The sequence below is a fragment of the Castanea sativa genome, chromosome 10, assembly GCF_040712315.1.
Source record: "Castanea sativa cultivar Marrone di Chiusa Pesio chromosome 10, ASM4071231v1".
Taxonomy (NCBI): Eukaryota; Viridiplantae; Streptophyta; class Magnoliopsida; order Fagales; family Fagaceae; genus Castanea; species Castanea sativa.
Genome location: NC_134022.1, coordinates 24,500,950 through 24,572,162, shown reverse-complemented (window position 1 = coordinate 24,572,162; position 71,213 = coordinate 24,500,950). Strand labels below are relative to the sequence as shown.

The following is a 71,213-nucleotide window of genomic DNA, read 5'->3' as shown; positions in this document are numbered from 1 at the left end:
ATAGTAGAATTCCTATCTTGTATAAAAAAAATATAAATTTTAATTTTTTAAAACTTTTTTTTTGATAATTTAATATTTAATTGGAAAAGGGAGATAAAATAATTTTTTTTGAAACTTTAGGTAATAAAATTTTAGCTAAATTAATCTATCCTAATAATAATAATAATAAATTTAATAATGAATGACAATGTAGCCACTAGGGTTGTGTAGAAAGTCACCGTCACCGATCCAACCAATTGGCGTCGATCTTCCCGCACCGCCACTGCAACCAACCGACGAAGCCAATGCCGACAATTGGAGCCTGAAGGGAGTTCCAATGCCGGTGCGGTGTAGTCACCGGAGCAAGAAATCCAAAATCGAGACATGTCGAACCAAAACGATATCTGTATATGGTTTTGAGAGTTTGGATACGGCGTCGTTTTACCGGTATTCATTTAATTTTTTTTTAATAAAACGTTGTTGTATTGGGTGTTATTGAAAAAAAAAAAAATCAGATTTGTACTCTAGTATAAATTCATTCTATTCTCTCTCATAACCCTTAACTCTCTCTCTTGCCTAATGCAGTGACGCCTTGCCTTTAAGTTCTCGCCATCGCTGCTCAGCTCGGCTCGCCTTTGCAGCAAGCGCTCGCTCACCAGTCACGACGATAAACTGGTAAGCCATTAAGCCCCTCTCCTCTTTCACCTCTCAGCAAAAAGTCCAAACTAAGTAAATATCATGTTGTTTTGGACTTTTGGGGGCTATTTTGTTTATGTGCTGATGATGTTTTGAAATCATCAGTGAGTTGTAGGCTCCAAAGCGCTCCAGTGGGTACTTGTGGAATAAGAACAGATGGACTAAACAGAAGGCACCAGTGTTGTACCGGCCAAGAACCCTTCGAAGGTCAAGTTAGTGAACCTGAAATCTCTAAGAACTCTATAGTGAGAGAGCTAGGGATTTTTTGCGTACTTAAGGAAAAAGGGGGTCTGGTGCTTATATAGTGGTGAGTGGTGAATCGAGATCCCTTAGAAGTAGGGATCTTTCCTTGTGGAGGGTATTTAGTGTTAGGATTTATGTGATTCCAAGGTGTCTTTCCATATGAGGAAGACACATGGGCGTGATATGGCCTTGGTATGTGATGCGCAAGATATTTCCTTGTAGAAGCATGTGTGGGGAACACACATGGAAATGTAGGACCCATCGGTTTTCTCCGTCCCGTCGGTTTTATGGTCAACCGTCTCTTCAGCTTTTCCGTCGGTATGGGACGCATCCGTTAGCTTTGGGGTTGTCCTTTAAAAGGGTCCTCCGTCGCCTTTTCATGAGGCCGACGACCCTACCAAGGTAGTCTGTCGTCTTGGTCTTCTGTTTATGAGCATTTTTTGTCGAAAATACCCCTATCAGCTATCCCCTACTTCATGATTTTGTCGGTCTCAACCGACGGACCGTGGAGTACAGTAAGCATTAATTATGGTTTTTTCAAAAAGGGAGTTACTAAATGTCCTTAAGCAATCTTGCCATGAATGTTAGGTGACATGTGGCGCTAGCTAGTTGGCCTTGTTTCCAATCATAGGCATCGCTTTGTATTCCGTGCCCCCTTACTCTATAAATAGTTCCTCACCTCTTCCTCATTTTTCCTTTACTTTATCTTGAGAGCCTTATGAGACCCAGAGCTGTCGCACCGTCGTTCAAGTTACCCGTCACTCATTGTCCATTGACTTTCAAGGGAACCATCTCTTCAATCCTTCATCTGTTTCTTCTTGTAAGTTCCTTTCTCTCCATTTTCATTTCTACTTTTACGGCCCGAAGTCTTTTGTGTTTTGAGACCTGTCAAAATAGGTTCTTAGAAAACCTTTGTCGCTTGTAGGTGGATAGATGTTAGATAGAGAAGCGACAAGTGAACTGTCATTATCAGTCCATGAGGGTGCGGGCTATGACAAGATCTATCCGTTAGGGTGCGAGCTCGAGGAAGATTTCCCTCGGTCCCCAGAAAGGGAGTTGTCTACCCTTTCCCTCAATGACGAAGATAAGGATGAGGAGGAAGAGGATGAGGGGGACGTTGAGGGAGACGAGTATGACGAGGGAGACGAGTATGACGAGGGAGATGAGGATGAAGAAGACAAGGAGGATGAGGAAGGCAAGGGGAACCAATCTGAGGGAGTAGAGTCAGTAGGTCAGGAGGATGGGGCCTACTCGTCCTTTCATTCTCCCATTCGATATGGATAGTCAACGACTTCTACCCGACGATGTCCGATAAGGTGTTCAACACCTTTCGAGACCATTACCAAATTCCTGAGAATATTCCTCTCCGTCTACCAAGAAAGTTTGAAAGGTGCTATTCTGGGAAGATCACAGATGTTGGCATGTATGACGCCTGCCTCTGACGGATTTACATCGTCACTTGGCCAACTACTTAGGCCTGTCCACCGGCCAAATCGCTCCCAACTCTTGGAGAATATTCATTGGAGTTAAAGTAATCTAGGGTTAGCTTAGTGGTGGGAACCGTCGACTAACCCTTGACAAGTTCTTCTATTGCTACAAACCCCAGTACATCTCCTTATCTCATGGGATTTATCATTTTCTAGCGAGGAAGAAGTTGCTTAGGCTAGTGTTGGATATGCCTAATTCAAACAAAATTTGGAAAAAATAGGTACTTTTTTGTCCAAGGGACAGACTGGGTGTGTAGACGGGAGGAATGGGATAGCATGCCCAACGGGTTTGACAACACATGAGGCATTGTGAGGGAGGCAGGTGTGCCATTGTCTATGTCCTTTTACCCTTGCCTTACTCGTCTCTGTTATGCATCTAACATCATCTATTTTCTCTTTCAACCTAGGCCCGTTCGCAAATAATCGACAAGCAGGAGGCCTTCATCCGTCACATTCTGGAGATTCCTTTTGAATAAAAAAAGTGGAAAGATCGTGTCACTCTAGACACTCTTCACGTGTATTGTGGTGGCCCTGAATCGACTTGTAGCCCGTCCATTAAACGCCTTCTCCCGTCAACGTGAGTCCCGAACTTATCATCCACTCCAAGCCGTTTATTTTCCTTACTAAAATCCATTTTTCTCTGTAGAAATGGAAGCAAAAAGACAAAGAGCCTTGGTGAGGAATGCCGTCGCTACGCGCAAGTAATAGGGGCTGGGTTTGGGGTCGATCCCTAAGGGGGCTAACAAGGCCTTTTTGAAAAGAAAGAGTGATGATAAGGATAGTTCAGATGACCATCTGCTTAAGAAGGGAACGGGCTTGTCTGCAGGAAATCCCCAACAGAAGCCTCTGTCTCCTCCATCCCCTCGTCATGGGGTTGGTAAAGAGTTGATGATGGGTAAGGGGCCTGTTGTTTCTGACCCCGTCCGCAGGCTGATCACTCATAATGACTATGCCATCGAGATGGTCAACTCGATCATCAAGGAGACAGATTTAGATCATTGTGGAGAGCTTTCATTAGAGGACTTGGGTGCTTCTGACCTCTTTGACCTGTCCAAGGTATGTTTCCGTCGCTCATGGTACTTGGTTTATTTTTTGCGCTATCGTTCTAACCGTTGGTTTTTATTTCAGGCACTTGTGCATATGAAGGCTCTACAGGATAGGTGTGTGGCTAGCGAGGGGGTCATTCGACGACTTTGAAAGCGTCAAGAGATATAGCAGTAGGAACGAGCGCAGTATGCGGAAGTCGTCCACACCCTCAACGAGGACCTTACGGCAAAAACTGTTGTGCTTGCGGAGGAGACATGTCGGCGAGCTGAGGCGGAAAAGGCGAAGACCAATTTAGTGACAGAGCTAGCTGCTCTTCATGAGCAAATGGAGAAAGCTAAAGTTGACGCCATGGCGAAGTTCCGGATCTCACAGCCTTACTTTGATGCGTGTGGTGTTTACTATGGAGACGGGTTCGACCACTGCTTAAAACAAGTCGGGTCTGTCTACCTTGATTTGGACTTGTCCAAGGTTACCATAGATGACACCGTACCGCAGACACCCAAAGGAGATGACACCGTCTATGGCGAGCCTGATGATTTTTCCCACACAGTTGAGTAAGAGACGAAGGATGACGGCGTGGTCATTGTCCAGCCTGTTCTTGAAGGCCCCATTGCCCTCGCAGTCTCCTCTGCTGTGGATCCATCTATTGAGGGTGGTCAAGACATCGTGAATCCAACTACCTCGGATGCTCCTCCGTCTTAGTTTTTTAATTTTTAACTTGTTTTTAGCATTTTATCTTACTTTTCAGACAATAGTGAATGCCCCTTCGTTTTTGGGCTTTGATGTAAACATTTTACCCTCTATGGGCTTTTATCTACTGTCTTTTTCTTTTTATATCCGTCGCTTGCATTTGGTTTTATTTGTTTTTTGAATATGCCTTTGCCAATAGTGGGTTTTCAATATTCTGTTTTACTCATCTGTACCGTTGGACTTAGGTTAATTTTTGAGGACTAGGTACCTATCGGTGTTTGTGGTCATTCGTCCACCCAGTAGGTAGGACTTAGTATAGCTTTTAAGGACTAGGTACCCGTCGGTATCTGTGGTTGTCATCCACCTCGTAGGTAGGACTTGGCATAGTTTTTAAGGACCAAGTACCCATCGCTATCCATGGTGTTCGTCCACCTCGTAGGTAGAACTTAGGATATTTTTTGAGGACCAGGTACCCGTTGGTATCCGTAGTCGTCTGTCCACCCCATAGGTAGAACTTAGGATGTTCTTAAGGACCAGGTACCTGTCGGTATCCATGGTGTCCATCCACCTCGTAGGTAGGACTTAGGATATTTTTTTAGGAGAAGAGAAAAAGAGCGTTGTTTATGATAATTCCTCCAAGTCACATTAATAATATCAATGTCCAAAAAGAAACTTAACATCCCAACATCTTTTGATGTTTAAAACCAATAGAAACATAAAAAAGAAAAGGTAACATAAGCAAATGAAACAATACCATAAGTTGTATCCAATCACTACTGGTAGTATTTCCTCAGGTGCTCGGTGTTACGAGTGATAGAGCTTCTGCCCGTTGAGGGTTTCCATGTAGTAGGTCCTTTTTCTACGGCAGTCGATGATCTTGTAGGGTCTCTCCCAATTGGGGCCCAGCTTGCCTTGTAAGGGATCCTTGGTGGCTATTGTTACTTTCCTTAAAACCAGATCTCCAACTTGAAAATGCCATTAGGTCCTGATAACAAGCCATCCTTTATTCTATCGTTGCTCTGACCTCGTCAAGGAGGTCTAACTATAGGTGCAATCCTTCTTCATTCTTTTCGTGGTCATGGTGGGATACTCGATAGCTGGTCATTCCTATCTCTGCAAGGATAACGACCTCATGCTCGTACATCAGGCAGAAAGGTGTCTCTCCTGTAGGTGTGCGAAAGGACATTGGGTAACTCATCTGGCCATATACCCTTTACCCCCTCAAGCTGAGTCTTGATCATCTTGAGCAAGGATCGGTTTCTGACTTCAACCTGTCTGTTGGCCAGGGAGTGAGTGGTAGAGGAGTAGTGGTTCTTGATTCCCAATTGTCGGCAGAAGTCTCTGAAGGCGTTGTTGTTGAATGGCTTACCATTGTCGGAGACGAAGACCCTGGGAATTCTAAAGCGGCAAATGATGTTCTTCCAGACGAAGTTTTGGACATTTTTCTCTATGATAGTAGCCAGTGGCTTTGCCTCTACCCATTTAGTAAAGTAGCCGATCCCTATGACTAGTAACTTGAGCTGCCATACAGCGGGAGGGAACGGTCCCACTATATCCAAACCTCACTAAGCGAACGGCCAGGGGGCGCTCATTGGTGTAAGTTCCTCTGTTGGTTGTTGTATGATATTACTAAAGCGTTGGTACCTGTCACACGCCCTTTCGTAGGATTGGGTCCTTCTGTATAATGGGCCAATAATATCCAGCCTATACCAACTTGTGAACTAGTAAGTGTGCCCCCGAGTGGTTTCTGCATATTCCTTCGTGCATTTCTCTTATGACATAGTCGGCTTCATTAGGGGCCAAGCACCTTAGATACAAACGAGAGAAACCCCTTTTGTAAAGGACATCCCTAATCATTACGAAACGTGCAGCTTGTTCCTTTAGTCTACAAGAAGCGTTGCGATCTTCTGGCAATGTCCCATCTTTGAGGTAGATTGGCGTCGTCTAGTTGGTCCCTAGAGAGATGACCTGTACTTTCAACTCGTCGATGGTAGGGGTGTATTGAACGAAGGATAATACCTTACTAGCGTTGTCTGAATACTTCGTGGATGCTGCTTTTGCCAATCGGTCTACTTGCTTGTTTTCCTCCCTCGAGATTTGTAGGAACTTGACTACAAACCCATCTCTTGTCTTGCTCTTGACCAAGCTTAGATATTTCTTCGTCCGCTCTCCCTTTGCTTCATAATCACCATTGATATGTCTGACCACGACCTGTGAGTCGCAATGCACGATTGCTGGCATGGCCCCTGCTGCTTTGGCTAAGTCAACGCCTGAAAGGACCGCTTCATATTCTGCCTCGTTGTTAGTTGTTGAGAATTGGAGGTGGACCGCACATTATAATGTATCTCCTTCTGGTGTTCATGATAGGACCCCAGCTCCACCTGCCTGTTGATTAGATGATCCGTTTGTCCACACCATCCATGCCATTGGTTCTTCTTCTTCAACTCCTCTGATCATGAACTCTGCAACAAAATTAGCTAGCGCCTGTGCTTTGAGTGCAATTTGGGGTCGGTATTGAATGTCGAACTCATCGAGCTTTACTACCCATAGAACAAGTCGTCCGGCTGCCTTGGGTTATTCATTGCCTTCCGTAGCGACTTGTCAGTTTGGAACACTATGGTATGTGCTTGGAAGTACGGTCTGAGTTTCCATGTGACTATGATCAGCGCAAAGGCCAGCTTCTCCATTGGGAGGTATCGTCCTTTTGCTCCTCGCAGTGCTCGACTGATGTAGTAGACGGGCAGTTGTACTCGGTCTTCCTCCCACACCAGAGCAAAACTGACAGCTGTTTGGGATACAGCTAAGTAGAGAGAGAGAGAGAGCTCTTCCCTAAGTTTGGATGGCCTGAGTAGCGGGGAAGACGTGAGGTAGGTCTTCAACTCTTCAAAAGCCTTTTGGCACTCGTTGGTCCACTCGAAAGCTTTTAGCAGTACCTTGAAAAAGGGTTGACACTTATCCGTTGCTTTGAAGACGAACCTACTAAGGGCTACAACCCTACCATTTAGGCTTTGCACCTCCTTGATGTTCTTTGGAGGGGCCATCTCCACTATCGCCCGAACCTTGTTGGGATTGGTCTTTACACCACGCTGTGATACTATAAAGCTCAAGAATTTCCCTGACGTTATACCAAATACACATTTGTAGGGAGTGAGCTTCATGTTGTAGGGGTGAAGGGTATCGAATGTTTTGTGAAGGTTGTCTAAGTGGCTAGCATCCTTCGCGCTCTTTACGAGCATGTCGTCTATGTATACTTCCATGTTTCACCCTATTTGTTGGGTAAACATCTTGTTTACAAGCCTTTGGTATATTGCGCCTGCATTCTTTAGACCAAATGACATGACTTTGTAGCAGAAGAGTCCTTGGCTGGTGAAAAATGAGGTTTTCTCTTGGTCCTCTTCATCTAACCTGATCTAATTGTACCTGAAATAGGCGTCCATGAAACTTAATAACTGATGACCAGTCGTAGAGTCCACGAGGAGGTCAATATGTGGAAGGGGATAGCTATCCTTCGGGCACGCTTTGTTTAAGTCGGTGAAGTCTACACACATTTTCCACTTACTGTTTGCTTTCTTGACCATGACCACGTTGGCCAACTATTCGGGGTAGTAGACTTTCCTGATGAAATTTGCCTCCAGTAGCTTGCGTACCTCTTTGGCTATGGCTTTGTCCTTTTCTTGAGCAAATACCTTCTTCTTCTATCGGACCGGAGGGAAGGTCGAGCATAAGTTGAGTCTGTGTACCATGGTGCTAGGACTGATTCCTGGCATGTCCTCGTGGCTCCAAGCGAAAATATCCCCATTTCTCTTGAGGAAGAGTGCAAGTTCCCTTCAAACCGAAGGGTCGGCTTGTGTGCTGATCCGAGTGGTTCGTCCAGGAGTGTCATCATTCAAGGAGATTTCTTCCAAATCCTCTATTGGTTCAACAATAACCTTCCTTTCTGCAATGTTCAAAGCTTGCAAGTGATAGTCCATTTCAAGCATGACTATGTAGCATTTTCAAGCGTCCATTTGGTCTCTTCGCGCTTCTCCTATCTCGTACTTCGTTGGAAATTTCACTGGCAGGTGGTATGTAGATGTGGTTGCCCTCCTCGCGTTAAGTGTGGGACGCCCAATGATGGCGTTGTAGGCAAAGGAGCAATCAACGATAAGGAAGTTGACCTCCTTGGTGAGCTGCTGAGGGTATGTTCCAATGGTTTTCGGCAAAGTGATGGTCCCTACGGGAAAGACATTGGTGCCACCAAACCTAACTAAGGGTGTGTCTGAAGGTAGGAAATGCTCTCAGTCAACCTTTATCTGCTGGAATGCAGGGTAGTAGATATCTGTTGATCTCCCATTATCCACTAACACTCGTCGGGTATTGAAATCTGCGATGGATAAGTTGATAACGAGGGTGTCGTCATAAGGATGGTGTAGTCTCTTGGCATCTTCCTCAGTGAAGCTGATGGCTGGGTTATCAAGCCTGGTCGCCTTAGAGGGTTGTCCGGAGATCTAGACGTTCTGTACCATATGCAGGTACGTCTTCCTCGCCTTCTTAGATGATCCCACCATGGAGCTCCCTCCTACTATTACCCTTATCTCTCTGAGTGGGGCTCTGGGTCTTTCCTCAGCCCATAGGTGGGGCTTGGGGTCCCTTGGTGGATCTTCACTATTTCTGACAAACCGCTGCAACTTTTCTTGTTTGATGAGGGTCTCAATCTGCTGCTTGAGGTCATAGCATTCGGAGGTGTTGTGCCTATGGTCCCGGTGGAAGCGGCAGTACTTGTTTCTGGGTCTTTTGTTTAGGTCGCCTTTTAGCTTGTCCAGCCAAGTTAATGTCGCGTCGTCCTTTATTTGCATAAGGACTTGATCTAGCAGGGCGCTTAGGGGAGTGAAGTTTGTTGTTCTCCCCGACGGGGGTCTTGACCTCCTGTCGTCTCTTCTGTTGTTTGTTCAGGCCGACTTCTTCCCTCGGTTTGGGCAAGGGTCGTCTTGTCTTTCTCTCTTACTTGGTCCATTTCCCCACGCTATCATCGCGTCCTCGGCATTCATATACTTTGTGGCTTTGTATAGTGCTTCAGCCATCATTTTCGAGTCCTTCTTGTAGATGGAGAATAGGAACTCTCCTCATTTTAGTCCACTAGTGAAGGTAGTGACGAGAACCTTGTCGTCGACTTCATCGATTAGGAGGGCCTCTTTGTTGAAGCAGGTGACGTACGACCTCAGGCTTTCATCTTCTCGTTGCTTGATGTTTAGTATGGCTGCAGAGGACCGTTTGTGTCTTTGCCTTCTGATGAAGTGTGTAACAAAATGCCCGCTCAATTATTTGAAGGTGGAGACTGTGTTTAGGATAAGCTTATTGAACCACACCCTTGCTGGCTCCTTCAGCATGATAGGGAATGCCCTACACATATTCTCATCTGATGCTCCTTGCAAGTGCATAAGGGTTTTGAATGACTCTAGGTGGTCGAGTGGATCCCTTGACCCGTCGTATGTTTCTACTTGCAGCATCTGAAACTTCGCTGGGAGGGGGAAAGATGTTACCATGGCCGTGAAAGGGGAGTCGGTCCGGTGGACCAGCTCATCCAAGTTGGTAGATACTCGTCCCCTCATAGCGTTCATCATCATGTCCATCTTCTCCTTCGTCATCTGCATCTCCTAGGCCATGCGCATCGCGTTGACTTCTATTTCGAAGGGACGGCTAATGTCTTTCAGACCGTCCCTTCTGCTAGGCACGTTGCTCTCTTCTTGGTCTTCCCTCTCTTGCCTACCCCCTGTAGGTAGGTGACTACCATTTTGCTCGTCGACATCTCATTCGTCGTAAGGGCCTTCCTAGCGTCGCTCGTTCCTTTGGTTCAGTTGTTGTTTCAACTTCTGATTACGTTGGGTGAGTCGCTCTACCGCTGCAGCCAGGGTTTGCACTTGCCTTTCCAGGGCGTTGGGTGGATTTCCTGTTTCCTAGTTGGTGGTAGCCATTGAACGTGTTTAGACCATGTAACTTTTTCGTTTTAGAATTGTTGTCGAATTTCCCATAGACGGCGCCAACTAATGATGTGCTGAAATCATTAGTGAGTTGTAGGCTCCAAAGTGCTCCAATGAGTTCCTGTGGAATAAAAATAGATGGACCAAATAAAAGGCACTGGTGTGGTACCGGCCAAGAACCCTTCGAAGGTCAAGTTAGTGAATGAAAAATCTCTAAGAACTTTATAGTGAAAGAACTAGGGATTTTCAGCGTACCTAAGGAAAGAGGGGGTCTGGTGCTTATATAGTGGTGAGTAGTGAATCGAGATCCCTTAGAAGTAGGGATCTTCCCGTGCGGAGGGTATTTGGTGTTAGAGTTTCAGTGATTCTAGGGTGTTTTTTCATATGAGGAAGACATGTGGGCGTGATATGGCCTTGGTACGTGATGCGCAAGATATTTCCATGTAGGAGATGTGTGGGGAACACTCATGAAAATGCAGGACCTGTCGGTTTTCTCCGTCCCTTCAATTTTCCCGTCGATATGGGACACATTCGTCAGCTTTGGGGTCTTCCTTTAAAAGGGTCCTCCGTCGCCTTTTCGTGAGGCCGACGACCCTGCCAAGGTCGTCTACCTTCTTGGTCTTCTATTTATGAGCCTTTTCTGTTGAAAATACCCCCATCATGTGTAATATCATGTTGTTCTTCGCTAATGGCATTTGGCAAGCATAAACAATTATCTCAAAACCAAAATACCCTATTGAAAAATAATGTACATGCTTGCACCCTTGTTTTGTGCTAAATCATATTATCATATAGTTTATACTTTATACTATTACTATGTATGAAATTATCACAGTCTACTAAGTACTAACCCTTTTTTTTTTCTTCAGCATTTTAATTTTTGAGGGAGACAGAAATTGAGAGAGTTCTCGCTTTCAATCCTTCACCGGAAGGTAATCACTAATCACTCACTATATTCAGCATTTTGATTTTAAATTTTTAGTAGTTAGTAACAACTACTTTAAGTTTATATATATGAAATTAGCTTTTAATTATATATTTATATTGAGAATAATATAATGAATTCCTTGTTAATATTAGTGACATGAATTGTTGAGTAATGACTAATGATTGCGTGACAATGGATACTTGGGCGTCCATACAAAACTTGAACTACATGGTAGTTACCGCACACTTCATTGATGGGGATTGGACTTACCAAAAGAAAATCTTGAACTTTTTCCCTATAGCTAATCACAAAGGGGAAACCATAGGTAGAGCGGTTGAGTCATGTTTGTTGAAGTGGGGTATAAACTGGTTGTTTAAAATTACCGTGGACAATGCTAGTTCTAATGATGTGGGAATTGATTATGTGAAGAAGAAAACAAAAGAAAGAAATACTAGCATATTAGGTGGTGAGTTCATGCATATGCGTTGTTATGCACATATCTTGAATTTGATAGTGCAAAGTGGGTTGAAGTCCATTCATGAATCAATTGCGAAGGTTCGGAATGTGGTGCTATATGTGAGAGCTTCTCTCGCAAGATTTGAGAAATTTCAAGAATGTGTTGAAAATGAGAAAATTAAAGCCAAATTTTTGTTGTCCTTTGATGTGCCAACAAGGTGGAATTCGACTTATCTCATGTTAGATTGTGCTTTGAAATTTGTGAGAGCATTTAATAGGTTGGAAGAGGAGGATGGACATTACAAACTTTATTTTTGTGAAGTAGATGAAAATGGAAAAAAACTCATTGGTCCTCCTAACTATCTTGATTGGGAAAATGTCAAGACCTTTGTGAAATTTCTTGGCATATTTTAAGATGCGACACTTAGATTTTTCGGGTCCTTCACTTCTAATACATACATACTTCTATGAGATAATTAGCATTGAAGATCAATTATAATAGCTGTGTAGTGTTGATAGGGATCCATTTTTGAGGAGTATGGTGGTAGAGATGAAAAAAAAAAAAGTATTGGGGAAATATAGATAATATCAATTTGATACTTTTTGTTGCTGTTGTTCTTAACCCAAGGTATAGATTGAAGTATGTCAAGTTTTGGTTTAGGGAGTCATATAGAAAGGACAAGGGAGATGCGATGAGCTCTAAGGTTCGGGATGCATTGAAGAGATTGTATATGGAGAGAGTGGGTCAAAATGGAGCTTCGAGTTCTAGTGGTAATGGTAGTGGTGCTTCATTGTCTAGGGATTCTAGGCCAAGTATTGGTAATGCTTTATTGTCTAATTGCATTAAAAGCTATAATAATAGGTTTAAGAAACACTTGGCGGATGAGGATAGTGTGGAATGCAAATCTGTGTTGGATAGGTATTTGTTGGAATCTTTTGAGGACCCTGTGTAGACATTCGATTTTGCACCCATGATTTAATCAAAGAAGATGACTGGAATGACCATTCATGTTCCCCAAAAATCATGATTGCATTACATGCATTAATTCATTCATTTCATATCATAAAAATAGTCTTGAGATTCTAATGGTCGCGACGGTGTGTTCGGTTTCCAAATCGGACCATCGAATCGAAAGATATCACATGATCAAGTTTGCACAGTTAACATGCATTGTGTCTAGGTAGAGTTAACCACGCATGATTAATTTAAATTAATTCTGATTGGTTAAACAATTACAATAGGTTTAAGAAACACTTGGCGGATGAGGACAGTGTGGAATGCAAATCTGTGTTGGATAGGTATTTGTTGGAATCTTCTGAGGACCTTGTGTAGACATTCGATTTTGCACCCATGATTTAATCAAAGAAGATGACTGGAATAACCATTCATGTTCCCCAAAAATCATGATTGCATTACATGCATTAATTCATTCATTTCATATCATAAAAATAGTCTTGAGATTCTAATGGTCGCGACGGTCTGTTCGGTTTCCAAATTGGACCGTCGAATCGAAAGATATCACATGATCAAGTTTGCACGGTCAACATGCATTGTGTCTAGGTAGAGTTAACCACGCATGATTAATTTAAATTAATTCTGATTGGTTAAACAATTACAATTAATTAAATAATTTTGTGATTGGTTGATAATTAGTGTTTAAAATATGATTGCTTGTATAGGAATAAAAGGGATAATTGGATAACAATAAAATTATGGATAATCTGAATTTTATCAAGATTTATTTTAGAGTATTTAGCTACAAGATAATTGTTTCTGAAAAGTCCTGAATTATCCTGAAAAGAGATAAAAATCTTAGAATACGGATTGAAAACACGTCTAAGTGCAAGACCCAGTTTAAGAAAACCTAAAAAAAGAGTCTAAAATGCACCCAAACATGAAAGTGCGATCGGCGTCCAAGAGTACCATTCAGCACTTTTGGAGTGTCGATTAGCACTTTCAAAGTGCCTAATGGCACCCATTTTGGCTTTGGCCCAACTTTATTTGGATGATGATAAGGCACATCATTTTCGACTTTTTCGCAAAAAGACGCGTCTCGATTCGCATTCTACCCGTTTTTGCTTATTTTTTAAGTACTCCAGCCTCTATAAATAGAGGAGAGATCTCAAAATTCAGCACACATTTTTTCCTGGAGAGAGAGACACGTTTTTACACTCTCAAATTACTTATATTTTTTACTCTTCTTTCTAATATTCTCTCTCTTAAAGCTAGGGTTTTTAGGTTTCAAAGATAATTGCATAAATTTCTTTGAACTATAAAATATTCTCTCAAGAAGAAGAGTGCTCCATGCAAGAGGTTGTTTCTTATTAACCCTTTCTTCTTATGTTTCTCTTTTCGTGATGATGCATGTTTATATATATTTTTAGTTTAGTTGTTTCATATATTCATATAATGAATTGTTGATTTTTTTTTTTTGTTGAAACATGTTCTTAATTCTTTTTATTATTGTTATGATACCTTTCTTAATTCTTACCACTTATTTTTCTCAAAATAAAAACGGATCTACATCTTCATTAGATGTAGATCTGAATTTTTCTCAAAAACAAAAACGAATCTGCATCTTCATTAGATGTAGATCTGAATTTTTCTCTAAATAAAAACAGATCTACATCTTCATTAGGTACGGATCTAAATTTTTCTCAAAATAAAAACTTATTTATATCTTCATTAGATACAAATATGATTTTGTAACATAGCAGATTTTGGAAGTAAAAAAAGGATCATGAATGGTTGTGTTTGTCTTATTTAATACATGTAGCATGAATTTATTTCATGAATGAAATTCTCTTCTCAAGAAATCTTTTTCGTATTTTTTGAACATATAAAAACAAATCTGATTTCTTTTTAATACACAAATTTGATTTTTCTTTACTATTACAAAACAGATCTGGATTTTTACATACAAACTAAAAGCCAATTTTTTTTTCTTTAGTTCCCAAAATAGATCTGATATTTTTAGTCAAAAAAACTTATTTTATTTAATAAAAAAAATAGATTTGATTTTTGTTCACAAAAACTATTTTTTTTTACATATACAAAAACAGGTTTGATTTGTCTAAACTAAAGTCATTTTTTAAAAAAAAAAATCTCAAAACAGATTTGAATTTTTTTTTACAAAGAAGATGATGCATTCATAAATAAATTCACGTGATTTAGTTTTGTTCATACGTGCAACATGTCATTCATAGCATGCATAAAAGAGGTACATTGGTCACAAGAGTCTAGAAGACCAGACTCTATCTTGGTGGAATGGATGCCTAACACATTCTCATTTCGTAACCTAGCTTCTGAATCTAGTTTTTTTTTGGATAGGTAGATCTATGCTTTGTCTTTATTTTTGTTTTGGGTAGACTGTAACTAGGACAAAAAGTCATCTATCGTTGGTAGTTTGTAACTAGAACCCAAAGCCATGTAATTTTCAATTTTTCACATATGTACTTTTTTTATTCAATCAATGATAAAAGAAAAATTCAGTCATGTATTTTATATTTATTTTTTCTTATTTTTTTGTATAAAAAAAAATAAGTGATGACTCCATACCATTTACCCAAACAGAAAGGTGCCCTAAAAAAGCACTCCAAAAATCTCTATTTTTTAAGAGGAACTTTTGAGGTCTCTCACACCTTGATGTTGAAGATTTTGACATTTTGATGTGGTGGAAAATGAATTCTTCTAGATATCGAGTCATTTCCCAAATTGCTTGTGATGTGTTGGCTATTCTTGTCTCTATAGTTGCAACCGAGTCTGTTTTCAATACGCGGGGGGGGGGGGGGGGAGCATGTTTTGGATTCGTTCCGTAGTTCACTATCTCCTAATATAGTTGAAGCCCTTATTTGAACCCAGAATTGGTTGAATGATGCAAAGAAAAAAAAGACCAATAAAGTTTCAGGAGTGCATGGATAATGTGGAGGATATGGATGGCTTTGAGATTGACATTGGTAAAATATATATATATATATATATATATATGTGTGTGTGTGTGTGTGTGTGTGTGTGTGTGTTGATTATGTTTGTTGTATGCATCAATTGTTTATTTATTTGCTTAATACTTAAGAATCATTTTGTTTTGAATGAGATTGTAGAAATTGCATCAGTTTGCCTAATGCCTATAGAGGAGGATCTAAGCACTGTTGTGTTGGATGATGATGAGTGATGTGCTGCTCTTTGCTTGGAGTAAGTTAGTAGTTACTATTATGTAAGTATACTTGGTATTATTGTTCATTTGTGCTAATTATAAATATTTTATTGTTCATAAACGTTTTATTAATATTAACATGTGTTTATTTTTTTTTTTTTTTAGTATTTTGTAGGAGTTCTAGAATGATGTATAGTGCACAGATTTACTGGACAAATGACTTATAGGAATTAGCATTCTTTTGCCTATATGCTAATTATGTTTGTACATGTTATTGGCGGTGGACTTTTCACTAATGGTAGTTATTTGGGTACTCATGGGTGAGATTATCATTGGGGATACAAGCAATTAGCATTTTTTTGCTTAAATGCTAATTTAATTTGTGTGGGGAGTAAAAGAACCCAAGTGAGCATACGGGCCATTGGGCTGCAATATAGAGGGCCGACCTGCTCCAGGACTAAGCTCTATGATTTGGCCCATACGCCGAGGGTCCGGGGATACAGCCGAGGACGAGTCTTCTCCTCGGAAAAGCCCTAGAGAATTCAAAGTTTCATTATGAAGATCAAAGCACAAAACTCTGGAAAGACCAGCGGTTAAAAGGGGACATCCTGAATCTTCTAGATGCACCAGTATTGAAGAAAATATCAAGAGTAAAGGCTGCCACCTCCACATTAAAGGCTCTGCACCTACCTCCCTGGCCGCATTTATGGGGAGGTGACCCCTGAACAGTGAGGGGGAAACTTCTAGTCACTGTTCAAAAAGTATCAGGGAAGGAAGTATAAAAGGGGGGTAAAGGCCAAAGAAAAAGGGGCGGTAGCTAAGAAAGAAATTGAGAAAGTGTAATCTTTAAGGAAGAAATAGAAATAATAAAGAAGTAGTCCTCGACTTGAGTCCGAGGAGATCCATTTGCCTTTATCATTTGTTATTTACTTGCGTTTATTGATAAAAGTTTGTTATCAAGCTCCCAGTACTTCTAACCTAGGTTTCAAGCCCACACTCTACAAATTTTTATTGTTTAAGGCTCATTGGGCCTGAGCCCGTGATTGTCTTTGGGTCCAGGTGCAATTGTGCACTTACAATTGGCGCCGTCTGTGGGAAAATCTAGTCTAGAAGAGGTAGGGATACTATGGCAGGCTTAGGTGCTCACCATGCAGAGTCACAGGGATCACAACCGGAGGATCATTTCGAGCGTCTTGAACGTCGAAGGGATCGTGAGGGAAGCGTCCACACAGAATACCCAGGAGCTAGCCATACTCATGGTGGGGGTAGCACTACCCATGAGGAGGGTTCTGAGTCCATGCAGAGGGAAATCAATCGTTTGAAGAGGAAGTTGCGTCGTGCTAAACGTAGGTTTTCACCGTCCTCATCTAATTCTTCCTCGGAGGAGGATAGGGGAAGTGGCTACAGTTCAAGGTTGCGCTCCCCCACCAGTGCAACGTCCTCCGGTGAGGAGGACGACCAGCCAACTCGCAGACGTAAGAAGTTTCGTTCTAGGGGCTTAGGCAACGATGCTATGAGTAGGGCGTTGCACCAACTCTCCAGATCTCCGTTTACACGGAGGATTGAGAGGGGGAGGCTTCCCAGGAGGTTCACCCAGCCCACCTTTACCATCTACAATGGCAGGACTGATCCGGTGGAGCACGTGAGTCACTTCAACCAGAGGATGGCAGTGCACTCTCATAACGAGACTCTGATGTGTAAAGTTTTCCCCTCCAGCTTGGGACCTGTGGCTATGAGATGGTTTAACGGTCTCAAATCGGGGTCTGTAGGCTTATTCGGGGAGCTAACTAGGGCATTCGCTTCGCGGTTCATTACGTGTAGCAGAGTCCCTCGGCCATTGGACTCGCTGCTATCCATGGCCATGAAGGAAGGGGAGACGCTGAAAGCATACTCCGACCGATACTGGGAAATGTTTAATGAAATAGATGGTGATTTTGATGAGGTGGCGCTTAATACCTTTAAGGTAGGTCTTCCTACTGACCACGACCTAAGAAAGTCTTTGACGAAAAAGCCCGTCCGCAGCGTACGCCGCCTTATGGATCGTATTGATGAGTATAAAAGGGTAGAGGAAGACCAGCAGCAGGGGAAGGGAAAGGAGAAGGTTATCCCGCAGGAGAGAAGGGATTTCAGGTCGGACAGATATCACAACAACAAGCCGAGGAGGGATTACTTCGGGCAATCCGGCTCGGCAGCACCTCAGGCTGTAAATACTGTGTTCCGAGAACTAGTGCATCAGTTACTAGAGAAAGTTCGTAAAGAGCCCTTCTTCAGATGGCCCAGCAAGATGGCAGGGGACCCTGCGAAAAGAAATCAAAACCTCTTTTGTCAGTACCATCAGGATGTGGGCCACACTACCGAGAACTGTCGGACCCTGTGGAACCATCTGGAGCAGCTCGTCAGTGAGGGAAAGTTGAAGCAGCACTTGTGTCAGCCCGCTGGGCAGGTCAGTCAAGTTGGCTCAAACAACCAGAGGAACAATTCATCTTGGCCAGCATTAGGAACAATTAATGTTATCTTCGCTGCACCTGGTAGGACCGGCTTAGGTCCCACTAGGGTGATGGCGGTTTCCCATCCTCAGGCCGAGGATGTGGATAGCCGGCCGAAGAGGTTGAAGGGCACTTTGCCCGTCTTAGGTTTCTCCGAGGAGGATAAGGTAGGGACTATCCAGCCCTATGACGATGCTCTTGTGGTCACCCTCAGGATAGGGAACTATGATGTGAGAAGGGTGATGATAGACCAGGGCAGCGGTGCAGATATCATGTACCCTGATCTATTCAAGGGGTTAAGGTTGAAGTTGGAAGATCTTACTCCTTATGATTCGCCACTTATAAGTTTTGAAGGGAGAGCCGTTGTGCCGAAGGGACAGATTCGTTTGCCCGTTCAATCCGGCTCAGAAACGGTTGAGGTGGACTTTATTGTGGTTGACGCGTACTCTCCATATACAGCCATCCTTGCCAGGCCATGGCTGCACGCTCTTGGAGCTGTCTCCTCTACCTTGCATGTTAAGGTTAAATTTCCCTCGGGGGAATGTGTTGAAGAGGTCCTCGGCAGCCAATCGGTGGCCAGGCAATGCATATCGGCTGCTGTCCTGCATCAGACGGAAGCCGAATCTTTGGCTCTGATCACCAAAGACTTATAGCAGTTAACAGATCCTGGTTCATCTGGGATGGTGACAGGAGAGGAGACACACTGTGAGGAGTTAGAGAAGTTTCCAGTAGCCAATGACCCGGAGAGGTTCTTCCAAGTCGGCATACTTTTGCCACACCAGGAGAAGATCGAATTGTTAGAATTTTTGAAGGACAATATTGATGTTTTTGCGTGGGATCCTTATGAAGCTCCAGGCGTTGATTCGAGCTTCATTTGTCATCACTTAAATGTCAACCCAGCTATTGTTCCGAGAAGGCAGCCACCTCGGCGATCTTCCAGAGAACATTCCGAGGCTGTAAAGGAAGAGGTTCTTAAACTTAAGAGGGCTGGGGCTATCAAAGAGGTTTTCTACCCCGAGTGGTTGGCCCATACGGTTGTTGTTAAAAAGAAGAATGGAACGTGGAGGGTATGTGTGGACTTTACCGATCTGAACAAGGCGTGTCCCAAAGGTTCGTTCCCAATGCCGCGTATTGATCAACTGGTGGACGCCACCGTCGGACATCCCAGGATGAGTTTTTTGGACGCTTTCCAAGGTTACCACCAGATTCCCTTGGCATTGGAGGACCAAGAGAAGACTGCCTTCATTACCCCGACGGGGAATTATCATTATAAGGTCATGCCATTTGGTTTGAAAAATGCTGGGGCTACTTGCCAAAGAATGATGACCAGGATGTTCGAACAGCAGTTGGGGAAGACTATTGAGGTGTATGTAGACGATATGGTGGTAAAGAGCAAAACGATACCTTCACACGTGAGAGACCTGGCTGACACCTTTCAGGTGTTAAGAAAGTATAAGCTGCGCCTTAACGCCTCAAAATGCTCTTTCGGCGTTGGGTCTGGAAAATTCTTGGGGTACATGATCACTCATAGAGGCATAGAGGTAAACCCAACACAGGTTAAGGCTATTCAGAACTTGCAGCCTCCTCGGAACCCAAAAGAAGTCCAGAAATTAACCGGAATGATTGCCGCCTTGAACAGATTTATATCTCGGTCGGCTGACCGATGTCTTCCTTTCTTTCAGTTGTTGAACAAATGGAAAGGGTTCCAATGGACCGAGGACTGCGCGTTAGCTTTCCAACAACTCAAGCAATATCTTTCTCGCCCGCCCATTTTGTCACGTCCCGAGGCGGACGAGGTCTTATTTGCTTATCTGGCAGTGGCTGTCCATGCGGTCAGCCTGGTCCTTATAAGGAATGATGACGGGGTGCAAAGGCCGGTATACTACGTTAGCAAATCTTTAAACGAAGCCGAGGTGCGTTATCTACCCTTGGAGAAAGCACTTTTGGCCGTAGTTCATGCCACGCGAAAGCTTCCTCATTATTTCCAGTCCCACACCGTGGTTGTCCTGACCCAATTGCCCCTCAAGGCAGTGCTACGTAGTGCCGACTACTCAGGCAGGATAGCAAAGTGGGGGACCATCCTGGGGGCTTTTGACGTTAAATACAAGCCTCGCACCTCGGTGAAGGGTCAGGTCCTCGCTGACTTGGTGGCAGAGTTTACTGAACCATTGCTAGAAGAAGCTCTAAAAGAAGCACACATGGATGCAAAATCAGTTGGAGTGATCACGGCCGCAGCGCCCTCGGCTTGGAAAGTGTATGTGGATGGGGCTGGTAATCAGAGAGGGTCTGGTGTTGGACTTGTTCTAATGTCCCCTGAAGGAATTGTCTTCGAAAAATCTTTAAGATTGGCTTTCTCGGCTACTAACAATGAGGCCGAGTATGAAGCAGTCTTGGTAGGCATGCAGATGGTACGTAGGATGGGTGGAAGGGAAATCCATGTGTTCTCGGACTCTCAGTTAGTGGTCGGCCAAGTCATGGGGACCATGGAGGCTAGAGATCCCAGAATGCAGGAATATTTGGCCCAGGTCAAACGTCAACAAGCTGAATTTGACTCCTTTGCCTTAGCTCACATTCTTAGGAGTGGAAACACCCATGCAGATTCTTTAGCCACATTGGCAACATCTTCGGCTCAGGGTTTGCCCAGGATTATCCTTGTGGAGGATTTGCTAAAGCCAACTCTTACCCCCATCAATGTGGCTCGCATCCATCTAGTAAGGCCTGGACCTAGTTGGATTGACCCGGTCGTGTCTTTTCTTAAGAATGACATCCTTCCCGAGGACAAATCGGAAGCAGATAAGATACGTCGAAAGGCGCCACGCTTCTGGTTGTCTGAGGATCAGAAACTGTATAAACGATCCTTTTTAGGACCGTATTTGCTGTGTGTGCACCCTGACTCAACGGAAGCACTTCTGGAAGAACTGCATGAAGGAATTTGTGGCAGCCACACTGGGGGAAGGTCCTTGGCCCACAGAGCTCTGACTCAGGGTTATTGGTGGCCCAATATGCAAAGGGAGGCCTAAGACTACGCCAGGAAATGTGATCAATGCCAGAGGTTCGCCCATAACATCCATCAACCTGGAGGAGTTCTTAACCCCCTCTCCAGTCCTTGGCCCTTCGCACAGTGGGGATTGGACATAGTGGGGCCGTTTTCGAGGGCAGCAGGTAACAAAAGATGGCTGCTTGTAGGAACGGATTACTTTACTAAATGGGTCGAGGCGGAGCCCTTGGCAAACATTAGAGATGTTGATTCCAAGAAGTTTGTGTGGAAGAACATCATCACTAGATTTGGAATACCACAACACTTATATCAGATAATGGAGTTCAATTTGACAGCAAAGCTTTCAGGAAGTATTGCGGTGACATGGGTATCATAAATAGGTATTCCACCCCATATTATCCTCAGGGAAATGGGCAAGCCGAGGCCGTTAACAAGGTCATAGTCAGTGGGCTTAAGAAAAGGTTGGACGATGCGAAAGGCAGATGGGTAGAAGAGCTCCTTCATGTTCTGTGGACGTATCGGACCACACCGCGCAGGTCCACTGGAGAAACGCCATCCTCTATGACTTATGGGGCCGAGGCGGTGATACCTTTGGAATCTGGTTTCCCCACCCTAAAGACAAGTTCTTTTAGCCCGGAGAATAACAAGGGACTCCTGGAGAATGATCTTGATTTACTTGAGGAACGGCGCGAGGCAGCTATGGTCCAAATGGCTTATTATCAACAGAAGCTAAAACGGGGATATGATGCCCATGTGAAGCTAAGGCCGCTTGCACCTGGTGGTCTTGTACTCAGAAAAGTCGTAGGGACTTCTAAGAACCCAGCTTGGGGTAAGCTAGGACCCAACTGGGAAGGCCCCTATCGCATTGTTTCAGTAGCCGGCATAGGGTCATATCGGCTAGCTGACCTAGATGAAAAAATTATACCACGCCCATGGAATGTAAACAATCTTAGAAGGTATTATTATTAATAAAATGTGCTTTTGTCAGTGAACATTTTAAAGTTATGAGTATCTCTGACATTTGAAGCTATTGTTCTTAAGAATCAAACAGAAACTTGGTTAAGTGTAGTCCTCGGACCACAAACCTTGTGAAAATTGATGTCTTGTCATTTGTTAAACAGAACCTTAATTATGTCGGGTCCTCGGACCTCCTACTTTGGAAAAATTAACATTTGAAGCTATTGTTCTTAAGAATCAAACAGAAACTTGGTTAAGTGTAGTCCTCGGACCACAAACCTTGTGGAAATTGATGTCTTGTCATTTGTTAAACAGAACCTTAGTTATGTCGGGTCCTCGGACCTCCTACTTTGGGAAAGTTAACATTTGAAGCTATTGTTCTTAAGAATCAAACAGAAACTTGGTTAAGTGTAGTCCTCGGACCACAAACCTTGTGGAAATTGATGTCTTGTCATTTGTTAAACAGAACCTTAGTTATGTCGGGTCCTCGGACCTCCTACTTTGGGAAAGTTAACATTTGAAACTATTGTTCTTAAGAATCAAACAGAAACTTGGTTAAGTGTAGTCCTCGGACCACAAACCTTGTGGAAATTGATGTCTTGTCATTTGTTAAACAGAACCTTAGTTATGTCGGGTCCTCGGACCTCCTACTTTGGGAAAATTAATATTTGAAGTTATTGTTCTTAAGAATCAAACAGAAACTTGGTTAAGTGTAGTCCTCGGACCACAAACCTTGTAGAAATTGATGTCTTGTCATTTGTTAAACAGAACCTTAGTTATGTCGGGTCCTCGGACCTCCTACTTTGGGAAAATTAACATTTGAAGCTATTGTTCTTAAGACTCAAACAGAAACTTGGTTAAGTGTAGTCCTCGGACCACAAACCTTGTGAAAATTGATGTCTTGTCATTTGTTAAACGGAACCTTAGTTATGTCGGGTCCTCGGACCTCCTACTTTGGGAAAATTAACATTTGAAGCTATTGTTCTTAAGAATCAAACAGAAACTTGGTTAAGTGTAGTCCTCGGACCACAAACCTTGTGGAAATTGATGTCTTGTCATTTGTTAAACAGAACCTTAGTTATGTCGGGTCCTTGGACCTCCTACTTTGGGAAAATTAACATTTGAAGCTATTGTTCTTAAGAATCAAACAGAAACTTGGTTAAGTGTAGTCCTTGGACCACAAACCTTGTGGAAATTGATGTCTTGTCATTTGTTAAACAGAACCTTAGTTATGTCGGGTCCTCTGACCTCCTACTTTGGGAAAATTAACATTTGAAGTTATTGTTCTTAAGAATCAAACAGAAACTTGGTTAAGTGTAGTCCTCGGACCACAAACCTTGTGGAAATTGATGTCTTGTCATTTGTTAAACAGAACCTTAGTTATGTCGGGTCCTCGGACCTTCTACTTTGGGAAAATTAACATTTGAAACTATTGTTCTTAAGAATCAAACAGAAACTTGGTTAAGTGTAGTCCTCGGACCACAAACCTTGTGGAAATTGATGTCTTGTCATTTGTTAAACAGAACCTTAGTTATGCCGGGTCCTCGGAACTCCTACTTTGGGAAAATTAACATTTGAAGTTAATGGTCTAAAGAATCAAATGGAAAATTAGTTAAGTCTTGTCCTCGGACTATAAACTTGATCAAAGTTAACTTCTTATTGTGTCTGGGAGTTGGTGCCTTACCGTTCAATAACTCGGATCTTAAGTTTTATTTCGTTAAAAGTATTAAGCAAATTTATGTGAGGAAGGAGTGGTCCTCGGATCTTACATCCTACTAAAAACAATGCTACACATTATAAGGTTTTAATCATTATATGAGGTCTCTCTTTTTTAACCAAGGCATTGTTTAAACATATTAGCCATATGACTTTTTATTAAGTTTTTAATAACACGCGAATGACTGCGTGGAGGTTATGATTGTGCAAAACTTGAAGTTAGATTTGTTTGCTCTGCCCCTTTTTGACCATGTACTAATGGCAATCTTTATGACCAATATAACAAGAATAAAGTAAAATGGATGCGACATAAATGAGAATCAAACGAAATAGTTCTTCATTAATCACTTAAATGTACATTACATATTTAATCCGGATGTAGAAAAAGAGAAGTCCTAAAGCTAGGTCCTAAGCTTTTGGAGGGGGGTCTTGCTGAGAGGTACTGGTGGCCTCGGTCTTTCTCAACTCCAGCTCAAAGGGAGTCAGGACTTGCTTTCCTTTGTCTGCTGTCTTCGTTGGAAGGACGTTGGGTTCCACTTTCTGGCTCAAGTCCTTCTCTGCATCCCCGCCTCCTTCCTTCTCTTTGTTGGAACCTGAAGGTTCTGTAGGATCTGGAATTAGCTGTGGGACCATCGGAGGCAGAGCAGGGAGAGTTGACTCAGGGGTAGGAGTAGCAGCAGGAGCCTCTTCAATCTCCTGTATCTCCAGGGGAAGCCAAACGTTCTCGGACTTCCTCAGATCCGAGGATAGATGAACTCCAGCTACGTTTAGGGCTTCCCCCCAGACTTTCTGATAGTACTCCCGGCACAAAGCCACGAAGGCCTTTGTCAGCTGCTCCTCGGTGGTTGCTACCCCTTCCTTATAACTCGCCTGCTTGGCGGCTTCTAGAGAACGATGGAATGCGCCGGCTTCCTCCTTCATTCACGCAAGTTCTTTCTCCAAATCCGAGCGCTCCTTTTGGGCTTGGGAGAGCTCGTCATCTTTTTCACGAAGAAGCTTGCGCTGCCCTTCTATCTGGGTCTTCATGGTCTTCAGGTTCGCCTCGGCCCCATTTTTCTCTCTCTTTAGCTCAGCCACCTCCGAGGTAAGCTTCTCATTTTCAGCAAGGGCTGTGCCCAAGGACTTTTCAGTCTCCAGCCTGACTTCAAACTCAGTTCTGGCCTTCTTCCGAGTATCTTCTATAAATTTCTCGGCTACGAAGACTTCTTGAATGGCCTGCAGTAAAGTGCGAGGAAGTCAGATATAGCAAGGCACTTATGAATAATCTGATATTGTTAAAAGTGGAATCTTCCTAAAGGGGTTAAACTTACCAGCGCTAAATCCCTTTTTAAAGAGAGGAATAGTTGTGGCTGGCTCATTTTTTCCAAGGTTTCCATGTCCTTGGGCAGCAGAAGAGGGCGCTCCAACACTTCGGCCAAGTGGTGGGCATGGCCTTGTTGAACCGCCCTTATACTGGATTGGCAGGAGATGGGTACACCGTCCAGCCTTAAGTCAGGGGACCAGGTGGTCGGTGCTCGGCGCACTTCGGCCTCGTCCCTGATCTCCCCGCTTTCAACTGAGCGGGCCCTGCCTTTGCCTTTATCCAGCTTCTGCTGCTGAACGGCTGGCGGTTGTTGTCGTGGTTTCTTTGTTTCCTTGCCACCTGTCCCCTCGGCCTCCCCCTTTCTCTTCTTTTTGGGATCCTCGGCTGGAAGTTTTGGCTCAGCTGGAGGAGGGGGAGGTGGCAAGGATGAAAGAGCTTGGGACCCCCCCGTCTTTTTCTCAACAACCTTTGCAGCTCTATTGGTCAGGAGACCCTTCATCCTGTCCATTTCCTACTCGGATTCGTCCTCTGGTTGGGCAACGATTAATCCTGCAATTCCAGAGGCCTCAGTGGCTTCTTCTTCCTCGTCAGAGAGTACGACGAACTGGTTCCCTCGAGGTCTTTCGGTGTCTTCAAGTTGGAACTGTTCTATCTCCTCGTCTAGCGTGTTTGAAGAAGACACTTGCTCCTCTAGGACAACAGTTGCCTGGGAGTGTGTAGCTAAAGGGACCGCAGCGATCGGTTGTAGGTACAAAATGGTGTGAGGGGCGTCAGGGAGATCGTGGTCGTCCAAAAAGTGGGGCCGGGCTACGTTTATCTTCTTTGCCTTCGGTCACTCGCGACTATGTCGTTTTCTATCTCCTGGAAGTCCGAAGAAATGGGATTGTATCCCAGAATCAGATGAGCAGCCCTGAGTTGTAGGTCCTCGCTGACAAACACCTTGGAGCGCAGTACTCGGTTGAGATCTGCAACGTTGCAGTGGCTTAAGCGTGGGCGCACGTGTTGCTTATCTGCAAAGAAAGGCATCAAAGCAAACGAACATGGTCAGATTCACGTAACACACAATAAACCTAAATAAACGTGAATACAAGTGAATACGCATTTTTTGTGAGTGTTAGAAGAGTTTGTGTGGGGGGAAGGTTAATCCTAGGGTGTCGCACCTGGATCTCCCCACTCAACTGGGCAGTGGAGGCCGTCGTGCCAATTCCCAGAGACGATCAGGTAGTCATCCTTCATGCCTTTGTTGGATTTGGGCAGACAGGAGATTAGCCTAACGACGCTGGAGCGGGATTTAATGTAGTAACCTACTTTGGAGAGTTTATGGGACTCGTACAGAAAGACGACGTCGTGCCAGGTGAGGTTTAGACCCATTTGCTCGTTTAGAGCATCGACGCTACCCAAAACTCTAAAAACGTTTAGGAGGCACTGATCGGGACACAACCGATGGTTGCGAAGGTACTCCCTGGTTACAGGCTTCATTGGGAGGGTCATCCCACCCTCTACAAAGGCTATCATCGGGATGATAACCTCTCCCTCCTTTCTAGAGCCGGCCACGGCTTCCGCCGGGCAATATTTTAAACCTACATCGCCGGGAATGTGATACTTGGCTCTGAAGCCTTCCATTCCAGCGGCGGTATCAACTAGACACTTAAATCTTCCCATCAGAGAGGGACGAAAGACTAAACTCTAAAAGGGAAAAAGTCTGTGAGTATAGCCGAGGACAATTTCCGAGGAGAAAAGGTTAAGAAAAGGAGAATAAAAACTTACGAATCTCAAGTTGTGCAGAGTTCCACGGTTTTCTACGGGTCAGGTATGTTTACTGATGTTTTGATGGGATTAGTCCCTGATGAATTAAATGAAGGCGCAGGTTCCCAAAGCGTCATGGTGTGCGGAAAGCGGCCTCGAAATTATATTTGTCCCGCCCAATTTTTCGTGAAATAACGAGAACCGTTGGATGCCCATCTCACCGTTGAACGTGGGGGACAAGGTGTAACTCATGGTAATAAATGCGCGTGTTTCTGAAAATAAAACCGCCAAGTGGCGTCTTCTGGAACGCGAAACGGTTTCCACACGAGCAATCATTCACATAGTTTGCAGAGTTAGTTCTCATCGGATCAAAACCCTAATTTTCTCCTCGGATGTTGAAAATTAGAGTTTTGAGGGGCTATTGTGGGGAGTAAAAGAACCCAAGTGAGCATACGGGCCATTGGGCTGCAATATAAAGGGCCGACCTGCTCCAAGACTAAGCTCTATGATTTGGCCCATACGCCGAGGGTCCGGGGATACAGCCGAGGACGAGTCTTCTCCTCGGAAAAGCCCTAGAGAATTCAAAGTTTCATTATGAAGGTCAAAGCACAAAACTCTGGAAAGACCAGCGGTTAAAAGGGGACATCCTGAATCTTCTAGATGCACCAGTATTGAAGAAAATATCAAGAGTAAAGGTTGCCACCTCCGCATTAAAGGCTCTGCACCTACCTCCCTGGCCGCATTTATGGGGAGGTGACCCCTGAACAGTGAGGGGGAAACTTCTAGTCACTGTTCAAAAAGTATCAGGGAAGGAAGTATAAAAGGGGGGTAAAGGCCAAAGAAAAAGGGGCGGTAGCTAAGAAAGAAATTGAGAAAGTGTAATCTTTAAGGAAGAAATAGAAATAATAAAGAAGTAGTCCTCGGCTTGAGTCCGAGGAGATCCATTTGCCTTTATCATTTGTTATTTACTTGCGTTTATTGATAAAAGTTTGTTATCAAGCTCCCAGTACTTCTAACCTAGGTTTCAAGTCCACACTCTACAAATTTTTATTGTTTAAGGCTCATTGGGCCTGAGCCCGTGATTGTCTTTGGGTCCAGGTGCAATTGTGCACTTACAATTTGTATATCTTTATTTTGACATTTGTGAACAACGACAAATGGTTCTGTAATATGTTATTAAGTGGATACATTAACGCTTATTGTTATTGACACTGACTCACACATTGACACTAATGATATTATATGTTACATGATAGTGTTTTGAGAGTTGAACTCCTATTGAGGCAATTTCAAAACATTTTTGCATGATGAATGAAATGAAAAAATTTGGACAATTTGTCATGTGTGAAACTGTGAATAGGTTGGACAAGTTTATGATGAAATCTAGACAAATTGTTTATGTGTGAATGAAATGATGAAATTTGGACAATTTGTTTATGTGTGAACAGATTTGACCAGTTTAAACATATTGAACAGATTTTTGAATAGATTGAACAAATTTTATGTGTGAACAGGTTGAATAGAGTTTTTTTATCAAAAAAAAAAAATAGAATTTTTAATATTTCAAATCGACCAAATCGATTAAACCGACTGCAAGAAACCGTATCGCTATAGGTTGAAAAATCGACCCTAAGCGGTTTGCATCAGTTTCAATTATGAGAAAACCGATTTCTATTAGTTCGGTAACAAATTTGAGAAAAAACAAAACCAACCAAACCACTCACACCCCTAGCCACTTGTCTAGAGGGAAAATAGACTTATGATACAACCACAATTTCTAATACGCAATTTTTATAATACAGTATACAATATGATGCGATATCAGATTGAAAAAAAAATAAAGTTTAACTGAGTTAAATTCTAATGAAAAAGAGTTTTCAAAAAAAAATTCTAATTAAAAAGAGGAACTGCCATAAAAAGATTAAGGAACATTGTAGATGACTTTTTATCTACTCTCGACTCTCAACAAGTCCAACGTAACAAATGCCAGAAAAATATGTAGTCTTCTTTTCATATATTTTACTCTTTGATGTGGCCAAGCCATTAAACTCCGGTAAGAGGAGGAGTGGCTTTGGATGGTAGGGGGACAAGTTTTGGGAAACGATGGACGTGGCACTCGTGCACATTGACACATATATGCTTGAGTGTATGATTTTAGGGAATGAGAAACCATGTTCTAGCCAGGCGTGTCTATTTTACACACCAAACTATATATACCCATACATAAAAGGCCACATAAAACAGTAAAATGTGATACAATCAGCTATCCCAATTCCAAGTAAACATTCATCATATTATCCAGGAATAAGTCAATCAAATGACCAAACACTTATATCAAACTCAAGTTCACTCTCTCTCTCTCTCTCTCTCTCTCTCTCCCAAGTTCTCAATTGATGATTCTTGAAGAACATGGGTAATGGTAATGGAGGTTGGCTGTGTTCTTGAAGAGCACGGGTAGGTTTTAGTAGCAATGGAAAAGGTGGGCTCAGCCGAATACACAGCCCTCTTCTTCCCCCAAGGGTCTAGCTGAGCTCTTCAAGAGATAAGCTATTATCCCAACTTAAGGGAATGCAATGTGGAAATTGAAAATAGACATTTGGGTTTTGGGTATTCTTGGTTTTTTGAAAGGGAAATCAAAAGAGGAAAATCTATACTGAAGTGATGAAACAATCTTCTAACTTCACCTTCATTTTTCCCCCAAGCATCCACAATCTGCACAATTTAGATTTTGATGTTAAACTAAAAATTGTGTTTTTAAGATATGATTTATGTATAACATAAATACTATTGAATTTTTGCATTAGAGATATCCAAATATTAAAGGTTTGGATGTCTGATCTGTAAAACTGAAATAGTGTTTATAAGATTCGATTTCTAGTTTCTCAAAAAAAAGAAAAAAAGACACGATTTCTGTTGACATAAATTCTAATCGGTAACAACTAAAGTTCACTCCTGTTAATTGATTGGCCTCCATGGTTACCATCCAAATATCTAGCTGAATGAAACAGTACTTACAGCAAGAAAAAGGAGAAAACAACTTCACTTCGGTTGACATGCTCCACGAAAAGCTATGTGCCCCCTCACTCTCTAACTCATTAAAGAAGAGTTAATGAGTTAAAACCAAGTTCTATATTGCTTTAATATTGATCATGTTTACATATGCTGGAGATGTTTATATTACTTCTTTTTAATTTTATGACTCATTGGACACATCTTGCCATGATTAAAAAACTTCTTCATTATCGAACATGTTTGCATAAGTTTGCTAAACCCCTTTTTCATGTCTTCGCTAAACACATTTGTTTAGCATTGTTGGACCCTTGTATTGTTATTCTGGACATGTCTATGTAAGCTTATTTGACTTATTTTGTAATCTTACTTTAATCTAGTCAAATTGACCTTACTAGATTCTCAAGAGTTTAGCATTATCAGACTCTTAAAAGACCAATTTCACTAGATTCCATAATATGGGTTTCACCAAATACTTTCAATTTGTCATATGGTCAAACTTTTAATCCTGTTGGACACATTAGTTTGAAGTTCACCAAACACACTAGACACATTTGCTTATCGTTGCTGGATGCTTTTATTTTAGCTTTACAGGTAATATTATTTTGACTTTACTCAATGCACCATCGTGATCTTACTAAACAGATTATCTTGGCTTTGCCACACGCATCATAAAGACTTTCCTAAGCCTACTATCTTGATCTCACTATCTCATTAAATATATTAATCTCGTCTTGCTGGTTTTTTTGGAAGCGAACTCATGTGATTCCTCACTCTTCTTGCCAAGCTATGTGGTTCCTCACCATTATGCATCCTCTACATAACTAGATCTGACATTATTGTTGCTTGTATTTCATCACCACTGAATAACTCACATTTGTACTTGCATTGCCACCCGAACTCATATGGTTTTACTTAGATACCATCATAACATGTCACAACTAACAGCTAGTGTTGTTTGTTGCTGGATGTCTTTTGTCTCTACTGAATCTCTCACTGCCAATGTTGGACACTCTTGTTGAACCTCTGAATATCATGTGGTGCCGCTGGATACCTTTCAACACCAACAAGCAACTAGAGCTTGTTGAAGGATATACAAATCTAACGGTACTAGATCACCTCACAACCACGCTTAACATTGTTGGATGCTTTATGATAAAGCTACCTCGATGAAGGAAAAGTTCCTTCTTCCCTATATTGCTAATTTCATTTTCTACATAATCCTACATGTAACTTTACTTATTAGCGGTACAACAGTAACAGAACGCACAACCCATTAGTACAAGTTTCAGACTCACTATCCCATTAATCTGGTTCTAGCCATTAATGTATCAAAGTACAACACGTTCTAGTGAAAAGACCCCAACACAATATAACCAGAAGTATGTCAATAAAAGAATCAAGAGAATCAACCTATTGACAAGCAAAACTATTAGGGGAATGGCTCAATTCTACACAGAGGAATCCCTACTTGTTTTTTAAGCTAACACATACCGTAGCTCTGTATTTTCCATGGTTTCTCACATGCGTTCATCTCTCTTGAAAGGAGCCAAACATTTTAAGCTCACTGGTACAGAAGCATTTGTATGCATTTCAGGCTTCAGCCAATGCTACACTTACATATGAATGATCGTAGCAATTTTCTTTGAACATGATACAGGATGCTATGACAATCCAGCTGACAGCATATGTTTCATAACCATATCTAATTTTTCAGATAAACCTGCTCGCCGATAGCCAGCTATCAACAAATCATAAGTTGATCTTGTGAGCACATAATAACCCTTTATATGTTCCAAAAATAACTCTAGACGATCATAAGCTGCCCGCCTGAAGTAAGAACAAATTACCTTCTCAACATCATCAGGGCAGTTGAATGACAAACCTTGTTTTAACAACCTACCAACAGAATATTCTACATCATCCAATCTATCTGAACTGGCATACATCCTTATAATCCCACAGTGCACCCGTGACAGAATCTCAGAAGCTTGATTGGCATTCATTACAGTTACAAGTAACTCCTCCATATCTTCCACTGTCCCAACTTCAACATACAACCTCACAAGCCTCTCAGCCATCCGGCTACTAATTTCCCACCGACCATCAAGCACAAACTTCAAGAACTCTTTCACTTTATCAAAACTTTTCCACTTGCAAAGCCCTTCAAGCATGTTCTCCAATATAGGAATGTTAGGCGTGACTCCAGATGCCATCATTTCTTCATATAATTTCTCAGCACTATCATATTTTCTTGCTTTAACAAAACCTGAAATGAGAGATTCATAGGTTTGAAGATCAACGGAGAACCCAGCAGCCGTTTTGGCTGAGTACCAAGCTTGCATGGCATCAGCATTTCCCAAACTTGAGAACGCAGATATGAAAGCGTCGCAAGTGTCAGAATTAGGCTTATAGCCCTCGGAGCTCTCCATTATCTCAAACAAGCTGCGGGCTGTCACTAAATTACCTGAAGACAAGCAAGCACTTATAAGGGAATTGAAAACAGAAGAAGTGGGTTTAACTCCATGAGCCTCCATAGAAGTAAAGACACGCATAGCGAGAGGGAGATTCTGAACCTTTCCACAAAGATACATCAACTCAGAGAAGGAATCGTGGTCTCTCACATTCTCCTCCAGCATTTTCTCTAGTCTCCATTCCAAAACCTGACCACTCAAATAATTGGATATTATGGGTATAACTGTGAATTTGAAAACTATGACAATATGGGATTACAGTAATAAAAAGTTCACATGAAATATCACAAATCTACCAGAATACAATGCTTGCAAACTATTCAAATTCCAAACACGACAATATCACATTCTTACTTTATGACCAGTAGCAGACTCACACTCTCACAGGCTCACAGTCACAGACACAACTTTCAGTTTATGGTTCAATACCAATACATTGGCCACTGATCACAAATTACAGAAAAGCTCAAACTTTCATGTAATAATCACATATTTATGAACCAAAGTTTTCAGAAACTTCGGCGGAAAAAATCCTCTATTGTTTCTATGCAATGCTCCATTTGGTTGCTGTGTAAACGCAAGGAAGATTGAAACTTACACAGAAAAAAAATCCACCTTCCATTTTATGATAGAAGTTTCAAATTTTCATTTTTCCTTTCTTTTCTCTCACTTTCTCAGAGACCAAACAGTGCAAAGTGGTGAATAGAAAGAAAGAAAAAAGACTGAAAATTGAAAATTACCAGGTGGGCTTTCTGAGGAGACGAAGATCTGAGAGAAATGACAAGGGATTCCCAGGAATCTCCGAAGCTTTTGAGAGCAGAAGTGTCCTCTGAATCCAGTGCACTTTTAATTCGTGAGTTTGGAACCTGAAGCAATTTCGCCACAAGAGGATTGGAAATGGGATTGAGCAGTTTGTTGTTACAGAACAAACGTTGTGTTACCAGAAACTGAGGCATTGATGTTAACGTTAAACCTCTTTGAGAAGAGATTGATAAAACCCTGAGAATTGTTGCCATTGTTTTTCTGTTCTATTTTTCGTTGTTGGTGGCTGGGTTTTACGTTTGAGGAGTGGAAATGGAAAGGGGGTGTTTGGACGCAGGGATATGCGGAGGAATATGACGTCGTTTCTTGTTTGGAAGAAGTTGGAAATACTGTTGGATTTTTTTTCAAAATAACCAAATCTTTCCAACAATATCATTAGTTAGCAAAGTTTGAAAATTATTTAGCAATCTAACAACTCGAGTCCCTTAGACTCGATTTTGTTCTTTAAAATTCTGCTATGAATTTCGAGTGTTTTCCTTTTGAGTATGAAACTCGAGTGTGAGACACTTGATTTCCAACTGAAATTTCAAAGAGCAAAATTGAGTCTAATAGACTTGATTTATTAGATTGATAAATAGTTTCAAAATCTTGCTAACTAATGAAATTATTTAAAGGATTTGGTTATTTTGAAAAAAAAATCTAGAATCTTGTTTCCAGACTAATTAGATTTTTTACTTCCTAAGTTTTTTTTTTTTTTTAGAGAGTTTTATTTTCTAAGTAAATTGTGAATATGTAATCAACTAAATAAATAGTGCATATTAGGTTTCTAAACTTGTTCTATGAGTTTCTAAACTTCTGCATATCACCTAAATAAATAGCGTCTTTGTTGCTAATCCGATTTATGAAATTCAAGTTATGTCCTATAAATTTCAAGGAGTTAAATTTTCTCATGTTTATAGAAAGGGCAATGTTCATGCTTAACTTTTAGCTAAACATGCTATAAGCATTGATAATTTTTCAGTTTGGATTGAAGAGTCTTTCTTTTTTAGAACAAACTCTTCTCCATCATATATTTGTTACTAATATTTCTTAATAAAGTTCATTTGTTTTATAAAATAAAATAAAAATTACATATCATGTTTCTAAACTTGTCCTGGATGTTTGATATACACTATTATAAATCCCTTGGATGTGAGGTGTCTAAACCTTTATATAGTGGATATCTAATATACAGAATTATAAAAATCCTCTTAAAAGTTTGGTTATTAGGTTTCCAAACCTATTTGGATTTTGTATCACCAAATCAAATCGTGGATATTTGATGATCTTTCCAAAACAAAGCTTACACAAGTGTGTACTTCGTTATACACATTCATCGTCTAACTAAGCAAAAATACAAGGCACACAATGAGCGTAATGACCAACATCTGTTTGACGTGAATCTTGCTACAATTCCCTTAACGATACAGTTGTATCAACGACAGATGCTGACACTGTTTGCTCATTGGTGGGCAAAAACCATCATTGAAAACCACAACCAAACTTGTCCTTCGCACAAACGTAGTATAGCTTGTGCTTGTTCCTCTCATTTTCACAAATTTTGACCAAATGATACAAGAATACAGTATACAGAACACTAACATAAGTTTTGCGAAAGAAAAAGAAAACCTTCCAGAAAATTTCTCATACAGGAAAAGTACAGAAGTCTGAAAGAAAAAACATCTTCATGCATCTAGAAAAGTTCACTCACCAAAAAAAGGAAAAAGAAAACCTTCCAGGAAATTTCTGATACAAGGAAAAGTACAGAAGTTCAGGCCAGCTCCACATCATGGTACAGAGGAAAAAAAAAAAAAACTTACTAGAAAAAGTAAAGAAAAACAAAAAGAAAGACTAACCTAAATGCATAACTGAAACAATTGACACGTGTTCCTACAAGACAATGTCCTGTGATCAAGATTGAGAGAGGTATACAGCAACTATGGTGTGGGAGGAAAAACAAAAACAGAGAATTCTCATCTTCAATTACATTATACAATGATCTACTGCTAAAGAGTAAGGTTCTTCTACCACTCTCTTTCATTTCATATTATTTCATTTCCAACCTCTCTGGAGAGTGGGAGGATTTTTCAATAAATATAGGAAATAACCAATTTTCTGCTGGGCCCTGAAGGGATATAATTAAATCCTTAAGGCACACCGAATTTGGAGAGAGCTGATTGGAACAAAGCTGAGAATGCCTGGGATGCACTTTGATCATCAGCTTTAATCTTTATTTGTGCTTTGGCCGATGATGTGTTAATTATACACTCTACAAGAAATGTGGACAATTCCTCTACCTTTTGTGCAAAGAAGAAGAACTTAAAATTAGGGGATTGTCCACCTGATGCAATGCAGTGGATGGAATGGCCTTGCATGTGCCGGAGGAGGGCCTCAGATGTCGTCAATGCTGCGATTCCTTGAGGACTAATAGAATATTCCTGCACCAGATTAAATAATATGATCTATGAGAACTGTTGATAATACAAAAGCTGGTAGAAATACCTCTAGAGGCCAAAAGTGGCATTGGTAGGCCAGAGGTGAATAGGTATGGTTCTTGTTTTCAATTCCTATTGTTTCCCAAGGATATAGAATCAAACCACAACTCAGACTAATATAGAAGCACTTTATAGAGGAGTTGTGCTACCAATGTAAAAATCACTAACACAACATTTGTTACAAAGTGAAAAAGGAGCATCAATAAAAACAAACAGAGAATTATCAAAGTAATGCCATAATTTAGGAGTAAACCTGTGATAATGATATTGGCAGTTGGCGCCATTTTTGCTGAAAAGTGCCTGGATCTAGAACAGCTTTTGAATTAAGCTTCAAAAGAGGAGGTGAAGGAGCAGGTGCAGGTGAAGGGATTTCTGGTAGACCTAATCCAAGGAGATCATCAATTGCCAAGCTAGATTGTGGAGCAAGCCCTGGTACACTGGGGTTTAAAATGGTCAACTCTGATAATGCCTGTGATGCAGCAGATACAGCTGAACCATCATATGAAGGAGCACTATATGCAGCTCCATTGTTACTAGGACCTCTAATTTCCTCCTTCTCTGAAGTACTTAAAAGCAGATCCTTGTCATTTGCCTCAACTCTGTGAGCTGGAACAACAGTACCTGCTGCAGATTCTGCCCCAATGGATAGATTTCCAAGTTCGTCTGAAAACTCAAAAGGCCCCCGGTGCTCCTTATCAGTAAACATGTAGGAAGGCTGCAAAATTATGTGGATCAGTCAATTTGCACCTCACCCTAATCCATTGTAGACAAGCTAAATGTGATCACTGCCAATAAAGAGCACTTACATATACAGTGGGAAGGGGTGATTTTTTGGAATTAAGGTATCTCAATTGATAATGAAGTAAATAATGTTGCCAATGAGCTCTAGCTCAACTGGCACCTCCTCCCCTTGCAAGTGTTTGGTGGAGGGTAAGTTTGTGGGTTCAACACCCACCGGGTGCTTGTGTGACTCACCAATGAAAAAAATAAAAATCATGTCAATGTGTTCCAATATTTTTTGCTTGGCACTTTTTAACTGATAATGAAGCAGAATGAACCAGTGACATCACTGTTAACCCCATGTTTAAAGGGAGGAGATGCCATTGTTGTGTCCCATAAATGTGGGATATGAAACAAATTATTGTGAGAAGATTATCCACTGCAGTTACCTTCTGGTACACAACAGACAAACTGTTAAATTCGTCAAATATGCGATCTTTGATTTCACTGCTCTGAGTATCAGCAAAGACAGAAACAGCTTGTTTTGGAGGGTTCACCACACGTTCTGCTACTGAGACATTGTGTTGCAAAAGCCTGTAGTAGAACAAGGCTCTATCATGAACATCCTGCAATCAACTAAAACTTTTAATTTAACATTTTATACAAACTAATCAAAAACTTAGTTAAGTACTGATAACATTTAAGTAAAATTTTATCATCTCAAAAAGAAAAAGTCTTAAATATTGTGAAAAGATTATCTCCTTAAAAATAATAATAATACCAATGATGATTATGATAATGGTGATAATGATAATGACATTGGTGATGATGATGATAGTACTAATCATGATAACAATAACAATACAGATCAACAAGACCTGGTGGAAATCAGCAAGACCTGCAGCCAGTGCAGCTCCCAAGGCTTTTTGAGTCTCAGGTGGCCTCTTGAAAAAACACTTCATTACTGCTGTGAGAAGATGTAAACGAACCTGAGCAATGTGATAGCCCATCACTAAACAAGTAAATGAAGTAATCAAAAGCACAACACTATAAATTCCATCTTTACAATTAGTCAGACAAGAAATTATCTAAGATTTTTTTTATTTGCCAAGCATTTTGTCAAAACCCAATTTAAATATCTTTATCCAATACCCATAGTGCTCATCAAATATCAAGATGATTGGAGATTAAAAATCATGGTTTTAAAAACCGGACTGGGGCAAAAACCATTTTTGCCTCCGGTTCCTGGTTCAGCCTGGTTTTGGCCACTTTTCACCGATTTTGAGGGTTTTTACTGGACCGTACTGCTGCCCGGTTCCCAGTTGAACCAATCAGACCGGCCAGTCCAGTCCAGTCCAGTTTCTAAAATCATGTTAGAAATCATCTCATCTATAAAGTATAGATGAGATGATTTTTAACATGATTTTTATGGATTTACTTTCAGATGGCGAGAACATCATCTCATCTGATGTCATTTACTTTCAAATCCATAAAAATCATCTCATAAAATAATTTTATGGATTTGAAAGTAAAGTAGAACATTAGGTTGGTTTTTTGACCTTTTTTCCATTAAATTAAATTTTACTTATAAAAAAAAGAAGTAAATGACGTCAGATGGCGAGAACATCTGATCTAACAGTGGGATTCGCAAAATATTAAAGTTATTAAGTGGTGTAGCTTTTGTTAAAATTACACCCAATGTAACTTGAACTTAACTCGTGTGTGTGTATCTTACATTTTAAGTCTATAATTCAAACCACAGCATATAAGTTGTGAAAGTACTGCGTCATCTCTTACAATTAGGGATGGAAACAGTGCGGAGCACAAGGCAAAAGCATTTTTGCCATCCCTAATGGGGTGGGCTGGCACTGATGAGAGTGAGAGATAACAAGGGGAAGGTGCAGCAGTAAGAGTATGAAGAGAGAGACAAGAATTTTGGAGGATTATAATAGGATATTCATAAAAATATTAATAAAATTGTATATACATATATATACAACTGGGGCAGGGCAGGCAAAATCATTCCCCATCCTGTGCCCTCTTCCGGACAGGAAGAACCTGCATGGGTGAGGGCAGGGCTGGGACATTTTGCCCTCCCTATAGATTCAAGATTGCCACCCATAATATGGCTCATACTAGAATGAACTATTGAATAAATATTTTGTTATGTCACAAAAAATAACATAAATGGGATGAGACAATAAAGCACTTGACATTCAATCCAGAACACAGCTCAACATGTGAAGTAGAATATATGACTGAACTCATAGCATATGAGCCTACAATTACATTGTTATGACACATTTGAAGATCCCAGGGATATTTTTGATAAGTAAGATCCCAGGGATATTAAACTGGCCTATTTGTTTTGAATAACCTACTTTTCACAAGAGAACAACTTTTGACAAGTAAATCAGATCCCCAAATTTGTTTTTTTTAAGAAGTCAGATCCCCTAAAAAATTTAAAATCACAAAGAAGTGTATATAAAGGACGAGAAGCCCATAGCCAAGGCATCACAAGAACACTATGTAGAGCAAGCAGCTTAATTACCTCAGCTGAATGTTCTTCATCCCAATTTTCAATTAAACCCTCCAATATATAAGGAGCATCATTCATTTCCTGTGAATATTCCCCCAACATCCATATCAGAGCTGCCTTGGCCTTAGGTTCTTGAACATTTTTGCTGCTGATATTCCCAACTACTGCAATGCAATCCTGACTCCATTGTGGATATTTCCTTAGCAGATCTTTGACAAGCACCTGCACAGAAGAACCCGGAATGTGCAATCAACCTGTTGAGATATAGTTAAGCAATGAACATACGTTTTGCAGGAATTAAAGGCACCGCACTAGCATATTAGATTTACAATATAACAACTTACCAGAGCTTCAGCAGTCACATAGTCCTTTTCCATCTCCAGAAACTGAAGAAGCCTATCAACAATTGCATTCACATCATATTGCTGCAGTGCTATTTTCCCAACAGCCCGAATTGACTCTCTTGCAATAGGAATATCAACATTTGCAGCATATTCACATAATTCCGTCACTGAAAGAGACTCAAGGTGGTCATGCATCAGTGATACATGAAAGCTAACAAAGAATAACAGCACCTGTGACCAGAGACCGGGTCACCAAATATGACAGTACACAGATTTTCCCAATCCTTTTTGGTTTAAGTCCCTAAGAAATGAAATTGAGATGCTGTGTGCTTACCAATTTCATATGTGTTACTCTCGTTGGCCACTGCAGTCAACATTTCAAGCTTCAATTTTTTTACATAAGATGGCTCATTGTACTGGCAATAGAAGTGTTTGTAATCTGAGGAAAATATATATGGTGCACGCATCACCAAGAGATGCAGGTGGCTTAAAACTGCATATGATTGTTCTGGACTTCCTGAACTCACTAGTGTTAAGAGAGGGGCTTTAATACGTTCATATACCTAATAACAGTAAAAGCTCTTATTAGAGAAAAGCTGACCACAAGAAAATAAATCAAGTGTTACAAGATGGAGTCAATTTTTTCCAAGATGACAAGCATCAAAGAAGGTGTAACAATGTAATCAAGATTACCTGCCCATAAAATCACGTCTGAAACGATAAATAAAGTAGAATTGTGTTTCAATGGCTTAACATATACCGGGTGGTCTAAACCTCATTGAAATGAGGGCTGTCCAGACTAATAGTAATAACCAAGAGTTATTTTTTTATTTAAGATACCACATCCATCATTATGCAAATCCAAGGAACTCTTTTGTAATTTATATATACTACACAGTTTCTCAACAGTTTGAATTAAAAGAATGAAGAAGAAAGGCTTTGATAAGCACCTGCTGATGAACATCAGCCATGGACAAAGTCAGCTGTAGAAACAGTTTGATGGTTGCTAAGACTACGGCACCATTTGCATGCTGAAGTCTATCTTCAAGGAGATTCATGATGTCAAATATCTCATTGTTATCTGAGGGTACATATTTAGCAGCCAAATCAAGTACAAGACATTGGGCCCATTCACTGAATTCCCTAATCCTGCATATCAAAACATGAAGATGTCAGCTTTTTTATTTTAAATTTTCAACAAATATTCTAGTAAGGGATGATAAATTGTGGTTCTTCTACACATGCTACAAGGAATTTCACTATTCAAATTTTTTTTTATCAATCATTTACCAAAACAATCTATGGTACAAAATGACATTCACTCTGTAACTTCAAATGATTCTTTTTTATATATAAGTAATACTTCAATGTTATCATCCCATGCATGCAACAAGGCCCTTCTTCACTACCTGTCAGATTACAATCCAGCAGTACTAGGGAATATCATAATGGCCACATAGCAGTAAATTGATTAAAAACACTGTAATCAAAGTTTTCATTATCCATGTGTAACATTGTAATTGCCACAATCTACTTCAATCAAATAAGCAATTCTTGTTCATGTATTCATTCACAAGAACAATCCACTAAATACATTTATCAAACTTATAGAGCTCATATAACAGCCATGGTTATTAATAAAATAAAAACACAACAGGACCAATAATTGTGTTAGACCCTATTAGAAGTTAAAATAGATGTTATAAAGATGTGGTTTTCCTAATAATAATTCACAGATTTATTGTAAATGCTTTCCTTAAAATAATTCACAGATTATTGTAAATGCCTAGGCTATAGAACATACCGATTCAAAAAGTTGTATACAACCGGCTTGCTAAGCAAAGCTTCTCTCTCCCTGGATGCTTCCTCAGAGGTACTTGCTTCTGCACTCCAAATCTCTTGCAGGGCAGTTAAACAATTTGCAACGACCTGATGAAACAATAATATGAAAACTCACTAGGTCAGAGAACATACAAACATTTCCCTTATTTAAAGTAAAGCATAAAAAGTCATTTTAACATTGGCAAAATACTTAGATTGAGGAAATAACAAAAGGAAAATGTAGAAAATGATAGGCTTAGAAAAGTAACCTGAGTGTCTGAGTCACTAAGCATCAATTGCTTCAGCGTTTGGGGAAACTCTGCATCAACACATGTTGAAGCTGATATATGATACAATTTCAAAACCCCCATGACTGCCACAATCCTCACATAACTACTATTGTCCTTCAACCCCGATCCCAAGGGCCCCACCAAATACTCCACGAGATTAGCCACTCGTAGCGAACACAAGCTCCTCAATGCAAGCCCCCGAATCATAGGGTCTGCATCCTTGCAATCTCTCTGAAGGAAATTGATCGTCAAGAGTGCAAGATCAGGATTGACTTTCGCATAATTCCCGACATAGAGATAACACATCTTCTTCAAAACAATGTCTGATGTTGCTGAGCACATCACCATCTCCCCAAAAACAGCCGACACATCAATGCCAATCGTCATGTACGAGATCACTTTCTTGAACAGATCCCGCTTCGAATCATCAACCCCCGGTGCCCGGCTTCCAGCAAGCTGCCGGAGCTGCGATTTTAAGTCTGAGACTTCGCCTTTTCTGGCCGAGAATCAGATTCCGAGTAAGGTTTCAAAGTCATAAAATATGAAGGTTTCTAAAATTTCAACAATATAAGCAATAATAAACCAACTAAGCCAAATGCAAATGCTTTTCTCAGTAATTCAGAATCAGGTTTTTGAGAATGTGAAAACCAATATAGAGCATCAAACATGAAAACAATCAACGATTATTGGCAATGCAATTACTTATTTGCTAATGCACTATATCACTCAAATTAACATTAAAATTAAGTTTGAATATATGGAATTTGAAACAATGCAATTATATGTTCGAATCAAAGAATTTTCATATCTGAAGCAACAACGATAACTAAAACTAAACCAAAACCTAAAAATTCAAAAAAAGAATTTCAGTTTTTTTAAATTCTAATTTGTTTTCCCAGAATTATCAAAAACCAAACAGCACAGGGTTTAGAGAGAGAAAGAGAGAGAGAGAGAGTTACCCGGAAGGTTGAGAAGGAGAGGAAGAGCGCTGAGATTGCGCGGGAGGAGCCATGGCGGGGCGATCGGAATTGAACTGAGCTGAGCTGAGTTGAGGTACGGTTCTGAACCGTACAGTGAGTGAGATCTCTTTGAGTTAGGTGCAGATAGAGAGAGAGAGATCGATCTGATCAAGGAATGAAGAGTGATTGCGAGGCAAGGACCAAACTTAAAAGCCTGTTGAATCTGTGAATATTTTGAGTTTTTGGAAAAAAAAAAAAAAAAAAACTCTATTAACCGAGAGAAAACGTGCCATAAAATATTATAAATTTTATTCTATAGGTTTTATAAATTAATAAGATATACCCCTCAAAAAAAAAATTAATAAGAGATATATACTAGAAAGAGAGGATTCCAACTGCACACGAGTCAATTTTTTTTTTTTGTTAGTCAATTACTTGGTTCACCCATCAATTTTAGTTTTGAGTTTATCTAATTTTTAATTTTTTAAATTATTTTAATTTTTTTAGGTTAAAAAATGCCATAGTATCATTTTATTTAATGAACATTTTTTTTTAGTCTAATATTTAATAAACTAAACACACATGTTACTTAACATAGAAAATGAATGGATGAATTATTGATATAAACTGAATATAATTTCAAAGAGTGAAATTCAAAATTTAAAATTTTAGGAATAAAACTCAAAGACTTCCAATTCCAAACTTTGGAAATTTTGTTTATACTTTAACTGTCATTATTTAATCCACTAAATTTGATTCTATTTTTAAAATGATACTGAATCCATTTGTGTGGTTGAAATAATGAAAAAATGAAAAATATTTGTATTTTTCACCATGTATTTAGCAGTGAGAATGAAAATGTGGAAGGATAAATAGTAAATTATTATTATGCCCCTATTATTATAAGTAGAATGATGAAAAAAATAGGGCTAAATTTGTACTTTTCTATCTTTTCTTCTTATTTTGGAAGAAAAAAAATATGGTAGAATTGTTTGGAAAACTTCATCCACCCATTTTATTTCTTCTACTATTTCACTACAATGAAACGATAGATAATCATATTTTTCTCTCTGTTTTTTTCTCAAGGGTTTTTTATTTATTTATATATGTTGGTGTTTGTATGTTCAACCCAAAATAAACCAAAACATAAAACAAAGCAAATATATATATATATATATATATATATATATATATATATATATATATATATATATATATATATATAAAATACTCCTATCCAAAAAAGAAAAGAACCCTCCTTCAAATGATCAGAGCGTTAATTTAATTATTATGATTCAAAATTCAAGGATATATTTTGCAATTTTTCTAAGAAGGAAAAAAAAAAAGGGGGGGGGGGGGGAAAGAAAATACCCACAACGACATGTCGTTTTAAAAAAAACACGAGAATTAAAGAAGTTGGGCGTTTTTTAGGAGGTGGATAAAAAAAAACGGCACGTTTTCAACGAAAATCCCAAGATTTATCTCCCCCACTACCACTTCCACTTGTGCTAGGCTTTTCCGACACCAAGGAACAAAGCAGAGCTTTTATGGTCTGCTCTCTTAGCCACACAGAAATATCAAGAAAGAAAAAAAAAAAAAACGGGTACAAAATTTTAGATAGAACGAAATGGTAATGCTTCATCAGCTACCAAGATTACACTCCTCAATCTTCTTCACAAAAACACCGTTTCTCTACACCCACTTCAATCTTCTCCCTAAACCCAAACTACCCACAAAAACCACATCCACGCTCTTCTCTGCACTCAACTCCACGCTCTCGACCACATCCGAACCCATCCCAATACCAACTCACAATCTCGACATCCCAGAAGAGACCCATGTCCCAATTTCAATCGAAAAGCTCTTTGTCCCACCAGATACCGATGTGTCTTCCGACACTCCCGCTTCGTTGAGTACGAGAATCTTGAAGGGTTCCAATATTGTACTGAGTAAGTACGCTAGGGACGCTCAGGTTTCGCAAGCTGACTTCGTTAAAAGCAGTGTCGACACTCAGGCTTGCCCCTCTGATGGGCTTCCTGAGTTTGCTCTTGTTGGTCGATCCAATGTCGGCAAATCCTCGCTTCTTAACTCGATTGTTCGACGAAAAAAACTCGCCCTTACTTCGAAGAAACCTGGTCTGTTGTTACACTTTAAATTTGAGAAATGTTATTTGCAAGTTTGCAACTATTTTTTTTTCTTTCTTTGTAGTTTACTATGTGAATTTTATGGTTCGAGTTTCGAGTTAGTTCAACTGGTAAACTCTGGGTTCAAATCCTGCTTTGATTATACCAAAAACTGATTGATGTCTTGGCTATGTGAATTTATTGCGTTTTGAAAGTAATTGTGGTGAGACTGTGAGAGTGTCTAGGCAATGTTTATGGTAACAAATGCTTATGTGAGTTGTAATGTGAGTCAGGTTATAATGGTTAGGGTATATTAGATATCATTGTCACTGGGAACTAGGACTATCATTGATGAAGTTTGCTTGTCTACTTCAGTGAATGACAGTAACTGCGAAGAAAGCAATAGTGTTGTTGAGTTTTACTGTCTGAGATGAATTATTCAAGTAGCAAAGTGGCACTCCCTTCCCTTGTCACCACATTCACTAATTTAACCTTGCCATGTAAACGGACCTACTTCTCATTATCTCAAAAATGTTCAAATTCTAGTTACCTTTTATGTTCTGTTTGCTGTTACTCTTCACCAATGTGTAATGAAATTAAACTAGAGCTTTCAATTATATTCTGATGTGCTCTTTAGTACTTGAAAAGGATCTACAAGTTGACTATTCATTTCCTTTTTTGCCTTCTAGGGAAGACACAATGCATCAACCATTTTAGGATCAATGATAGCTGGTACCTGGTGGATCTGCCTGGATATGGGTATGTCTGAAAGCTATGAGTACTTGCTTCTTCCGTGGTTCCTTTGTTCATTTTGTAATATGTGAAAATGGTGAAGTTGAGGACTAAGACATCAATTGATTGATAGGATATGAGCTGTGCTTTTTAGGGAATTAAAAAACTTCCAGGTCTTCAAAAAGTAGCATTTCTTCTAGGTCTTGGTTCTGGTGGGTTAATTTGTTTTACTTTTACTTTATTGCCTGGGAGAGCATTGTCTGATATATTTTAGATAGAAATTTTAAAAACATTTTAATCTGCTTTTAAGTTTCTAACATGGTATCAGACTTGCAACAAATTTTATCATGCCTTCAGGTTTTGCAAGTATTTCTGTGTGTGGACTGTAAAATTTTTCTTTCCAAAATTTTCTTTTTTTTTTTGGGTCAAGAGAACCACCTATCAGCAGGAGGTTGATTCTGCTGTTTATAATCTACTCATTTAAACTCTATGTCATGACATTGTCCATTGTGAATGATGAATAGGTATGCAGCAGCACCACATGAACTTCGCATAGATTGGGAAAAATTTACCAAAGACTACTTCCTGAACCGATCAACACTGGTTTCTGTGTTCCTTCTCATAGATGCTAGCATTCCTGCCAAGAAAATTGATCTTGAGTATGCTAGTTGGCTGGGTGAGAATCAGGTACTCTCATTTTCTGTAACCTTTAACAGGAAAAACAAAGATATGTTTATGTGAAATGATTAAAACGACCAGAACTAGATCTTTAAACTATTCAATAATTTTGAACCATTAATCCTGTCTTTATTGACTTATTTCCCGTGTTTATTGGTGTCTATAAATAGTAATGATTTATGTTTTCAATCTGTCAGCTCCCTATCTTTTGACTGTTTACAGCCACCTAAAATGGTCGTACCCACTGCACAAAACTCCCACTTGTTTTAACTTGATGGGTACTAAGTATCTTGGCAACAACAATATGTTTTTGGCCTGAGTTTAAGAAGGGCTCAACAAACACTTCTCTGTGACTGCTGCTGCTTTTCATGTTGGGCATAACTGTTTAATTGTGCAAGGAAGGGATTAGGAAGATGAACAAGAATGTAATATTGTAGCTATTCATTCAGAAGGGAAAGATGTATGACGGCTTATATATGTTCTTACAGGTTCCCATGACATTGGTCTTCACCAAATGTGACAAGCGGAAGAAGAAAAAGAATGGGGGGAAGAGACCAGAAGAAAATGTGAATGATTTTCAGGAGTTGATACGTGGCTTCTTCCAGACTGCACCACCATGGATTATGACTAGTAGTGTTACCAATCAGGGTCGTGATGAAATACTACTCCATATGGCTCAGCTACGTAACTACTGGCTCAAGCACTAAGTGATACATTATCAAGCTTCCTGTTCCCATAATTTTGCAGATGCACATGTTCCTGACTAAGAAAAGAGGGAAGTGCTTCATCTTGATGTACAAGATTTTTGATTGCTGATTTCTACCATCGTGAAGACCCCATGAAGCAGTGGTAAGGCCCTGAACTAATCATCAGATATGCGGAAACAGGAGAGTACTCCGAAAGGCAGAGCCGGATTTTCTACAATAGGAGCCTGCAAGTCCTACATTACAATTCAATTCTATGAAATTGTTTCTCTTTTTCTTTTTGGTAAGATCAATTTCCTCAGCTTTACACTTAGAAAGGCAGTACTATATAGCTGAGGAACTTTGTTCATGTGGAGGTGAAAATATGGTTCTTGATTGTATGTTCTACAACTTTATGTAGTAAATCTACTCAAACCTTTATTTATAATGGTAAGGCTTTGCTAATAGAGAAATGCTATATCCACGACATTTTTATAACAAATTCTAAGTGGTTGGTTTTTATTGGTTGTTATAGGTGGGCAAAAAAGTAATTTTAAGTTGTAGATTCAAATTAAAACCAACAACTACTTGTCACATATGATTTGTTGTGAAAATGTTGTGGATGTAGTACATCTCCATGCTAATATGGATATGGTTGTCTTGTCTCAATTTATTTTTTGGCCCGAAGTTGCTAATGTTCTTGGAGTCTTTGGCACTCTCATTGTTGAATGACAAAACATGATATTATTATCAGCAAAACATAGATGTGTGATATTTGGCCCTCCTCTACTTGTCAGAATGTTATGTTTGCTTCTTTCCATTCCTGCCTTCCTCAAGAGAGTTGTGAAGTCTTCTACGCACAACAAGAATCAAGAAGCCGATTGGGACAGCCAAAACCCAACCCCACCTTGCCCCATTGTTGAATCAGCTAATTTTGCCCCATCCTCCTTGCTCCTTCCATCAGGTTGAGGAAAATCTGCCATATTAGAGGCAGGTCTATCTGGGTCTTGTGCAGGGCCGGCTCAACAAATTTGGGGGCCTTAGGCGAAAGCTTTAAACAGGGCCTTTTATTATATTTAATTATAAATTCATATATCAATAGTTTTTATATCAATAGTTTTCCATTGACTTGGATCAAAAATATTTGTAGGAATATAATTAGGTTGATCATTAATATTTTCACTCTCCTTTTAATTATTTTGAGCTTCATTATCAAGAATGGTGACATTACATGTTTGAACATTATCATGACTACCTTCGTTATTATCATTTTGTTGTATATTTTCATTATCTTCTAACTCTTTTTGATCAATTTCTTGTTCATTTATGAAACCTTCACTCAAATTTTCTGGAAGATTTTGTTTTTTACTAATAATAAATTTGTCCATAGCTCCTTTTTGAGATTCAATTAGTTCTTCTTTGTCTTTTTTTTTTTTTTTTAGTTTTTCATATCCAGATAAATATTTTCTAGTAGACATTTGTAATTAAAAACTATTTATGAATAAATGAAACACAATTTGTAATAAAAAAATTACAATTTAACTAGAATAATATAAATTTAATGTATAAGACAATAAAACCTGGTTTATCAAAAGCACACTTAATATGATCATTTTACACTTTAAACTTGAACAAAAAATTAAAATTAAAATTAATACAAAATAAATTATTTTAAATTTATAATTTTGTTATCAATATATATATATATATTTTTTAGCAATAAATCTTTTTTGTAGCAAGGACCCAACTTGATTCACCAAGACTAAGACCAGCCACTCCATGGCTCCACCCACTAAATCTAATCTGATTTCTTAAAAAAAAAAAAAAAAAAAAAAAAAAAAGAAAGAAAGAAAGAGAAGAAAACAAAACGTGTAAGACTTCTAGAGAAGTCTTTCACATTTAACTCTTTAAATGGGCGGCGGGCCCATTGACGGATTGACCAATGACCATTTGATTCCATAACCTTCTAGACAAATCCAAATTTAAGAAAGCAAACCAAAACAAAAAAGTAAAGAGTTGCAGCAATTGAACTCAACTTCGGCCAAAACCCAGAAAGAAGAAAAAAAAAACCCAGCAGGTAGCCAACAGCAAACTCCTCTTCCAAAAAAAAAAAAAAAAAAAACCCATACACCCAACAGCAAACCATGAAGAAGACGAAAGAGGCAACGTAAGAGAAAACAAGAAACAAACCTGAAATGAAGATCTGTGAATATACCGAGTCTATTGCCAACACCAATTGATAAGTAAGCCAACTAAAAAGAGAGTTTTTTTTTTTTTTAAGAATGAATGAAGATGGAGAGTCAGAGAGTGAAGAGTGTTTTTTTTTTTTGCCTGCCTTTTGTAATCTTTTTTTCTGCAAGCTAAAGTTCTCTGCCTTTGTAATCTTTTCCTCTGCAAGCTAAAGATTTAGTGATGAGATTAGCTTTCATATCAATTCAGAGAAACGGCCTTTTATTTATTTATTTATTTTTTTGTTCAGATGAGAACTGTAGAGCTCAAGATTTGATGATGGTGATGGGATTACTCTTCATCCCCCTTCAGTCTTTTTTCTTTGTGAGAAACGGCTTTTTTTTTTTTTTTCTTCAGATGAGAACATCGAGCACAAGATTTGATGATGGTGATGGGATTACTCTTCATGTCCTTTCAGTCATTTTTTCTTTGTAAGAAACGGTTTTTTTTTTTTTCCGATGAAAAACTAATATTATATAATATATTATTATTATTATTGGGGGCCTCTTACCGGTGGGGGCCTTAGGCGGCCGCCTAACTCGCCTATAGCTTCAGCCGGCACTGGTCTTGTGAAACAAGACTTGGTTGTTCCTCTCACAACACCCGGTTGACAGAGGAACGGCATGTAGAAAGACACAAGAAATGAAGGAAAATGGTTTCCTTTACTCAAATGCAAAAAACATTTTTCATCTTCTTTAGGTATTTTCTGTTAATTTTGAAAAATCTATTTCGTTAACCAAACCCTTTTTCACACCAAGGCAAACAGGGCATCAAACAAACCAAGCTTTAAATTCTTTCTCACTGCATCTATTGTTTTTTGGCAAATGGTGACGCCTGAAATTCTGTCTTCTTTTGAAGACAAATGTCCAAATTCAAATTAAGATATCAGCTAGTAGTTTTTTATGCTATCATTTTAGGCGATCACAAAGTTTTGATATCATGAATGGAATGTTTCAAGCATAAAACACTCCAAAGTTCAGTACGAAGAACATCAATACACACGTTCACGTAACAGTGAGATACCAGAAGGTCCATACAGCCTCCAGAATAATCCAACCTCCAATATGTATTTGTATCAATGCAATGCACAAAACATGTCCATAACAATTAAAATGCAATCGCTGTTTGGCCTATAAGCATAGAACTTGGTTTTCAAGTTGGCTTAGCTCTATAAACACATCATCGACTTTCTAAGCTGGTTGAAATCCTTTGTTCTACCTCGAAATATTCACAACCAGCAAAGCAAATCAATCTTTTCTTAAAACCCTCGGGTCTGATGAAGATTATTAAGAAATTAAACCAAAATGTGTAAACATTTAGATAAAAAATATATAAATAAAAAGATATATCAAACCACAAAAGAAAAACCCATACCCTCTGCTCAATGCCAGAGTTCATCTAACATGGTTCATCAATAATCCACATTTGGAGGACCAAGAAACACAAGTAACACAAAAGCACAAGTAACCCATCTCACAAGATGCTCCTCAGATCATTGCCCAATATTACTGGAACTCCAACCTCAGGCAACCTTCAGGCTTAATAGGCCTTTCCGATTCCAAAGCTTCTGGTTGTCAGATGAAACCTTTCTAGAGGTGGTTCAGTAAGCTTGGTCAAATCAAAGCAATCTATACAACTCCATCTCTGTATTCTCCAGGGATGCTATTGTATGGAACCGGTTGCATTTTGGTAACATCTTTGCCAAGAAGAGAAGAATTGTGGCTCATCTTGGCATCCAAAGAACTATGGCGATCAGACCTACTGGTTGGCTCATTAATTTGGAAAAGAAGCTCCAATCGTAGTTAGTGTCAGTTCTCAACCAAGAGGAAGAGTGGTGGTCTCTAAAGTCTAGACTCAACTAGATGATACAAGGTGATCGCTACACAGCCTTCTATCACATGTTCACTCTCATCAGAAGGAAACACAACAGAATTCTCAATTTAAAAGATGCTCAAGGAGATTGGATAAATGATGTAGATTCAGTCATAAGCTTTATCCGGAATAGTTTTTGCAAACTTTTCACTTCTAAGCTTACTTCTTCCCCTAGAATTGCTCCGATGAGTGAGCTAGAACTTCTTCCCCTCGCTTTCAGATGATGAGATGCTCAACTTGCCTGTTCATGAGGGTGAAATCAAGTAGGCCTTATGGTCCCTAAAGCCTTTCAAATCCCTTGGTCCAGATGGTCTTCACGTTGGTTTCTTCCAAAGATTTTGGCTTGTGGTTGGTGGATCAGTCATTGAAAAGATCAAAAGAATTTTCCACTCAAAGAAGATTCCTTTTGTCCTCAACTAGACCCTTATAGCTCTTATTCCTAAGATTAAAGGACCAGAAACGATAGGGAACTTCGGACCTATAAAGCCTTTATAACTCAGTGTATAAAATCATAACTAAGATCATTGTTGCCATGATCAGACCCTACTTGGAAAAGCTAGTCTCACCCTACCAAGCTGCCTTTGTGCCAGGGAGGAAAGGTGTGGACAATGCTATTATTGTCCAGGAGATTATCCATATTGATAGCCGGAAGAAAGGAAATATAGGCTTTATGGTCATTAAAATCGACTTAGAAAAGGCTTATGATAGATTGGAATGGTCTTTCATAAGGGAAGTCTGGCATACAACCAATTTTCCTGCTGATCTCATCCAAATCATCATGAATTACGTGTCCTCAACCTCAACATCTATTCTCTTCAATGGAGGCACTCTTGAGCCATTCTGCCTTCAAGAGGCATCCATCAAGGTGATCCTCTATCTCTATACTTGTTTATCCTTTGTATGGAAGCTTTGGGTAGAATCATAGAGGATAAGTGCACCAAAGGAATTTGGAAGCCAATTAGAGCCTCGGCTAGTGGGCCTGCCTTCTCGCATTTATTCTTTGCAGATGATCTTGTGCTATTTGCTAGGGCAGATGCTATTAATTGCCAATGTGTAAAAGAGTCCCTCGAAGATTTTTGCATGATGTCAGGGCAAAAAATCAACTCTCTTAAGTCAAAAGTCTTTTTCTCGCCTAATATTGATAGAGATGGAAGAGCTAATCTATGCAATATCCTCGGATTTCATTCAACGTCCAATCTAGGAACTTATTTGGGCTTCCCCCTTAGACATGCTGGTTTGTCCAATCAAGACTTGAGCTTTGTCTTGGATAGGGTCAACCGAAGACTAGCTGGTTGGAAAGCCAACCTGTTATCTTTGGTGGGAAGGAAAATTCTTATTCAGGCTACTACTAGTGTCATCCCTTTTACATCATGCAAACTACCGTTCTACCGGGTAGAATTATTGATTATTTTGATAGAATGAATAAAAACTTTCTATGGGGATCATCTGACTCTAAAAGCAAAATTCATTAGGTGGAATGGAACAAAGTGACCCGACCCACAGAGGCGGGTAGGAATTTAGCATATCTAGCAAAACTTAATTGGAGATTCCACACAGAAAAATAAGCACTTTGGGGCCAAACTTTTAAAAAGAAGTATATGTCTCCTAGAAGAATCAACTCTAGAAATGAAAAAACTCTTCCCAACTCCAGGACTTGGAAAGCTATGAAGGCAAGTAAGGAGATATTTTCAAAAGAAACACAATGGAGCCTTGGTCGTGACAGTAATCTCAAATTCTGGTTGGATACTTGGACATCAAAGGGACCATTAAGAAATTTCATCTATGGGCCTTTATCTAGGGGAGATGAAGATCTCAGTGTTGGGGATGTTGCCTCGGCCACAAGGTGGGATTGGAGGAGAATATCCGTGATTCTTCCTCCTAAGGTTTACTTGGAAATTCAAGCGATGCCTCGAGCTTATGTAGCTAATGAAGAAGATCGTCTCATTTGGGCTACCTCATTAAATGACAACTTCAATCTTAACAGTGCCTATCTCCTAGTTGTCCAATCTGAAAATCCTGTGGCTGCATTCAATGGAAAATGGATATGGAAGTTGAATACCCTCCCTAGAGTTCAATCTTTTATTTGGATGTTCTACCATAGGAGTATAGCAACTCGTGAGTGCCTCGCATCTAGAGGAATTCAAGTAAGCACCTCTTGCCTTCTTTGCCACCAAGCTTCTGAGACCATCATCCACACCCTTAGGGATTGTAGCCTAGCTTCTAGATGTTGGCAAATTCTTGGAGTGGGGGAGCTACCTTTAGATTTTTTCTCTATGGATCTCCGCAAGTGGCTAGATGATAATTGTAGAACAACCAAGCAAAGTCACCACCATTTCCTTCCTTGGAGTACTCTCTTTTCTTTTGGTATATGGACCTTATGGTAGCACCGAAATAGAATGGTCTTCAATAGCCAAACCCCTTCTCAAAATGTCTACAGAGAAGTGATCCAAAGAGCTTCAAAGTATATTTATTGTGCTCAAAACTTTACTGGCATAAAACTTCGAGCAGAACAAAGGATTAGATGGGAAAGACCGGGTAGAGGATGGCTCAAACTTAATACTGATGGCTCCTCCCTTGGCAATCCTGGAGCAGCTAGAGGAGGGGGTATTGTACGGGATGCTTCTGGCTCTTGGATTCAAGCTTTTTCCAGGAAAATAGGAATAACTTATAGCTTTCTTGCAGAGCTTTGGGCTCTTAGGGATGGGTTATTTTTGTGCTTGAACTTGGGTGTTAATGCTCTAGAAGTTGAGCTAGATGCCAAAGTAGTTGCTGATCTAATGAATCATTATGGGAGTACTAATGCTGTAAAATCTTCTCTTGTGGCTGACTACAGGCACCTGATTTCTCAAATTCATCAAGTCAAGGTGTCCCACTGCTATAGGGAAGCTAATTATTGCGCTGATGGGCTTGCTAGGCTAGGAGCACAACAATCTGATGATGTGGTTTTTTACAATTCCCCTCTCCCTCCTTTGTTAGACCTTTTCCTTTCGGACCGTTATGGCCACTGTTGTACCAGGCTTTGTCCTTACTAAGGTTTTTTTTTTTTTTTTTTTTTTTTTTTTTTTTTTTTTTTTTTTTTGTGCACGTTTCAGACTTTCAGGGGACAAAGTTATTGTGCATACACTTTTCAGCAACTTTTTTATTAAAAAATAAGTCCCGCAGTATTATTCATACATTTAAAAATTATTTTGATACAGCATTTTCAATTGTATCCAAACAAACCTTAAGTTTTTTCTGCTTTTGTTTCTCTGCGTTTTGTGTTAATGAATTATCATTTTTTACCAAAAAAGAAAAAGAAAAGTGAAAGCATGTATCCAATATCGGAGAAATTATAAAGTTCTCATGGTGGACAAGTGATATGGTCCACCATTCCACTTAAAGACTCCCCCACTTGTTTAAAATTATTGAGACAAATTTTTTTTTAAAAACAAAAACTGATTACTCACTCAACAATTTTAAATAAATGGAAGCCTTTTAATGAAATGATAAACAAGTAACATGACCCACCAAAAAACTGTATAATTTCTCTCAACCCATCAATACTCTCTTTTTAGTCCGTTAACTGTCTCATAGAACCATAATGGAATGAATTTCTAATGGAATGAATTTCACAACATGCCGTGAAAGCAACAGTCATCACAAGCCAATCAATGGCGAAAATCATAAAATTTAGACAAAATATTAAACATCAAACAAGAAATAATCACATCTGGCACATGCATTGAAAAACTAAAAATGAAGAGAACAAAGAGACTGATTGAAAATAGTGACCATAGATTATCAAAATGATGCCGAGAAAATTATAAGTCTCCAATATTGCAAACAACTCATGTCTCGTAACAAAAAGTAACTCTCTTTAAACAATGATCCAAAAATTGTTTGAGAATTCAAGAATATCAAACAAAACCGAATAACATTGCTCTTATGAACTTTAAGAGGATGCAGCAGCTGTTCCCTTGTTCCTGGGGGTTGCTTGAGTGCCTAAATAAACAAAAAAAGATGATCAATCATTCAGCCAAAACATATTGATACAATTCATGCATATAATAGATAAATAAACATTTACCTTCTCTAAAATTAGTCTTGAACCTGCGTGGCACGTTACGGAGATACCTCATACGGCCAGTTCCGGTTGTCTTTCGGCGGATAGCCTTCACACTCCAGTTATCTGAAACCAAACCCAGACAACAGCTCACATCAAGATACATATATCTCAAGAGTATTCACATCAAGATACATATATCTCAAGAGTATTATAAACACCTTAATTAACTTCAATGCTTAAAGAACCTAAGGTGCAGTATGGTAAGCATCTAAAATAAAACCCTCTTTCCTCAAAACTTAGTACAAAATACTTTAAACAGCAGCAACAGGCAATCAAAATGCCAACCAACCAAGCTAAAAGTTTCAGGAGATTGTGCGTGGGCAAGTGAAGAACTAAAGTTTGAAACACCCATCAGCAAAAACCGACAGAGACGAGAGTCAAAATGCACCAAAACAGATTACCAAATCCATTAGCTTACAAATCATCAGATAACTGAGACCAAGGAAGAAATGACAATTTTCTTAGAGCTAACATAATGCTTATTCTTGTTGTAAATTCATTAAGAAAACATTCAAACTTCACAAATCAAAGTAGTAGCTTTATGCTCCATTTTCACTTGTGGTGTATTTGAATGGCAGGATTTGGGCACATGGATTTGGATTTGGGGGATTAAAATCCAAATAACTTGTTTGGATAGTTTATAAGGCGTCAAGGATTTGGATTTGACAAATCTGCCTAGGATTTTTAACCTTAGAATCCTTTGAATTTGAGATAACTTCTAAAATCCATATGAATGACATACTTAAATATTTATGGATTTGGAATTAAGGCATTTCAAATTCATCACTCTAAAATTCAAATTCATGTATCTAAACGCAACCTTGAGGTTTAATGTCAAATAACCAAACCTAACACACAAAGTGTCACACCAATCATTTGTTCTAGTAGATTCTCCAAACAACCAAACAAAGCGTATAATAAAACAAACAACAAGAACAAAGCTCAACTAAGCATAACAATACATGTCAATTAAGGAAGTAACATAAACTATGACTTCAATAGAATAGAATGCAGGAAAAGAATACATGTGACCGACCCTAACTACTTTGTTGAGAATCCATAGCCAACCCCAAAAAAAAATTAGACTAAACCAGTGTTGTGTTGTTGAATGTTGTAAGAAACAGTTGTTTCTGATTATCGAAAATGAAAAGGCAAAATAATTCATAATTTTCAGTTTCATTTTGGAATTTGAGAAAAACCCAATTCACCAAACAAGTTAATAGTGAATAAATCTAGCTTCCTTTATATATTACACATAGAAAAATAAGAGAAACCCAGAAAATCAGATCACATACATTTTCTGACACGGGCAGCTGGATAGGCACAAGCGGAGCAGCGACTCTTCTGGAGATGGAAGCTTCTGCGTCCACATCGCACACACAGCGTGTGGGTCTTGTTCCTCCTCTTACCAAAACTCCCTGTTCCTTTTCCCTATTCATTTATTTCAATATAAATAAATAAATAAAATCATTTTACATACACATATTAATTTCAAACAAAACAAACAGACCCTTGTAAAAGCTAGAGAGAGTGAGATTGAGAGAAAAAGAGAGTACCATTTCTTTTGTTGCAGAGAGAGAAGCCCTGAGCTAGGTTTATGAGGAAGGAAGCGTTTCTTTGTGGCTTTTGAGAGTTTTGATATTAATATAGCGATGTGAATTAGGGTTTTGATTTTTTTTTTTTTTGGTTTTGGACTGTTGGATCGTTGACTTGTTGGGCCGGGTTCTAATCCATGTCAACAGGCCCAAATTTATGTGGGCACTGTGAATTAGACTACTTTATACTCTTTATTCATCTATGGTCAATGGCCTTTTAGTCATTGTTGACCTAAAAATTCAACCCAAACCAATAACTAAATTGTATAGTTTGTATTAGGCCAGAACTTAGAAGTATACAATGGGCCTCACGACGTGGGCCCACGTATAAACAATGTTTTTTTTTTTTTTTTAATAATTTTTTACAGAGATCTTTTTGAAGTGAAAGATAGGGATAAGTAGATAACAACAAAAGACCTTAAAAGGTCGTTTGTTTTAAGAAAGACAATGTTTTTCTCTAAGTCTTCGCGTCGAAGGTACAAAATTGCTCATAGTCTAACAAAATATACTATAAAGTCTCAGTTTTTTTTTTTGAATGGAATATGTCCTACTATAGTTTTTTTTAGGTAATTCATGCTGATATAGCCAGCTTCTATTAATAACAGCTTTATGTCCTTCCTCTCAAAAAAAATATTCCCAATATATTTTAATTTCCTGACTAATTAAAAGTTTATTTGGTTTAGATTATATTGTTTTTTCAAGAGGTGCAATAATTCAGGAAAAAAAGAAAAGAAAAAAGAGAGAGACAAGGATTGTAATGGGGCTAATGCGCACGTTAGAGAAAATTGATAATATTATTATTATATATCATTATCAGGCATCAGCTCCCTGTAGTCTGTCTTGACTCTTGACCCAATGGACACTAGGCACTAAGCAGTAATGACTTATGAGCTCTCCTCACGAAAAAGAAATACTAAAAGAATGATTATGAAGAATAGTTGTTTAATATTAGTTAATATGGGAAACCATAGTCAGAAGCGGCGGGGATAGCTCAGTTGGGAGAGCGTCAGACTGAAGATCTGAAGGTCGCGTGTTCGATCCACGCTCACCGCATTTTTTACTTTTTTTCTTTTTACCGTCTATCTCCCTCATTCGTATGTCTGCTAGAAGCCTAGAACTTACAAGATGGTCGCCAAAAACAACGTTTTTCTCTGCAAAATTACATGTCTTTTCTTTCCCTCGCTCTTTTTGTCTGCCGAAGTTACATTATATTTTCGCTTAACTTGTCTTACAAATGAACTTGCATTACCATATCTTTTTATTCCTCGATCGGATCTCTTTTTATATAAAATTTCACCAACTCTCTCTTTACCTTTTGTCTTTGTGTTGTGTGGTCTCAAGTGAGGTGATGCGGTAATGCTACTTGTATGAAAGTCTATATGCAGCAATTTGCAATTAGATGAGTTTATTTTGTTTGTTGGGTAAGAATATAGTTGTAGCTTGAAAAAAGTTATATACTTTAAAAAGCTAGCTGTACATTAATTCTCTTTGGAGATGAAAATAAATAGGTTCAGACAAAACATAGAGAAATCTTGAAGATAGACAAGTATAAAGAAAGAAAGAAAGAATATACACAGCATGTGTGAGAAAAGAGAGAGAAAGGTAGAAGATGCTCATAATTTTACTTGCCACACGTTATTGCAAAAAAATAGCAAAAGTTTGAATGTGATGTGTGGGAGAGGAGACTCATGAATTCATAAAAATAAAGTCTAGGGGTCTCCCATTGATATAATCTTCTTATAAAGCTTATGATAATTGATAAATCCGTGTCTTCAGCATTATGCACGTGGCATGCAAGGCAGGTGTGAACATATTTTTGAGTTTTGACCATAAAAGAGTAGAGAGTAGGAATATTTTCGAATTAAGAGTGGAAGGCGTCGCATCTCCATGCATGGTATGTAAGTGCACCAAATAATGGAGTATATTCTAGTCTTCTAGATACAATTATTGTTCTAAAAATTTGAACTCATAAACAAAGTGGGTTGCTCTAATTAATGGTATGACTTTTTGTAATACTTGGATTTAGATTGTAAAAGCAATGTGTGGTTCTCTGTTGACTCCTAATTTGGGTATTATTGCTTTAATTAATATTATGACCTTTAATAATACTATGAATTTTAAAGGTGTTTTTTTTTTTTAAATTTTTTAGAAGCAATGAATTTTAAAGGTGTTGTGTCATCTATTGAATTATACATTAAATGTATATTAGCGTGATTTAGACAATCAAAACAATAATAATAATAAAAAAATTTCATGAAAACTCTATTTTTCGCCTTAACGTCTAAGTTAATGGTTTATTCTTATACCCAAGTGTTAAAATGGGACCAGATAGCAATCAAGAGAGTCATTCATTTGACAAACGTGGTGACATTTACAGGACATGCTTTGGAGTGTTGATAGAGGACTTCTTATTTTTTTTCGGGTGCATCATACGATATATGACTTGGATTATTCTTCACTTCCTTCTTCTTTTCGGTGTCATTAGTGTGATTTGGACAAGCAAAGCAATAATAGAAAAAATAACTTTACATGACAACTCCATTTTTCACCAAATGTCTAAGTTAGTGGTGTGTTCTCGTACCCCAAGTGTTAAGATGAGACCGGATAGCAATCAAGAGAACCATTCATTTGACAAATGTGGTGACATATACAGGACATGCTTTGGAGTGCCCACAAAGGATTTCTTATTTTATTTAGGTGCATCATAGGATATATGACTTGAATTATTCTTCACTTCTTTCTTCTCTTCGGTCTCATTAGTGTGATTTGGACAAGCAAAAAAATAATAGAAAAAATAACTTTACATGACAACTCCATTTTTCACCAAATGTCTAAGTTAGTGGTGTGTTCTCGTACCCAAGTGTTAAGATAAGACCGGATAGCAATTGAGAGAACCATTCATTTGACAAATGTGGTGACATATATAGGACATGCTTTGGAGTGCCCATATAGGATTTCTTATTTTATTCAAGTGCATTATAGGATATATGACTTGGATTATTCTTCACTTCTTTCTTCTCTTCGGTCTCATTAGTGTGACTTGGATAAGCATAACAATAATAGAAAAAATAACTTTACATGGCAACTCCATTTTTCGCCTTAACATCTAAGTTAGTGATGTGTTCTCATACTTAAGTGTTAAGATGGGACCAGATAGCAATCAAAAGAGCCATTCATTTGACAAACGTGGTGACATTTACAGGACATGCTTTGGAGTGCTTGCAGAGGACTTCTTATTTTCTTCAAGTACATCATAGGATATATGACTTAGATTATTCTTCACTTTTTTCTTCTCTTCAGTCTTAGTAGTGTAATTTGGAAAAGTAAAATAATAATAGAAAAAAATAACTTTACATGACAGCTCCATTTTTCGCCTTAACGTCTATGTTAGTGGTGTATTCTTGTATCCAAGTGTTAAGATGGGACTAGATGGCAATCAAGAGAGCCATTCATTTGACTAATGTGGTGACATTTACAAGATATGCTTTGGAGTGCTAACAGAGGACTTCTTATTTTCTTTTGGATTATTCTTCAATTCTTTATTCTCCTATAGAAATTCCAAATAGGCTATTAATCCTATTTATTTAAGAGTCTAAATTCTACCAAACCAATGCACATATTACACATAAGAGAGTTTCAAATTATATATTAATAGCGTAGCATTAAACTACAAGTTAGTTTAATTGGTAAAGTCTCTTATAGTTTAATAAAAAATTTGAGGTTCAATCATTACCTACACCAAAAACTGATTAGTGTCTTGGTTTAATGATAAAGAGTAAGTAGACGCAACAAGTTAAAACTCTACTTTAAAAATAAAAATTAAAAAAAAAAAAAACCTACAAGTTTAAGGTACCAAAAAAGGGAGGACGAAAAAAGGAATTAAAAAAAAATACACTATAGTATAAAATCTCAACGATATAAGGTGAATGGTTTTTTGTCCTAATGAAGTCAAATATTACTTTCCATGAACAAAAAGAAACTCTTGAAGAATATGACATGTATTATTGAAAGAGACCCTTCAAGATCTCTAATGATTTAGTTGATTGTAACTTCAAGTTCTCGGAGAATTCTCCGAATAAAGACAAGAGACTAGGAGAGTGTTTTACCACCTGGCCTTCGATTCTCAAGTCAAATTACACCCCTTTTAGTGAAGTCATAGAATTGGTTCCATTTAAAGTCGTTAAGGACCGTTGCCCTCTGACCATTAAATTTAGTTTGTAATTTGAACAAGTGCCCTAAATCCAAAGGCATTCAAAATTGTTTTGCAAATGGATGAATTTGGAGCAACTTATACTTTTTACACTATAGTATAAATGAAAAAGATAAATTACAAAATCCATTACTTTAGCCAAAAACTGCCAAATGCCCAATTGCTCAAGATTGACCCAAAGGCCAATTCAAGGCTATTTGAAAGGCCCATCACCATTGAGTGTTTATATTCATGATCCATCAATTTAGCACGTTTTGAGCGCTCTTCAGATTGACCCAATTGATTATTTGATTTATTCTTTCACTGTATGGTTCAAGCCTACAACGTATCTAGGGGAGCGTAGAGAGCAGTGGCATGGTATACTATGGTGTAGTCTAGAAGCTCACCCTTGCATATCCTATTTACTCTATGTTGTGCTGAGCAACATATGTATAAAAGACATAGCATTAGTTTTGGTGGAGGCAAATTGCTAAAATGCTAAATTTACTAATCAAATATAACAAAATACTTAAAAAGTCAAAATTTTTAGTCGCTGAGCTACAATGCACATCCATCTTTGCATGTGCATTGTAGCTTAGATGCAAATTTATTTATTTATTAAAAGATATATTATTTCATTGTGTTGTTGGTGATGATTGTTGTTTATTGTAATAAATATATTATTTTATTATGTTGTTTATATTATTTTATTGTGTTAAATGCTAAAATAAAATCAGTTGTCATTGAGTTCACCAAATACAAGACAATACTCTGCACCTTTCCCTAAATCATGTCAAAGCGGGGGGCAAAGAGTTCAATGAGAATTTGGCGCCTCAACCCTTGGATTTCAATCTAAAAAGCCAAGACTTTCATGTATAAAAAGGAAAGTAGACATTTTGTAGAAAGGAGGTAGCTAAAACCAAAGTTCACACTACTCCAAAGGAACTTAATTTGATACCCATTTGCCTTAATGTTCAATACTCTTATCCTCCAATTCAGCAAGTCCTACATTGAGTCTACTTTATTTAGCAACACAACCTAAGTGTCATTTCTCTTTGCTTCATCATCATTCTTTAGAGTACTATGAAAATCTCCCAAAACACAAAACACTATCTTTGGCACTTTGTCTTGTAACAACTCAACTACACCTCCTCTCTCTACCACTCACTCATATTATTCTTTACTTTTTTTTATTTTTTTAAAAAAATTTTATAATCGTATTATTCTTTGCTATATGCTTCTATATGGATTATTATATCTCTCCTACATTGCATTTTGTTTGTAAGTACGGTTGGTTTTAGCTTGAAGATGCAACAATGGTGAGCGCAAGTCCATAATGAGTTGCTAGATTTCATACACCAAACCTTGAAGTCACACAAGCAATGCATTATCACATAAGCTAAGGCTGTCAAACACCCTATTTGTCAATTTGCACAATTTACTTCTCTTAAACTATTGCCTTTCTTTTATATATATATATATATATATATATATATATATATATATATATATATATATATATCTATGTGTGTGTGTGTTTGTTTCTAAAAAAAAAAAAAGATACTCAAGTGTTGTTGAGTCGTCCCACATCGGAAATATGTGATATTGAGAAGGGGTTTATCACTTACTCTGCTACACTAATTGCCGCATGCAGTTTTGGTGTTGACGTGTGAGTGTATTCCCTTATTTTATCTCTTTTCTCCTATATATATATATATGTGTGTGTGTGTGTGTGTGTGTTTCTCAAAAAAAAAAAAATACTCAAGTGTTGTTGAGTCGTCCCATATCGGTAAGGTGTGATATTGAGAAATGGTTTATCACTTGCTCTGCGACACTAACTGCAGCATGTAGTTTTGGTGTTGACGTGTGAGTGTATTCTCTCATCTCATTCCCTTCTCCTATATATATGTGTGTGTGTGTATTTTTCAAAAAAAAAAAAAAAAAACTCCTAAAATATTTAAACCACTTCAACCTTTTAACTTTGTCACAAATATTTTGCTATGTAGTCTTTTATGCAATTTTGCCTACATTGCTTAACCATGATTATCATTTACTAGTAAAAATTGTATTTTCACTTGGGACTCATTTGGTTGGGATAATTTTAGGGGAATGGAAAGAAAAGTGGATATTTTTGAGCTTTTGGTTGGAATGATTTTAAGAGGTAAATTCTTTTCTCCCTAAATGAGGAAAAAAATGGGTGAGAGAATGAGCTGTAAAATGGTTTGGGGGTGTTCTAACAAAAATATCCACCATACAACGTTTTATTATTATTTTAGTTTTTGTCTTTTCTTCGTCCGTTTTTGTCTTTTTTATGTTGATTCTGATTCCTTTTTTTTTTTTTTTTTTTTTTTATAGTGGTGTGTTCATTTTTATTTCTCCCTCCATATATATTTTTCCCCTCATCTGTGTTGTGGGTTCTTTTTTTTTTTTTGTAAATGAAGTTTTTATCCATGTATCTATATTATCATTTAAGGAGCTTCCCTATTTGAATTCCTCATTTTTTTAGTTCAAAAATGCTCATATATCCTATGTTTAAGTAAAGATAAAACTACAGGACAATCTGGTAAAAATTCAACTCTAACTCTCGCTAAAACATTGCCTAAAAAATATGACAACTTTCCTATAAATTTTCAAATTACTTAATCCATTTATAAATTAGATTTTCAAAATAAAAATTATATATATAAAATTAAAAAAACACAATTTTTCAACAAAATAGGACCATTAAAAAAAAGTTTCATCTCCTGTTAACTTTCAAATTAATTTATCCACTTATAAATTAAATTTTCAAAATAAAAATTATATGTATAAAATTATAATAAAAAAAACACATTTTTTTTCTACAAAATAGGATCACTAAAAAAGACCCCATCGCACGTGCTTTGCGTGTGTGACGAGGTTAGTAACTTTTTAATAAAAATAAAATTTGTTATTTTTTTATTTAATAAGGGTTTAAGAGTAAATTTATACAAATTATATTTTCTATCATTCCATTTCAAACTCGTTTCCTTCTCACAATCATGTGTCTAAACCCTAAACTCCAAAAACTCATACTCACTAATCAAAGCGTGACGTGAGGCAATGAGGTAACCCCGACAACCTTTAATTTTCTATGGACTTCACTCATAGGAAATCCATTTTCACGACAGACATACCTGGCCCTGGGTATGTCTGATGGCTGATTAGATTAGATCATCACCATCATCGACTTCAACTGTCTGATGGGTAACCATATTTTTGACTAATAACTTCCTACCATCCGATCTGATGTTGACTTCTGCCTTAAAGGATTGGAATGGTCCATTTGCAATGCATGTACCGATCAAGCCGCTAGAATAATCAATAAATTGGACCACAATCAATTAAGGCTTTTTAAGCCCATCAAAATTTGATGGTCCTGATTAGTGACCATGTGCACCTTGCATATGTGTATCATGAAATCCCCTATATCATGAGCTTGTGGATGATAAACATCCCAGCAGGACCACTTAATTATATGTGGTCATGCTAAGTGCAAGACTTAAAAGATGCTTTAAAGTTGATATACCTAAATTAAACACTTAAGGTTAGTGTTTAACCACCAAAGGAAGGGAAATAAAAAGCTTCAATTCTGCATTCAAATTTGTTGGAATATTCACATGAAGTCCCACATAGAATACTAACCACAAAACTGGCATGGTCTTTTTATTTTATTTTATTTTATTTAAGAAACAAACACACACACAAGAGAGAGGAAAATATGTTCTAACACAAAGGCACACCACAACTCCACTCAAAAGCCATGATGGTTAGTGTTTAATATAACATTATTAATAACACCTCTTATCTTTAAATAAGATATTTGAGGTTTGAATCATGTTTACACCAAAAATTTATTGGTACCTCAACTTGATAATAAAAAAGTGAACATCATAGTTTGAAATTCTTTCATGTGTGTGTACTAGACTCATTACACGTGTGAGGATACTTCCCCAATTAATCGGATTTATCCGCTTTGGGGAGCCAGTCCCTCACGGTTTATCGGCTCGTCCCCGAGTGCAGGCAGGATTTTCACCTCGACCAAGGACTGGCCTTGTAATCGCAGGCTTGACACCAAGTCCCACATCGGTTAGAGTTCCCTCCCACACATGGTTTATAAGCTTCTGGAGCAACCATGTGTGTACCACTTACACACATGGTTGCTCCAGAAGCTTATAAACCATGTGTGGGAGGGAACTCTAACCGATGTGGGACTTGGTGTCAAGCCTGCGATTACAAGGCCAGTCCTTGGTCGAGGTGAAAATCCTGCCTGCACTCGGGGACGAGCCGATAAACCGTGAGGGACTGGCTCCCCAAAGCGGATAAATCCGATTAATTGGGGAAGTATCCTCACAACACGTGTTTTGCGCGTACAATAATGCTTTTATTTATTTAATTATTTGTTTTTTTTTTTTTTAGTGTTATAATGTTTAAAAGTGATATATAAATAACTGTGTTTTTTTAATATAAAAAGAGGTAAGATAATGTGAAATAATGTTTAACAATGAGATAGAGATAAAGTCCTAAGTTTTAGGCTAAATAGAGAAGATAAATGAAAAAACCTAATTTTTCAAAAAAAAAAAAAAAACCTAAAACTTAAGAACAATAAGTTACTCTTTTAACCCGTTTGTGTTTTTTAATTTAAAATTATTTAATTAAATGATAGAGGTATTTTAGAGAGTTTAAAAATGTATGTGAGGGTATTTTAGAATGTAAAAAGTTAAAAACCAAACCTGGAATCCTGTTATCAATAGTATATATAAAAGTAGTGTCTTTATATATAGTATTAACTGCTTAATTGGAATCTCTTTGAGGTATTCTCTTTGACTCTTATTGACAGTATTGTTGGTTAAGAAAAATGGATGTCTATTATTTACTAATCACAAAATTTACCTAGCTTAAATAATAAATAGCCAAGGAGAAAATGGTATAAGATTAAAATGCACCCAATTGGATTTTTATTGATGTGGAATTTTTTAGCTATAAGTTTCATTCCAATTTTTTTTTTGGAGAATTAAATTTCATTCTAGTTTCAATCAAATTCACCAATTTGAATTGAGTGCAGACCGTAGAGAATATCTGCATTAACAAGGAGATAAAGAGGCTCATTTTTATTTTGAATTGATAGCAAGGTGGTCGATACCGTACCGGTACCGGCCGGTACAATATGTACCGGCCAGGGTACAGGTACCGATACACTTCTATTTTGTATCGAAAAAAATACCGGCCGTATCGGCCATACCGGCGAATTCTGGCTGTACCGGTCGCGTACCGGACCAAAACACAAAATGCTGTGTGTGTGTGTGTGTTTTTTTTTTTTTTTGTAATTGTGGCAGGTTTTGTCTCTAAAATAATCAATAATGAAAGTATTTTGTAGATAATTTCATTATTTCACCTAACATTTAATCTCTCCAATTCTTTTACTTAATTTGGATTTGGTGTTTAAATTAAGAGTTCCATTTTCTTTTTCTTTTTAATTGTTTTACCTGCATCAATTCTAATCTCCAGTTGATCTTTAGTTGAAATGGAAGGTATTTATGAGACTAAATGTTGGAGAGTTTGTGTGTGTATGTGGGTGTAAATAGAGATTTTGTGTGTGTGTGTGTGTGTGTGTGTGTGTTTATATATATATATATATATATATATATATATATAAAATAGCGGTAAATCCAAAACAGTACACTGGTATTGACCGGTATCCGAAATATATCGTACCGGTGGCTAAATTGGTACAGCCTCCGGTACGGTATTAACTTCCTTGATTGATAGAATTGGATTGAATCAATTATTAGTGTCAAATGTTTGAGCTTGGTGAGGGAGTGTAATTAAGCGTGTGTGTGTTTAACAGTTAGTTTGTTTCTAAAACAAATTTTTTTTAATAGTGTCAGATTTTTACCATGAGTCCACATTGTATTGACTCCAGGGCATTGAAATTATGCCTTAACCCTTACAAATGTATCCCAAGACGATCGTATAATTCTTACATTTTCTATCAATGTTATAAAGACCTGTAAACTGTTCACACCCTCACAATTTTTGTCTCTTAAGCAATTGCAAACCAATAGTCATGTTGAGAAAGTTCTAAGAATTTATTTTCGCCTTATTATATTTTTGACTTTATTTGTTACTGAGGTGGGGACAGATGTGAGTTCTGAAAAAATATCTTGCCATGCTCAAGAAATAAGACAGGTATATAAGGCTATGATAGAGCAGAAACACATCTCGCCTCATCCCTATGGTGGCTTTAAGCTTTGTGATCCATGAAGTAATCCAAAATCATAAAAACTAAGAAATTATTTCAATAATAGAATTTCAAAATGCGTAAGACTAAATTTTTATTAAAAAAAAAATTGTAATTTAATTTTTTTATTAAAATAAATAATGAAATTCTTTTTAAATTTATTGAAAATTTTGGTATTTTGTATCAATTGGAGTAGTAATCTAAAATTATTGTTTGACTTAGAGAACAAATTATGTTATTTGTTTTAATTTTTTTTCTAAAAAACAGTAATACTTATTAGAATATACGAACACGAAATTAGTATATAGGGGTTTTTTTAAATATGCTTATAATATATTATATAACTAGAATACCATTACAAAATTGCTAAACTTTTTTGGTATATAGAGTTTTAATGTATTGAATTTATTGATAGCACTCATATAGATATAGAGCAAAAAGAATGTAGCCACTTGGCTGCTGACATAACATAACTACGACCAATGATGGAATTTCTTGAGGACCAAAGGGGTCCCTCCCGAAGGCCAAATTTTAATTTTTTTTGATGCATGGCTCCTCAAAATTGAAACTTCTTCCCCCAAATTAAAAGTTTGCTTAAAGAACCCGTAAAATTAAATGTCTACCTAATCCATATTCGTGGCCCCCTTCCAAACCAAAAAATGAAACTACCCTTTTACTAACAAAAAAAAAATCCAATGAACATTAAAAATATATTTTATTGTATGTGAATTTATGTTTGTGATTCTGTATTGACTATACCTAGCTATATTTCATTTTGTTGGTGTTAGGTGTTTGACTTATTATAAAAAAAATTTAAATGATTGTGTATGTGGCTAAGACTATGATGTGTTTAGCCGCCTTTTTTTTTTTTTTTTTTGCAATAGATTATGATTCTCCATTACAATCATTAAATTCTAGATTTAGTGATTATGTAGTGAAATTGCACTCTTACCTTAGTTTTGGATCTTCGAAGAGGCAGATGAATCTTTTAAAATCTATAATATTTTTTTGGTAATAAATAAGTTTTGAATCTTTTGATTGCATCACTTAACATATCATGGAAAACTACTATTGAAAATGGAACGTCACTATTATGGGAATAGTGCAATTTAAATTTCAAACAAAAAAAAGAAAAAGAAAAACTTCCAAACTAAAAAAAAAAAAAATTGACAAATATGTATGACTTGTATTAATAACCAGTAAGAACCATAAACCAATAGTCTGCCAACTCGTTTATAGAGAGGTTGTACTATTCTAATTTATGGAATGAGTTAAATTGTATCTAAGAAATGGTTATTATGGAATTATTTTTCTTTTGTTTATATTTGTTTTATTGTTTATACTAAATAGATGCTCATTTTATTTTTCATTTGTTAATTAGTTTTGAATTTTAGTATACTTCTTAATTTTTTTTCTCCATTTTTTGGCTCTTTAGAGATAAAATATTGATTCTGCCATTTTTTTAGTATGATTTTTAGAACATAGTTTTTATTATATAGTGAAATATATGATATAATATATTAAGAGAAAAAAAGAAAAGGACAGTCGGTGCAAAATAAGGCCCAAAAGGGACCCAATGCAGATGGGCATTTGGGATCTCATGGACCATACAAGTTTTTCTAACCTCTATTGCTACTTTGGGGGCCATGATTCTCCTCCCCACGCTCAACGATTTCGTACTCTTTCATAGTGTACTAGATTATCTACCGGGCCCCTCAAAGTTATTGTTGTCATGATTGTGGCCCTCCTGTATTTCAAGTGTTATACATCACCATTTTAGAGTATATTTAGTAACTGTTTTTTTTCCTTATTTTTTATTTTCAAAAACAATTTTTAATTTTTGAAACTAAAAAACTTGTTTGGCAACTTAAAATGGACAAAAAACAAAAACTATTCTTAAAACTCAATTTATGAAGGAAACTGAAAACATGTAAAATGCTGTTTTCAATTTCTAATTTTCAAAAATCAATAAAAAGACACATTTAATTTAATAAATCTATCTCATTACGAATGAAAATTTCTGCCCGACCCATGGGTATTCGGCTCGGCCTGACCCTAATGGGCCGGGTTTCACCAAGTCCAATAAGGAATATGGTCGGGTATGGGTTTAAAAAAAAAACCCGAAGCGGGTCCGGGTTTTATAAAAAATTTGGCCCAAAACCCGGCCTGAACTTGGACCCGGCCCGGTAATTATGAAATTACTAAAAAACCCCTATATATATATATATAGCTATAATCTTACCCTAACTCCCTCATTTTTCAGCAGCAACTCACGCCTCCCTCCTCACCTTCACTGCCTCACAAAAGCGCACACAGCACACAACCTCACACGGTCCTCACAAAGCACACGACCTCACATGGTCCTCACATAGCACACGACCTCACACCTCACACAGTCACAAGGGCCACAACTACTGTCTCTGCCTCTCATGCCTCCTCATTCTCTTGCTTTGACACTATTTGTTGCAGCCACGCTCTTCCTAAAGTACACCGTACTCTGCTTCTTTCTCTCTTCAGAAATTTGTAACATTTTCTTTCTTGCTAGTTCATGTCAACTGAAAAGTAAGTGATTCTCACTTTTCAGCAAGTGGGTTTTATCAATGCTGGATTGTATGTTACTTCTCTACTTAAAATTTTGCAATTCTATGCTATTTTCCTCATTTTTGTTGGAGCGATGGTGGAAGCCATAGGTGAAAGGATATTTATATGTGAAATGGATATATGGGTTTACTTGAAATTGTTCTAGAATTTGATACTTGATAGTATATAATTGTAGAAGAATGTAATATGGAAATTTTGAAAACTGTTTATTAAGAAATGTTACTGGTTATTGGTAAATAGGAAGATCATTTGATAGTATATAATTTTACTGTTTATTAAGAAATGTTACCGGTTACTGGTCATTGTATTGTTTATTAAGAATTTGATAGTATATAATTTTAAGTTTATGAAATGATCATTGCATTGTTCTAGTTTACTAAGTACATAATAATTTTCCTTTAAATAGGTTTGTACATTATTGCCAAATGCAAATATGACAGTGTCAATTACAAGGTGAGAGCTTGAAATTTTGTTGTAAAAATGAGAGCTTGTACATTCCCTGTTCTTTCCCTTCATATCTGCATAGTTTGTTTAATGGAAGAAATTGTTTATTGTTTTTTGTGTTTGTTGGGAATGCAGAGCCTAAAACGGAGATGGAAGACACAAACAAATCTAGTTCTTCCTCACCAAGCGGCTCTCCCTTGAGAACTGGACGTTGTCCTTTGCTAGCTATGTGGTTTCCTTCGCCATTTTCATGATCACCCTCGCCATTGTCGCCTGGCAGCTCACCCTCAGGATCACCATCACCTTTATGCCCATCAAATAACGAGTAAGTGTTTGAATTTGTAGTTAATCATGTTTAATTATGATTGGGTTGATAGAATTTGTGAATATGTGTAATTATGAATTTGTGCATATTAATCAATGAATATGTGTAATAATAAATTTGTGAATATTTGTTTTGATTCTAACTCCCAAACTTTTGAACCAATTAGGAGTCCAAAATCCCCGGTGGTGGACTTAGTGGAAGAAGACTTAGAGGTAGAGGAACAAGAAGGGACAGAGGAAGAGGGAGAGCAAGAGCCGACAAATGAGGACTTGGATACAAGTAGAAAAAGAAAGACTACCTTAGATGTTTGGGATCATTTTACAAGGAAGAATGTTAATGGAAAATTTAAAACCCAATGTCATCATTGTATCAAACTTTACTTGGGTGATTCTAGCCAAGGTACAAACCATTTGCGTAATTATTTAGCAAAATGTCCACAGTTGAAGTTTAAAGATATAAGGGATATGTGACAACAAGTCTTAATTAAACAGCAAAATAAGGTGGATGAAACTATGAGTTTAAATGCTTACCAATTTGATCAAGTCAAAGAGAGGAATAATCTTGCTCGTATGGTCATCCTACATTAATACCCCCCTTTCAATAGTTGACCACATTGGGTTTAGCGAATTTGTGGCTTCTCTTCAACCTCTGTTTAAACTTGTCTCAAGAAATATTTTGAAGAGTGACATTCTTAAAATCTATGATAATGAGAGGGAGAAAGCTTTGAAGATTACAAACAAGAATGGAAGTAGGATGGCAATTACAATTGATATGTGGACTTCAAGTAACAAAAATAAAGGGTTTATGGTCATTACCGCTCATTTTATTGATCATACTTGGACGTTGCAAAGCCGGGCTTTAAGGTAATTTTTTTATCTATAAATTGAATGTTAAAGACTTTACATTTAGAATGTTTATTGAGTTATGTTAAATTGAATGTTTAGACTTTATGTTAAATTGAATGTTTATTGAGTTATGTTATAATTATTCCTATTATTTTTCTAAGTTTGTTTATGTTCCTTCTCCACACATGAAAGATGTCCTTGTTGAAGTCTTTGTTGATTGTTTTTTAGAGTGGAACAT

General features: G+C 38.1%; 4 protein-coding genes and 1 non-coding gene across 7 annotated transcripts; 2 read left to right on the top strand and 3 right to left on the bottom strand.

Moving 5' to 3' along the window:
* Positions 1–29,148: 29,148 nt before the first annotated feature.
* LOC142613005 (uncharacterized) lies at positions 29,149–33,341 on the bottom strand. Of its 2 annotated transcripts, XR_012840216.1 has the most exons (3): positions 33,067–33,341; positions 31,347–32,515; positions 29,149–29,555 (listed from the first exon to the last, which is right to left on the bottom strand). XR_012840216.1 is itself a non-coding variant. In XM_075785185.1 (2 exons), exons 1-2 carry the CDS (start codon positions 33,280–33,282, stop codon positions 31,517–31,519), a joined length of 1,215 nt encoding a protein of 404 aa, XP_075641300.1. In that variant the 5' UTR covers positions 33,283–33,341; the 3' UTR covers positions 30,605–31,516. The 2 variants fall into 2 exon arrangements, 1 of the variants encoding a protein (XP_075641300.1); XM_075785185.1 differs by lacking the exon at positions 29,149–29,555 and having other exon boundaries at positions 30,605–32,515.
* Positions 33,342–34,734: 1,393 nt separating this feature from the next.
* Positions 34,735–42,560, bottom strand: LOC142613397 (beta-adaptin-like protein A). Of its 2 annotated transcripts, XM_075785747.1 has the most exons (11): positions 42,296–42,560; positions 41,316–41,832; positions 41,030–41,154; positions 40,176–40,374; positions 39,560–39,788; positions 39,226–39,392; positions 38,894–39,103; positions 37,221–37,331; positions 36,792–36,968; positions 35,876–36,337; positions 34,735–35,565 (listed from the first exon to the last, which is right to left on the bottom strand). In XM_075785747.1, exons 1-11 carry the CDS (start codon positions 42,346–42,348, stop codon positions 35,275–35,277), a joined length of 2,541 nt encoding a protein of 846 aa, XP_075641862.1. In that variant the 5' UTR covers positions 42,349–42,560; the 3' UTR covers positions 34,735–35,274. The 2 variants fall into 2 exon arrangements, with proteins under 2 accessions (XP_075641862.1, XP_075641863.1); XM_075785748.1 differs by lacking the exons at positions 36,792–36,968; positions 37,221–37,331.
* A 1,192-nt stretch (positions 42,561–43,752) lies between these two features.
* LOC142611832 (GTP-binding protein At2g22870) lies at positions 43,753–47,000 on the top strand. Its single transcript, XM_075783972.1, has 4 exons — positions 43,753–44,430; positions 45,108–45,177; positions 45,675–45,837; positions 46,317–47,000. The coding sequence occupies exons 1-4, from the start codon at positions 43,923–43,925 to the stop codon at positions 46,533–46,535; spliced, it is 960 nt and encodes a 319-aa protein (XP_075640087.1). The 5' UTR covers positions 43,753–43,922; the 3' UTR covers positions 46,536–47,000.
* Positions 47,001–54,366: 7,366 nt separating this feature from the next.
* Positions 54,367–56,378, bottom strand: LOC142613219 (large ribosomal subunit protein eL37z). The gene is made up of 4 exons (XM_075785460.1): positions 56,274–56,378; positions 56,013–56,148; positions 54,679–54,780; positions 54,367–54,593 (listed from the first exon to the last, which is right to left on the bottom strand). Exons 1-4 carry the CDS (start codon positions 56,274–56,276, stop codon positions 54,544–54,546), a joined length of 291 nt encoding a protein of 96 aa, XP_075641575.1. The 5' UTR covers positions 56,277–56,378; the 3' UTR covers positions 54,367–54,543.
* Positions 56,379–57,292: 914 nt separating this feature from the next.
* On the top strand, positions 57,293–57,365 carry TRNAF-GAA (transfer RNA phenylalanine (anticodon GAA)). Its single transcript has one exon. It is a non-coding gene; the product is annotated as a tRNA-Phe (tRNA).
* Positions 57,366–71,213: the final 13,848 nt, after the last annotated feature.

Coding starts and splice junctions, on each gene's coding strand:
- LOC142613397 (XM_075785747.1), bottom strand. CDS start 42,348: ATGGCTCCTCCCGCGCAATCTCAGCGCTCTTCCTCTCCTTCTCAACCT. Junction 41,833..42,295: donor TCTCCTTCTCAACCTTCCGG/GTAACTCTCTCT, acceptor ATTCTCGGCCAG/AAAAGGCGAAGTCTCAGACT. Junction 36,969..37,220: donor GTCTTGCTGATTTCCACCAG/GTCTTGTTGATC, acceptor AGTTGATTGCAG/GATGTTCATGATAGAGCCTT.
- LOC142613005 (XM_075785185.1), bottom strand. CDS start 33,282: ATGCCTCAGTTTCTGGTAACACAACGTTTGTTCTGTAACAACAAACTG. Junction 32,516..33,066: donor CTCCTCAGAAAGCCCACCTG/GTAATTTTCAAT, acceptor TTGAGTGGTCAG/GTTTTGGAATGGAGACTAGA.
- LOC142613219 (XM_075785460.1), bottom strand. Junction 54,781..56,012: donor AGCTGCCCGTGTCAGAAAAT/GTATGTGATCTG, acceptor GTTTGGTTTCAG/ATAACTGGAGTGTGAAGGCT. Junction 54,594..54,678: donor CAAGACTAATTTTAGAGAAG/GTAAATGTTTAT, acceptor TTGTTTATTTAG/GCACTCAAGCAACCCCCAGG.
- LOC142611832 (XM_075783972.1), top strand. CDS start 43,923: ATGGTAATGCTTCATCAGCTACCAAGATTACACTCCTCAATCTTCTTC. Junction 44,431..45,107: donor CCTTACTTCGAAGAAACCTG/GTCTGTTGTTAC, acceptor TTTGCCTTCTAG/GGAAGACACAATGCATCAAC. Junction 45,178..45,674: donor GTGGATCTGCCTGGATATGG/GTATGTCTGAAA, acceptor AATGATGAATAG/GTATGCAGCAGCACCACATG.